General features: G+C 33.8%; 2 protein-coding genes across 2 annotated transcripts; both read right to left on the bottom strand.

Annotated features, from left to right (window-relative positions):
• Positions 1–26,971: 26,971 nt before the first annotated feature.
• On the bottom strand, positions 26,972–27,412 carry LOC107640487 (uncharacterized). Its single transcript, XM_016344006.1, has one exon. The coding sequence runs from the start codon at positions 27,410–27,412 to the stop codon at positions 26,972–26,974; it is 441 nt and encodes a 146-aa protein (XP_016199492.1).
• Positions 27,413–33,843: 6,431 nt separating this feature from the next.
• LOC107643489 (uncharacterized) lies at positions 33,844–35,196 on the bottom strand. The gene is made up of 4 exons (XM_016347159.3): positions 35,149–35,196; positions 34,844–34,989; positions 34,378–34,570; positions 33,844–33,879 (listed from the first exon to the last, which is right to left on the bottom strand). Exons 1-4 carry the CDS (start codon positions 35,194–35,196, stop codon positions 33,844–33,846), a joined length of 423 nt encoding a protein of 140 aa, XP_016202645.1.
• Between the last annotated feature and the right edge of the window lie 36,893 nt (positions 35,197–72,089).

The raw sequence follows: 72,089 nt of genomic DNA, 5'->3' as shown, positions 1-72,089 counted from the left end.
ACTCGGATGATAAGCACATAGAATTCTCATTTAAGCACCAAACTCTCCTCCTATACTCATTTCAATCATAAAACAGATCAATGCAATACTTTAACATCGAAGAAAACTTAGATTAATAATTCATAGAAACATAAATAGACCTCCTAACCCCTTGACAAAGAGATTAGTGACCCATGGTGAATTGAAAAACAACAATGAAACTGTTCTGAAGAAACGTGGTATCCTCCGTGAATGTAATTCACTTATTTATACCTAGGGTTTCTTCTAGTTCTAATTCAAAAACTAAATCTTATCTTAATAAAAATAAGTAAGATAGCTCCTAATTCAAATTCTAAAATAGAATCAAAATAGAATTAAATCAAATTCAAATATGGTTGGTCATGAGCTTCCTAATGAGTGTCTTCTTTAGTGACTTTTTCACTAGTTTCTTGAGCTTGTCCTCCTTCACTTGAGACTTCTTCCCCCACCATCTTACCACTTCTAAGAGTGATAACTTTACATTTCTCCTTTGGGTTAGGAATTGTATCACTAGGGTAGGCATTGGTAAGTTTCTTAGAGAGTTATTTTGCAATTTACCCCATTTAGATTTCAAGATTCCTAATGGATGCTTTTTGGTTTTCGAGTTTCTTGAATGAGATTATTAATTGATTGAACAAAGGAGGTTATTGTTTGAGAGAGTTGTTCCAAAGCAAGCTCAAGGGATGAGGGTTTTGAAGAATGTTGTGGTGTTATTGGAGGTGTGGTGAGGTTAGTTTGAGGGTTGTGAAAATTATTGGGTATTTCTGAAATGGTTTTGGTTATGGGGTTAATTATTAAAATTGTTGTTGTTAAAATTAGTACTCCTCTGTCCTTGGCTTTGTTGATTGCTCTACCCAAAATTAGGATGGTTTCTTCATCCGAGACTGTAAGTCTTTGAGAACAGGTCATATTGCTGTGGCTTGGATTAGTTCCCCATGAAGTTCACTTTCTCTACAGAAGGATGATCAAGGTTGAATGGTTCACTATTTTCAACAAAAGATGCTCTTCCTCTCATATCATAAGAGGGATTTTGTGTGCTCATGGCAGAGACTTGCATGCCTCCCATTTGCTATGTGAGTGTTGTGAGTTATTAAGACATGATCTTGTTTTGTACAACAAGAGCATCCAAATTATCAAGCTCCGTAACTCCTTTTTTCATGCTCATGCTTCTCTCAGAAGAATAGAGATACTAATTGTTTGTAACAATCCCTCATGCATCACTAGTGGTATTCATATGTAGAGATCCTCCTGCTGAGTTATCCAATGAATTTCTTGAGGTAGGATTAATTCCATCATAGAAGATTTGTAGTTGAACCCAATTAGCAAACATATCGAGTGGACATCTTCTCAGCATTTCCTTATACTTCTCCCATGCCTCATATAGAGACTCACCTTTATATTGCGTGAAGGTTTGGACCTCAGTCCACAACTTGATCAACCTTTGAGGGGGGAAAGAATATAGTTAAAAACTTGCTGACTAAGTCCTCCTATGTAGTAATACTTTCCTTAGGTTGTGTTTCAAGCCATTGTTTGGCTCTGTCTCTAAGAAAAAATGGGAACAAGAGTAATCTATATGCCTCTGTTGGTACTCCATTAGTCTTCACTGTGTCACAAATTTGGATGAAGCTTGAGAAATATTTATTCGGATCCTCCTGAGGACACCCTCCAAATTGGCAATTCTGTTGGACTAGAGTGATTAGTTGTGACTTGAGTTCAAAGTTATTTGCATTCATATTAGAAGTCATGATACTACTCCCACAATTTCCAAGATTAGGAGTAGTATATGACTCCAATGTTCTCCTAACATGCTGAGCATTGTTGTTGTGAGGCTCTGCCATGTTTGTGTTTGAAGCTTATTCAACCTCTTCTATCAATCTTTTGTTTCTTGCTTGTTTCCTGAGCCTCCAGAGAGTTTGCTCGATTTCTGGATCGAAGAGGAGAGATTCCTCTTTTCTATTTTTTTGCATAAACACAAAAAAAAATAACAAAAGAAAAAGAAGATTGAAGTTTCTTGCGTCAAAGTGAAAGAAACTTCAATTGGTTAAGTGGCAAAATAAGAAAAATGTTTAATCTAGATAATCACTTAAGTTGGTGGTTGTTAATCACAGATAAATTTCTGGCAACAGCGCCAAAAACTTGATAAGATTTTTTGCAAATCACAAACTACCGGCAAGTGCACCAGATCGTATCAAGTAATACCACTGTAAGTGGGTAATCGTTTCCATGAGGATTTATGAATCAAGAAACCATGATTAATTGATTATTCTAGTTAAATGGTTTAGATTATAGTTTGTTGATTCAAGATTAAAGAATAAATTGAAAGTAGGAATTTAGAGGAATTGAAAACAATTAAATGAAGCTATAATGCAAGTAAAAAAACAATTAAATGAGCATAAGTAAATGAATATTAAAAGAAAGCAATAAATCGAAACAATTAATTGACTATAATTAAATGAAAGTAATAAATGACAGAGTGTAAATTGCAATAAGTAAATTTAAGAAAATAAAAAGCAAAGAATCAATAGAATAATTAAATGACTAGAATTATAGATAAGCAGTAGATGATAAGAATTAAAGAATTAAAGGAAAGCTAATAAATGACGTCAATCATAAGAAAGTAGTAAATGAATTAGGAGAGTAATATGAATTGAAACATTAAGGATCGGAGATATTGAATCTTCATGAATTAATGTAACCCACTCTCTTCTCAATCATGTAAAGTGTGATCTCTGACAAATCATAAGTGATTGAACCCCAATTTCTTGTTAATTTAATCTCCCTTGACGTAATCAATTGCCAATTTCTTGATCAATTACTCATGAGAAGAGGTGAAGTATAATTTCTTATTCAAAACACACTATTCTTAAGATCTATATTTAGATTGATTCAACGTCACTTATCAAATTCTAAATTCAAAATCAGAGGAATTGTGAGAGAAGAATTTCAAGCTTAATTACTAAGATCTCTTTTCCAAGTTCTCATAGAATTCAAGTGAGATTCAAACTATTTTCTAATAGATTTGAATATGTGTGATGAAGAACAAAACTCTCTCTTAGAATAACAATGCTTGAATTAAGAAAAAGAAGAAGATAACATTAATTCATTATTATTCAACAGAGCTCCTCTCCTTAATGGAGAGAAGTTAGTGACTCATGCTATAAGCTAAAAGAAAGAAAGAATAGAATAAAGCAGAGAGAAGCCCTTCACAATGTATCATCTATGGGATTTTATACTACTTCTCAAATTCAAATGAAAAACTCAATTCAAATTACAATCAAATTCAAATTCACTCAATGACTAATTCTAGATGATTCTTGCTTTATTAATGGGTCTTTTTGTGGCCTTGATTGCTTGTCACTTGTGGGCTTTGGTTGAATGAAAATGAGGTGGACTTGGATGATAGTTTTGGCCATACATTGTAAGTGTGATGAAGTGGTGTGTACGTGCTCTCCCTCTTTGCCTTTGTGGCGTGTTTAATGCTGCTTTTTGGCCCAATTTCAACCTCTCAGGGACCACATTGTGCATGGTATTTGATGAACGGATATTTTATACGCTTTTTAGCATCATTTTTATCTAGTTTTTATTATGTTTTGTTTAAGTTTTATTATACTTTCATAGGTTTTAGTGAAAAATTCATATTTTTGGGATTTTACTTCGAATTGTTCCATTTCATGTGATTTCAGGTATTTTCTGACTGAAATTAAGGAGTTTTGGCAAAGTCTGATTCAGAGACAGAGAAAGGACTGCAGATGCTATCAAGATCTGAACTCCGTACACTCGAAAGAGCATTTCTGGAGTTAGAGAAGTCAAATTGGTGCGCTCTTAACGGCTATGGAAGGCTAACATCCAGGGCTTTCCAGAAATATATAATAGTCTATACTTTGTTTCGGAAATGAAGGCCCAAAACTGGCGTTCAACACCAGTACCTACCCCATTCTTGGCGTTGGACGCCCAAAAGGGAGCAGCTGGCGTCCAACGCCCAAAAGGGAGCCCATCACTGGCGTTCAACGCCCATAAAGGAGCAAGCTCATGGGTGACAGCCTTAGCTCAGCCCAAACACTCACAAAGTGGGCTCCAAAATTAGATTTTTGTACTACAAGACCATTCTATCACATTTCTGTAATCTTTCGTTATTAGAGTAGTATATATAGAACATAGATCACCCTTGTTAGAGATCTTTGCCCATTCGAACCTTTCATTGTATTTTCTGTACAGTATGATTCACTAACTTCCTAAGGTTAAGGTTAGGAGCTTTGCTGAGTTTGATGGATTAATAATATTACTGTTCTATTTCACTACAATTCTGATTCTACTCTCTTTCGCATTCTCGTTCTTCATCTCATGAATTGAGAGTGAGATGTGACAATCACCCTTGTTCTACATGGGTTCTGTGCGATTCCTGACTCGGATAGCGTTGAACCAAAGCAAGAGATTGCATTGCGGATTCCAATAGGGCATCTGAACAACTTTGGATAACGTGACATGAAATCCCATTGACTATGGGTGCGTGAGGTCTCTGTGGCGTTAAGGCTAGAGTCAGAGAAGCAACATTTTTTGATCTGGAAGATCTGCCTTGTCTGTGGCACCTTGAGTAGGATCGTGAAGGGGAGTGAACCGCTTAGAGCTTCATCTTTTGCTACATTGAGAAACCTAGAGGTGGCTTGATGAGAGGACATTAGTCACTTTAACATGGTGGATTACTGTAGTAGAAGAGGTTAATTTGATGAGAGGACATTAGTTAATCACTTACGGCTGCCATTGAATGAATCAGAAGGCTATTGAAGTAGACAGTGAGAACGATTAATCCAGAAAAACAAAGCATCTCCAAAGCCTTAACTAATTATCCATTACTAGTTTCCCAATCAATCTGGTATTTCTAACTTTCTTTATTCTGTTTTTATGCGTTCTTCATGACAAACTATATTTTCTATCCGTCTAACTAAGATCTGCAAGGTATCCACTGCTTGCTCAAACCAACAATCTCCGTGGGATCGACCCTCACTCACCTGAGGTATTACTTGGACGACCCGGTATACTTGCCGGTCTATCTGTGTGAAACGTGTGGAGCCAGTTTCGTGCACCAAGTTTTTGGCACCGTTGCTGGGGATTGTTCGGATTTGACAAACTAACGGATTATCTTATTGCTTAGATTAGGTACTTTTTACTATTTTGTTTGAGTCTTTTGTTTTCTTTTTCAAAAATTTTTCAAAAATATTTTCTTTTCTTTATTAATCTTGGTCTTTTGTTTGAGTCTTTCGTTCTTGTTCTTGTCAAAGCTTCAAATTTTCTTGCTTTCTTTTGGAAAAATTTTCAAAAATTGTGTCTTTTATTTGAGTCTAGTGTTAGTTTTTAAGTTTGGTGTCCTTTGTGTCTTTCTTTTCTAAAAATTTTCAAAAACTTGTTCTTAGTGTTCTTCTTAGTATTCAAGTTGTTCTTGTTTCTTTTCTTGTTTTGATCTTAAAATTTTTAAGTTTGGTGTCTTTAAGTTGTTTTTCTCTAAAATTTTTGAAAAATAAGTGTTTTTTTATCTAAAAATTTGAAGTTTAGTGTCTTTTAGTTATTTTTCTCTTTCTTCATTCAAAAAAAATCAAAAAATATCTTTTCTATCTTTATTCAAAATTTTTGAAAATCTTGCCTATATGATTTCAAAAATTTTTTAAATTGGTGTTTTCTTGTTAGTGAAGTCAAATTTTAAATTTCAAAATCTTATCTTCTTCAAAACTTTTTAAATCTTTTCATATCTTCCTAATTAAAAACTTTTTCTATCTTATCTTCTTTTGAATGTCAATTTCAGATCTTTTTAAAACCTTACTATCTTTTCAAATCTTTCTATATCTTTCTTTTCTATCTTGTCTTTTTCAAATCTTTTTAAATCTTTTTCAAAATTCAGTTTCAAAAATTTTCAAAACCAAATCGTTTTCAAATCTTTTCAAAATCTTATCTTTTCTTGTTGACTTTTTCTTTCCAACTTTCAAATTTCAATTTTTAAAATAAAATCTTTTTCAAATCTTCTATCTTATCTTATTTTCAAATCTTTCTTAATTAGTTACTTGTTTTCTCTCTCTTCTTTTTCAAAACTTTCTAAATAATTTTTCTCTCTTCTATTTTCGAAAACTTCTACTTCTTTCTTTCACTTCTTTTTTCAAAAATCATCTTTCAATTTTTAAATTTTTTTAGTTAATTAACTTTTATTTTTTGAATTTAATTTATAAATAATACAAAAACAAAAATATTTTAATTCTAGTTTCTCTTTTATTCTTAATTGTCTAGTGGCATGTTTCATCTTATTCTCTTTTTATTTCTCTTTCTTCTTTTTCAAAATCTCTTAACTACTTTCTCTCTCTTCTTTTTCGAAAAATTCCTCTTCTTTTCCTCTCTATTTTTGAAAATATATCACCCTCTCTCTCTATTAATTTTCGAAAACTATCCTTATTAAAGGACATTTTCTTTTCTTTTCTTCTTAATCTATCTCTCTCTAACAAAGGACCTCTATAATCTGACATAGAGAATCCTTTTCTTCTTCTCTTCTTGCATTCTTTCTTGTTATTTATGAGAAGGAACAAGGATAAAGAACCTCTCTTTACTCTTGACCCTGAACCTGAGAGGACTCTAAGGAAGCATTTGCAAGAGGCTAAAGCACAACACTCCGGATGAAACCTCACAGAGATTATTGAACAAGAAGCTGAAAATACAACCATGGCAGCCGAACCTAACGATGGAGGAAATCAAGGAAGGTTCTTGGTGACTTCACTACACCAACTTCTGACTTCTATGGAAGAAGCATCTCCATACCTGCCATTAGAGCAAATAACTTTGAGCTAAAGCCCCAGTTAGTCTCTCTAATGCAACAGAATTGCAAGTTTCATGGACTTCCACTGGAAGATCCACATCAGTTCCTGTCTGAATTCTTGTAAATCTATGACACTGTTACTACCAATGGAGTGGATCTTGAGGTCTACAGGCTTATGCTTTTCTCTTTTGCTGTTAGGAACAGAGCTAGGATATGGTTAGATTCTCAACCAAAGAAAATCCTAGACTCTTGGAAAAAGTAGGTCAATGCTTTCTCGGCCAAGTTCTTTCCACCTCAAAAGATGAGTAAGATCAAGGTGGAAGTTCAAACCTTTAGACAAACAGAGGGTGAATCCCTTTATGAAGTTTGGAAAAGATACAAACAACTAATCAAGAGATGTCCTCCTGACATGCTCTCAGAATGGTCTATTTTAGGTATCTTCTATGATGGTCTATTTGAGCTGTCCAAGATGTCCTTGGATCACTCTCCTGGTGGATCCCTCCACTTGAAGAAAATTCCTAAAGAGACACAGGAACTCATTGAAATGGTTGCAAACAACTAATTCATGTACGCTTCTGAGAGAAACCCTATGAACAATAGGGTAGCTCAGAAGAAAGGAGTTCTAGAGGTTGACACTCTGAATGCCATATTGGCTCAGAACAAGATCTTGACTCAACAAATCAACATGATCTCTCAGCATTTGACTGGAATGCAAGCTGCAACTGGCAGCACTCAAGAAACCTCCTATGAAAGAGATGCCTTTGATCCTGATCAACCCATGATGGAAGAGGTGAATTACATGGGAGAACCCTATGGAAACACCTACAACTCCTCATGGAGAAATCATCCTAACTTCTCATGGAAGGATCAATAGAAGCCTCAACAAGGCTTCAATAATAATCAAGGTGGAAGAACCCAAAATAGGTTCAACAATAGACCACCATTCCCACCTTCTCAGCAACAGATGGAGACTTCTAAGTAGAGCCTTTCTGACTTAGCAGCCATAGTCTCTGAACTCTCTAAGACCACTCACAGTTTCATAACTAAAACTAGGTCCTCCATCAGAAATCTGGAGGTACAAGTTGGTCAGTTGAGCAAGAGGATCCCTGAGACTCCTTCTAATACTTTTACGAGTAACACTGAGGTTAATCCAAGAGAAGTGTGCAAGGCCATCACTGCAGAGGTGGAGACCGAATCTAAAGAGGGTAAATTGGAGTTGAACGCCAGTAAATGCCCATAGAAGCACCATTCCTGGCGTTGAACTCCAGTAAAGAAGTCCTTACTGGGCATTCAACGCCCATGGGAGAGCCATCACTGGCGTTGAACGCCAGTAAGGAGGTCCTTACTGGGTGTTCAATGCTCACAAAGGCACAAAAGCTGGCGTTAAACGCTAGTACAGGGACACAAGTTGGGCGTTCAACACCCAAAGAAACACAAGTCCTAGCATTGAATGCCACAATAGGGGTAGTTGGGTACCTTAAACCCACAGAGAACTCTCCTGTTGAAGAACTGATGAAACCTAAGGTTCTTTAGGAGCCCATTGAAGTTCCCTTGAATGCTTGGCTGAAGATCATAGAATCTGAAGAATACTCTTCCTCTTATGAGGAAAAGGAAACTAGGGAAGAGCAAATTGCTCGGTACCTAGGAATTCTCATGAAACTGAATGCCAAGTTATTTGCCATAGAGACATTAGAGGAATAACCTCCAGTGCTCACCAAGGAACTCAATGCCTTGGTTCAGCAGAAGTTACCTCAGAAGAAACTGGATCCCAAACGCTTTTTAATTCCTTGCACCATAGGTACCATGACCTTTGATAAGGCTCTGTGTGACCTAGGGTCAAGCATAAACCTCATGCCTCTCTCTATAATGGAGAGGCTAGGAATTTTTGAGGTACAAGCTACAAAAATCTCACTAGAGATGGCAGACAAGTCCATAAAAAAAGCTTATGGACTAGTAGAGGATGTCTTGGTGAAGATTGAAGACCTTTACATTCCTGCTGACTTCATAATCCTAGATACTGAGGAGGAAGAGGATGAATCTATCATCCTTGGAAGACCTTTCCTAGCTACAGCAAAGGCTATGATTGATGTAGAAAGAGGAGAACTAGTTCTGCAACTGAATGAGGACTATCTTGTGTTTAAGGTTCATAAACCTCAGTCTACCTCAATTGAAGAAAGCACCATTAACAAACATGAAGTGCTTCAACCACTCCTCTCATTATAGAGCCTAACAGAACCCCCAGACACCAATTTTAAGTTTGGTGTGGGGCAACCATTATCAAGCTCTGAGAGGAAGGGTAGTAAGAAAGTGCCCAAAGGCTGGAGGGATAAGAAAATCTCCACTGAAGGCCTCTCACCTGGCATGAGAATCATCTTCACTGATAATCCAGTCATTCCACATACAGTGAACAAGATCCTGTCTCTAGAGCATGTGGATCTCATTGATAAACCACTATTTTATGGTTTATCTTGTACTCAATTGAGTGGTTTTTATTAACTCTTTACCCACTTATTCATACTATTTGCATGGTTTTACATTTGCCTTCCTAATTATGTGCTTTGATTGAAAACATGCTTCTTTGATCTTATATTTGCTTATTATTAATCCTCTCTTATTACCATTAGATGCCTTGATATGTGTGTTAAGTGTTTTCAGATATTATAAGGCAGGAATGGCTTGGAGGATGGGAAGAAAGCATGCAAAAGTGGAAGGAATGCAAGAAGTTGGAGAAATTGCTAAGCTGTCCAGCCTGACCTCTCTGCACTCAAACGGCTATAACTTTAGCTACAGAGGTCCAAACGACGCGGTTCCAGTTGCGTTGGAAAGCTAACGTCCGGGGCTTCGATTTGATATATAATATGCTATAGTTGCCCTAACGCTAAGCGACGCGAATTCGTGATTCATGCGGTCGCGTCGCAGTGACGGAAATCCAGCGTGGCAAAATTTGAAACCAGCGAATTCTGGACTGTTTCCGACCCAGTTTGCAGCCCAGAAAATACATATTAGAGGCTATAAAGTGGGGGACTGCATCCATTTATAGGGAGGCTCTCATAATTCACAATTTTAGGAGTAGATGTAGTTTTTAGAGAGAGAGGTTCTCTCCTCTCTCTTAGGATTAGGATTTAGGATTTTTCTTAGTTTTAGGAGTGACTCTCAATCCCAGGTTCAACGTTCTTTTACTTTATATTTATCTCTTATGTTCAGATACTTTAATGGTTATATTAGTTATGTTGCCTATTTGGCTTATGCTACATTCATGTTATGATTTTCTTAATTAATATTATTTGAGGTATTTCAGATTTAAGATTGCTTTGCTTTTAATTTAATTTAGATATTTTCTTCCTTTTGGCTTTGGTTAGGTAATTGGTAACACTTGAGTTGTCAAACTCAGGAGTGGTTGAAATTGGCTGATTTTGCTTTAGCTAGGATTGCTCAAACACTAGTCTCTCTACAGGAGTTGACTAGGACTTGAGGATCAAGCTAATTAGTCCACTTGACTTAACTAAGTGGGATTAAAATCCAATTCTCATCACATCTGATAAGGATAACAAGGACAGGATTTCCGGTTCTCATACCTTGCCAAGAATTTATTTTACAGTTATTTATTTATTTTTATTACTCGAAAATATACCTGTGCACATTGCCTAAACTTCCAAAAACCCCAATTTACAATCTTCATAACCAATAATAAGAACATACTTCCCTGCAATTCCTTGAGAAGACAACCCGAGGTTTGAATACTCGGTTATCAATTTCAAAGGGGTTTGTTACTTGTGACAACCAAAACGTTTGCACGAAGGGATTTTTGTCGGTTTAGAGACTATATCTACAACGCGACTGTTTTTATGACATTCTTTACTGGCAAAAATCCCGACGTCAAAATGGCGCCGTTGCCGGGAAATTGCAAACGTGTGCCTTATTATTGGTTATTGTAAATATTTTTTTATTTTTGCTTTTTTATTTATTTTTATTTTTGCTTTTTCATAAATTAAGAGGTTATTTGTTTTTATTTAGTTATTAAAAAAAAATTTTCAAAAATTTGTTCTTAGTATTCATCTTGATCTTCAAGTTGTTCTTCGCGTTCATCTTGACCTTCAAGCTATTCTTAGTTGTTTTCTTCGTTTTGATCTAAAAATTTGAAATTTGGTGTCATTTTATTGTTTTTCTCTTTCCACATTAAATTCAAAAATATTTTTTATTATTTTTTCGAAAAAAAAAATTTTCAGATTTTTATTTTTAAAATTTTTATCTTATCTTATCTTTTCAAAAATCAAATTTCAAAATTCAAAAATTCAAATTTCGAAAATTTAAAATTCAAATTTCAAAATTCAAAATTCAAAAATTTCAAATTTCAAATTTCAAAATTTAATTTTCAAATTCAAAATTTAAATAACCTTTTAATTTAAATTTATTTTTATTTTTATTTTTAATTTTTATTTACTACTATGAACTCTCACCCCTTTGGCTATGAGTCTGGTTACAATTATGTTGCAGGAAGAAGAAATTACAATGAGAACAGGCATCAAGGTTGGAACAATCAAAGATGGGAGGAGCCACAAGGATTTGATCAACCTTCATGGCAACAACCACCTCCAATGGACTATCAACAACCACCACCATATGCCTATAAACCCTCTCCTCAACACAGCTTTGAACCACCATACTCACAAGCCACCTACAACCATTCACCTCCATATGACCCTAACCCACATCCACCATACCAACCACCTTATGAACCAAATGAACCATACATAGATCCACCCCAAACCTCCATGGAGAAAGTACTTGCCAATCTAAACTCTACTATACAAGCTCTCGTCGCCCAAATCAGACCACCAAATACCTTCAACAATCAACCCTCAAGCTCTAGTGCACTTCCTTTTCAACCACAGAATGATCTCTCCATCCCATCACCACCATCCATAGAAGAGCACCCACATCCATCAATCCAAGAGCAACATGATCCCAATGATGCTATTGACATGGAACAAGAGAGAAGGGATCATCTTCGCGAATCCATACTTCATAAGGAGCTAGAGGAGGCCCTAAAGGTGAAGGTAGTAAATACCCTTGAAGATGAAAGAAAAATTGAAAGGAGTTGTCATGGAAAGCAAATCATCAAGGATGAGTACGATTTTATATTAAAACTACTGGACAAAGCAGTAATTATTAAAGAGGAAAAAGTGGTTGAAGACTTGCGAGATGCTGAACCTCCATGGGAAAGTCAAGACATAGAGCCTCCTTCCAAGACGGTTGCATTTGATGTTGAGGAGGGTGTACAACCTCCAAGGCATACCCTGGTTGAAGACTTGGAAGAGGTTGAAATTGAAGAAGCTTACAAGGAGGTGGAAGTTGTCAGAGAAGAGCACAAGGGAGTGGAGCTTGCAATTTCATTAGAAATACCTCCCCCTAAGTTGCCATCATCCTTCACAACATTCAAGTGGGTAAAATTCATATCCCATAGCTTTCTAATCCCACTTGAATATGGGCTACTGGAGACGGATGGTCAACTTAGAGCTCTTTGTGGCATTAAGAGTAAGAGGAAGATGGCCAGTGATAAGAATTGTCAAGCAAGGTTCATCATGGTTGGAAGCTTTAAGTTTAAACGCAAAGGTTAGTATAAAGCTCAACTGAATGGGTCTAGGAAACTGTTTGGTCACTGCAGTGAGAATTCAGATCACCTTTCACCCGGCTGGAAAAGTGCAGATCGAGACAAGAACGAGTGTAAAAATAAAGTTTGGGACCCCGGAGGCTACTGGAAATATAAACATTGGTGGGGATTCCTGGATCAGTACAAGCACAAGCCACCATAGCAGGAATCTCATCAAATGTCCAACTTAAGGACTATAACTAAAAGTGCTAGGTGGGAGACAACCCACCATGGTATGATCGTCCTTTTTCATTTTTATTTAGTTTTATTTGTTTTTTAATTTTATTTTATTTTGTTATATTGAACCTGGAGTTTTGCATCACATTCATATTAACACTGCATTCTGCATTTTTTTTAGATTACAAAAAAAAAAAGAAGCGAGCACGCGACGCGACCGCATCAGCGACGCGTCCGCGTCGCAAGGAGATGGGAGACAATATTAATATGAACAGAGAGTTTCGCAGGAGCAGCGCTGGAGGCATGCCAATGGCACAAATCAACCCACGCGACCGCGTCGCTGACGCGACCGCGTCATATGGGAATAATGGCATCCCACGCGACCGCGTGCCCCACGCGCCCGCGTGACCTGAAATCGGCGTAAAAAGGGTGCATGGCCGAAAGTTGAGCTGGAGTTGGGTTGGACTCGTGCTGGAAGCCCAAGCCTTACCACGCGAACGCGTGCCCCACGCGTCCGCGTCATATCCCCATGATGGCCACTCACGCGATCGCGTCGACCACGCTATCGCGTCACCCAGAATTTCGGCAAACAGAGTTTCGAACAGAGAGTTGTGCGACCGCGAGGCTGCACTCGCGCCACTAGCACAAATCAAGTCACGCGATCGCGTGCCCCACGCGTCCGCATCACCTGACCTTATTGCGCACCACGCAACCGCGTCACCCCCACGCGACCGCGTCGCCAGCGTCGCACAACCTATCCAGATTAGTGCCAATTTTCTTATCTTTTCTCTTCTAATCCTAATTTCTTCCTTCTCTCTCCTTTCTCACTTTCTTTTTCTACTTCTCATTCTTTTTCACTTTCATTTTATTTTATTTAATTGCATACTTTCATTCATTGCATATTTTTATTTTTTTAAATCTATTATTGGTGTTCAAATGTTCTTATTCAACTGTTACATCTTTTCTGGTATTTTCTTGGTGCTTCATGACTTGTTTTATTCTGATTGGGTAATATTATTTAAATCAATGCTAATTTTTATATTACTGATATTCCTTTTGCATTGACATGAATTTACATTGTCTTTCATTACTCACCTTTTTCCCCATGGTTGCAAATTTTATACCACTGGCATGCCATGGCTTCTATTGTTCTCTCATTTGCATGTTGTAGCTACCATGTAATTGAGACCCTTATCATTTTGGCATTAACCCACCCATACTTAATTTATTTTCTATCTTTATTTCTGGGTTACTCTTCCTCCCTTTTTCTTTCAGGATGGCCACCCGGAAGGGAAGCGGAAGACATTTTACATGGAGAGACAGACAAGTCCATCTGCACAATCCTTAGAGAAAAGCAAAAGTTGAAACAACCCATCCACCTGCAAATCTCAGCATGCACCGAGGACGGTGCAATCTTTAAGTGTGGGGAGGTCGATACCGATCTCCATGGGTTAGTACTTTCTTGTCTCAAACACCAATGTTTAAATTTTCTTTGTAGATTAGTTGTTGCATTTGCATATTTGTTTGATTTTTTGCATATTTTACCACTTGGTTGAAGTAATATTTTCTTTTTCAAGAAACCTTTTAGAGCATTTCACTAATTTGAATAAAATTTAATATTACACTTGTTTGAAGAAATATTATACTGGAACATGGTTTAGAGCTCAAACACACAAAACCTGTGAGATTTTTTAGCCTATTTGAATTGGTTGCATTTTACCAACCAATATTTTATTTTTTGATGTGTGTTTTTCTCTCTAAAATTGTGATCTTTGTCTTGCTTAATTTTATATTTCCATAATTTGATGTATGCATACACTTACATGATTGAGGCCTTTGTTTCACTGACCTTACATACCCATATGGCCTTACCTTTCATTATCCTTTGCAAACTAATTTGAGCCTATTATACCCCTTTGTTCCTTACTTTAGCACATCATTAACTCTAAGCGGAAAATAATAATGTCCTTAATTTGAATCCTTAGTTAGCTTAGACTAGTGAGAATGCTCATAAATTAAGTGTGGAGAAATTGGAATTGAAAACATTTGGTTTGAGAATTGAGTATGTTAGAATTTTCTGAAAATGTGAAAGAAATATTTAGGACATGTTCATGCATTCAATATCTTAATCATATGCATTGAGAAAAAAAATATATGTATATATATATATATATATATATATATATATATATATATATATATATATATATATATATATAAAAGAGAAAAAAAAGAAAAAGAGAAAAAGAAGAGAAAAAGAGAGCAAATAAGTAAAAGGGGACAAAATGCCCCAAAGTAAATGTTGAAAGCAATGCATATGTACTGTACTTAAAATTAGAATGCATGAATATGTGGAAAACATGGTTAATGGATAGTTAGATTTTGTATTATGCTTACATGGATTGTTTAAGTTAGGTGGGAAAGTTTAAGTTAATTAAGGATTCAGATTTTAGTCCACTTGGCCAAATACAATCCTACCTTGACCCTGACCCCATTACAACCCTTAAAAGACCTCTTGATTTGTGTATTTGTGCATTAAATTTATGTTTATTGTTAGATGAAGAGCAAGCCTTAGAAAGCAAGGTTAGTAGAGAATTGAGAGATCGAACCTTAAACACCTGAGTGATTAGAGTGTATACACTACTAGTAAGGGTTCGATGCTCAATTCCTTGTTCCCTGCTTTCATAAGTTATTTTCTTCTTGCAAAGTCTATTTGTGCTTCATTTTTATGATTTGAATTAGTGAAATCCAGTTCATATTTGTTCTTGAAAGATTTTTTTATTTTTAACCAAGTAGGTAGAAACATCTTAGCATGTAGTTACATTCATAGGTTGCATTGCATACTCTCTATCATTCCTCTTCATCTTTATAGCTTCTCTTGAGCTTAGCATGAGGACATGCTAATGTTTAAGTGTGGGGAGGTTGATAAACCACTATTTTATGGTTTATCTTGTACTCAATTGAGTGGTTTTTATTAACTCTTTACCCACTTATTCATACTATTTGCATGGTTTTATATTTGTCTTCCTAATTATGTGCTTTGATTGAAAACATGCTTCTTTGATCTTATATTTGCTTATTATTAATCCTCTCTTATTACCATTAGATGCCTTGATATGTGTGTTAAGTGTTTTCAGATATTATAAGACAGGAATGGCTTGGAGGATGGGAAGAAAGCATGCAAAAGTGGAAGGAATGCAAGAAGTTGGAGAAATTGCTAAGCTGTCCAGCCTGACCTCTCTGCACTCAAACGGCCATAACTTTAGCTACAGAGGTCCAAACGACGCGGTTCTAGTTGCGTTGGAAAGCTAACGTCCGGGGCTTCGATTTAATATATAATATGCTATAGTTCCCCTGAAGCTAGGCGACGCGATTGCGTGATCCATGCGGCCGCGTCGTAGTGACGGAAATCCAGCGTGGCAAAATTCGAAACCAGCGAATTCTGGATTGTTTCTGACCCAGTTTGCGGCCCAAAAAACATAGATTAGAGGCTATAAAGTGGGAGATTGTATCAATTCATATGGAGGCTCTCATAATTCACAATTTTAGGAGTAGATGTAGTTTTTAGAGAGAGAGGTTCTCTCCTCTCTCTTAGGATTAGGATTTAGGATTTCTCTTAGTTTTAGGAGTGACTCTCAATCCCAGGTTCAACGTTCTTTTACTTTATATTTATCTCTTATGTGCAGATACTTTAATGCTTATATTAGTTATGTTGCCTATTTGGCTTATGCTACATTCATGTTATGATTTTCTTAATTAATATTATTTGAGGTATTTCAGATTTAAGATTGCTTTGCTTTTAATTTAATTTAGATATTTTCTTCCTTTTGGCTTTGGTTAGGTAATTGGTAACACTTGAGTTGTCAAACTCAGGAGTAGTTGAAATTGGCTGATTTTGCTTTAGCTAGGATTGCTCAAACACTAGTCTCTCCACAGGAGTTGACTAGGACTTGAGGATCAAGCTAATTAGTCCACTTGACTTAACTAAGTGGGATTAAAATCCAATTCTCATCACATCTGATAAGGATAACAAGGACAGGATTTCCGGTTCTCATACCTTGCCAATAGTTTATTTTACAGTTATTTATTTATTTTTATTGCTCGAAAATATACCTGTGCGCATTGCCTAAACTTCCAAAACCCCCAATTTACAATCTTCATAACCAATAATAAGAACATACTTCCCTGCAATTCCTTGAGAAGACGACCCGAGGTTTGAATACTCGGTTATCAATTTCAAAGGGGTTTGTTACTTGTGACAACCAAAACGTTTGCACGAAGGGATTTTTGTCGGTTTAGAGACTATATCTACAACGCGACTATTTTTATGACATTCTTTACTGGCAAAAATCCCAACAACGTCACTCATCCATGAGAGCACAGGCAAGAAGTTCACTGTAAGGGGCGAAATTCTGAGCCCCTATCCATCTCCGTAAGGAGCTAACCATCAAGCTAGTGACCTTAAAGAAGCGCTTGTTAGGAGACAACCCAACCATAATTAAAGTTATTCCTGTTTTTCATTAAGTTTATTTTAGTTTAATTTTAATATTTGTTTAAGTTTATGATCATGTGAAGTAGTTAGAATAGAAACAAAACAGTCAGAATTGGAAACAGAACACCCTGGAGCAGACACCTTGCTGGCGTTGAACACCAGCCAAGGGGGCCAGAGTGGGCGTTCAACACCCATGAGGAGTAGCATTGCTGGCGTTGAACGCCAGCCAGGGAGCATAAAGCTGGCGTTGAACACTAGCTAGGGAGCATGAAGCTGGCATTGAACGCTAGGCAGGAGCACCCCAATGGGCGTTCAATGCCCCAAAAGGAGCACATAACTGGCATTGAACGCCAGCCATGAGCAGGAGCTGGGCATTCAATGTCCACAAGGGCGCAGGGAATTCGAATTCCCTAGCCTCCCAGGACTATTGGGTCCTACAGAATCTTCACCTACCCCACTTCTTCTCTCTCTTCCTTTCACTCTTCCCCACATACTCTTCCATATAAACCCTAACCTAATCACATCCATACCTCTTCCCAAAACCATCATAACTCCCACCAACCCCCACCCACTCCAAATTCAAAATTTTCCACCTAATTCCCACCCATTCATTCGAAGCCCAACCTATCACACTCTTATAAATACCCCTTCTTTCTACCTTTCATACACACACCATTCATACACTAAAGCCCCACTTGGCCGAATCCTCCTCTATTCTTTCTCTACTATTTCTCTTCTTCTTCTACTCTTTTCTTCCTATTTTGCTCGAGGACGAGCAAAGCTTTTAAGTTTGGTGTTAGAAAAGCCTTGCTTTTTACTTTCCATTCACACCTATGGCACCCAAAGTTGGAGAATCCTCTAGAAAGAGGAAAGGGAAAGCAGTTGCTTCCACCTCCGAATCTTGGGAGATGGAGAGATTCATCACCAAAGTCCACCAAGACCACTTCTATGAAGTAGTGGCACAAAAGAGGGTAATTCCTGAAGTTCCCTTTAGGCTAAAAAAAGAATGAGTATCTGGAGATCCGAAGAGAAATCCGGTGGAGAGATTCGGAAGTCTTAACCAATCTTATCTCGAAAATTGGGATCTTGATGGTGCAGGAGTTCTATACTAATGCATGGGTTACAAAAAATCATAACACTAGTGTGAACCCACATTCCAAGAATTGGTGCACCATGGTCCGAGGGCGACCCTTGGATTTCATCCTAGAATGTGTAAGGTTGGCACTCCATTTGCCAGTTATGCAAAGAGACCCACATCCTTACACTAGAAGGGTCAATTTTGATTAAAGGTTGGACCAAGTCCTTTCAGACATTTGTGTGGAAAGAGTTCAGTGGAAGAGGGATACTCAAGGAAAGCCTATCCAACTGAGAAGGCTTGACCTCAAGCCCGTAGCTAGAGGGTGGTTGGAATTCATCCAACGCTCTATCATTCCTACTAGCAATCAGTCAGAAGTGACCATTAACAGAGCCATCATGATTTATTGCATCATGATTGGAGTGAGGTGAAGGTACATGAGGTAATACCTCAAGAATTGTATAAGATAGCTGAAAAGTCTTTTACCTTAGCAATGTTGACTTTTTCCCACCTTATATGTCACTTATGAAATTCAGCTGGAATTGTCATAGAAGGAGACATTCCCATTGAGGAAGACAAGCTCATCACTAAAAGAAGGATGAAGCAAACTAGAGAGCCCACACATGCACCTCAACAAGAGCATGTGGAGATGCCTCAACAAGAAATCCTTGAGATGCCTCGAGTGATGCATTTTCCTTCCCAAGACTACTGGGACCAATTGTATACTTTTCTAGGAGAATTAAGCTCCAACATGGACCAACTAAGGATGGGACATCAAGAACACTATACCATTCTCCATGAAATAAGAGAAGATCAAAGAGTCATGAGGGAAGAACAAAGAGTCATGCGGGAAGAACAACAGAGGCGGGGGCGTGACATAGAAGAAATCAAGCACTCCATTGGATCCTCCAGAAGGAGTAGTAGCCGCCATCACTAAGGTGGATTCGTTCCTTTAATCCTCTGTTGCCTATGTTATTTTTCTGTTTTTCATGTATTTTGTTTTATTGTCTGTTTTTAGTGCATAATCATCTTTATGTCTTAAAGCTATGAATTATTTCATGCATCTGTCACCTTGCTTAAAAGAAAAATTTATTTGAAAAAGAAAAGTAAGATGCATGAATTTCGAGTTATATATTAAGAATACTTCAATTATTTGATGTGGTGGCATTGCTTTTGCTTTCTGAATGCATGAATCAACAGTGCATATTTGATGTTGGAGTTAAGAATGTTGACTTTTGAAAGAATGATGAAAAAGGAGAAGTATTATTGGTATCTGAAAAATCCAAAAATTGATTCTTGAAGAAAGAAAAAGCAGCAAAAAGAAAAAAAAAGAAAAAAATGTGCATGCGAAAAAAAAAAAGAGAAAAAGCCAGTAGCTCTTTAAACTAAAAGGCAAGAGCAAGGATCCAAGGCTTTGAGCATCAATGGTTAGGAGGGCCTAAAAGAAATAAAATCTTAGCCTAAAAGTTCAAATGAACTCCTGCCCTAACTATATGCTTGTGGTATGAAGGTGTCAAGTGAAAAGCTTGAGACTGAGCAGTTAAAGTCGTGATCCAAAGCAAAAGAGTGTGCTTAAAAACTCTGGACACCACTGGTTGGGGATTCTAGCAAAGATGAATAACAATCCGAAAGGATTCACCCAGTTAGTTAAGTGTCTGTAGCGTTTATGTATCCGGTGGTAATACGGGAAAACAAAGCGCTTAGGGTCACGGCCAAGACTCTAAATAAGCTGTATTCAAGAATCAAAAAGAACTTGACTAGAAGAATCAATAATATCATCTGGATTCTAAGTTCCTAAAGATGCCAATCATTCTGAGCTTTAATTGAAAGTGAGATGCCAAAACTATTCAGAAGCAAAAAGCTACTAGTCCTGCTCATCTAATTGAAACTGAGCTTCAATGAGAACTCAGAGATTTATTGTATCCTTCTCTTCTTTTTATCCTACTGTGTTTTTGGTTGCTTGGGGACAAGCAACAGTTTAAGTTTGGTGTTCTGATGAGCGGATATTTTATACGCTTTTTGGCATCATTTTCATCTAGTTTTTATTATGTTTTGTTTAAGTTTTATTATACTTTCATAGGTTTTAGTGAAAAATTTACATTTTTGGGATTCTACTTCGATTTGTTGCATTTCATGTGATTTCAGGTATTTTCTGACTGAAATTAAGGAGTTTTGGCAAAGTCTGATTCAGAGACACAGAAAGGACTACAGATGCTGTCAGGATCTGACCTCTGTGCACTTGAAAGAGCATTTCTGGAGCTACAGAAGTCAAAATGGCGCGCTCTCAATGACTCTGGAAAGCTAACATCCAGGACTTTCCAGAAATATATAATATTTTATACTTTTTTTCGGAAATGAAGGCCCAAAACTGGCGTTCAACTCCAGCCACCTACCCTATTCCTGGCGTTGAACGCCCAAAAGGGAGCAACTGGCGTCCATCCCCAAAAGGGAAGCCCATCACTGGCGTTCAATGCCCATAAGGGAGCAAGCTTGTGGGAGACACCCTTAGCTCAGCCCAAACACTCACAAAGTGGGCCCCAGAAGTGAATTTTCGCACTACAAGACCACTCTATCACATTTCTGTAATCTTTAGTTATTAGAGTAGTATATATAGAACAAAGATCACCCTTGTTAGAGATCTTTGCCCATTCGAACCTTTCATTGTATTTTCTATACAGTATGAGTCACTAATCTCCTAAGGTTAAGGTTAGGAGCTCTGCTGAGTTTGATGGATTAATAATATTATTGTTCTATTTCACTACAATTCTGATTCTATTCTCTTATGCATTCTCGTTCTTTATCTCATGAATTGAGGGTGACATGTGACAATCACCTTTGTTCTACATGGGTTTCGTGCGATTTCTGACCCGGATAGCGTTGAACCAAAGCTAGAGATTGCATTGCGGATTCCAATAGAGCATCTGAGCAACTTTGGATAACGTGACATGAAATCCCGTTGACTATGGGTGTGCGAGGTCTCTGTGGCGTTAAGGCTAGAGTCAAAGAAGCAGCACTTTTTGATCCGGAAGATCTGCCTCATCTGTGGCACCTTGAGTAGGATCGTGAAGGGGAGTGAACCGCTTAGAGCTTGATTTTCTGCTACATTGAGAAACCTAGAGGTGGCTTGATGAGAGGACATGAGTCACTTCAACATGGTGGATTGCTACAGTAGAAGAGGTTAACTTGATGAGAGGACATGAGTTAATCACATACGGCAGCCGTTGAATGAATCAAAAGGCTATTGAAGTAGACAGTGAGAACGATTAATTCGGAAAGACAAAGCATCTCTGAAGCCTTAACTAATTATCCATTACTATTTTCTCAATCAATCTGTTATTTCTAACTTTCTTTATTCTGTTTTTATGCGTTCTTCGTGACAAACTATATTTTTTATCTGCCTAACTAAGATCTGCAAGGTATCCACTACTTGCTAAAACCAACAATCTCTGTGGGATCGACCCAACCCTTACTCACCTGAGGTATTTCTTGGACGACCCAGTATACTTGCCGGTGTATCTGTGCAAAATGTGCGGAGCCAGTTTCGTGTACCAGCATTAAAGTGGTCACACGCTTCACAAAATTGGCGTCTTTAATGCCACCTTTAGAACCAAAACTAGAGCTTCCAATGACCCAGGCTTTGAAGGCGTTATTTTGCACTAACGCCTCACAAAGTTGGCGTGTTTAACGCCACAGTTTGAACTAAAATTGGAGCTTCCAATGAGCAAACCATCGAAGGTGTTATTTAGCTTACACACTTTATATTTGTGGCGTGTTTAACGCCACCCTTTGTACCATAATTTCTAGCTTCCAATGCACTAATTATCAAAGGCGTTAGTTAGCTTACACGTCTTGTATTTGTGGCATGTTTAACGCCACCTTTTGAAGCAAAAATCAAAGTCCCAAGTAACCAACTATCGAAGGCATTAAAGTAGTCTAACTCATAAAAAAAATGGTGTGTTTAACGCCACACTTGGGACCAAAATTGGAGCTTCTCAATGAACCATATTGTTGAGGGTGTTAACAAGCTTACACGCTTTGTAAGTCTTGGCGTATCTAACGCCCATTTTAAAGCAAAAATCAATCTCCCAATGAACTATTTTGTTGAGGGCATTATTGAGCTTACACGCCTTGTCATCTTGGCGTATTTAACGCCACATTTCTTGCCAAATTGGTGCACCCAGGAGTGGAGTTGAGTCGAAGGAGTTACTTTGCTCATCCTCTTCACAATCTTAGCGTGTTTAACACCACATTTCTTGCAAAACCTAAGCTCCCAGGGAAGGCAATCATAGAAGGTGTTATTAGGCACACACGCCTTGCTTTCTTGGCGTGTTTAACGCCATCCTTTGACACAAGAATTGCAAGCTCTAGGGTTGTGCATTGTTGATGGAGTGTTTGTGTATGCATGCTTCATATTGGCTCATCCTTGTTCTTTGGTGGCTTGTGTTCTTACTTAACACTTTTCTGCAAAGATCATTAAACCAAAGTGCTCAGAGCTATGTTCAAATAATCATGAAACACTCCAAAATCAACTAATGTTTAATGATTCTTTGCATGCAATGACAAATGAGAATTATCTACAAAAACACTTCATTAATGAGCAAGATTCATGATTATTCTATGAAAAATAACTAAAATAAACAACTATGATGCTCATGCATCAGTCGACAGATGCTCAAAAGAGACCCACACAAGTTTTCATGAGTCTTACCTTTATTCTAATAAAGTATATATATATAGTTTAATAACTAAAACTTGACCATCGTTTGTTTAGCATCTCTTCGAAGAGGAGTTAGCGAACGCCCTCAAGGAACATCAATCACATATTGATGAGGGCAGTCTAGAGTCGTCCCTCGGATTTCAGAGGATGAAATTGTCCTAGACAGTCGGCGGTCACAAGAGGGGAGAGTAAAGGGGATCAGACATATCTCTACCATATATACAGTTCTTGGATGCTGATGACTTCTCAACTGGAAATCGATCGATGGGAACGGATATCAGGGAGTAGGTTACCTTGCTCAACCAGGAGTTGACACAGTAGATGGAATAATGTTTATTGGGAGCTACAGACTCGTTACCAGCAAGAGCAGAAAAAGAGGGAGCAGCATCATCAAAGACAGGAGGGAGAGATTGCCTGCATCACTGCACATTTCAACGGGATGATCCCCTAGTTGAACTAGATGTTCACCTTTTACATGCATCAAATGAAGAGTGGCTCTTCCAACAATACATCGGACTTGCCTCCTCCTCCTCCACCTCTTCCACATTCTGTGCATCTTTCGCTACGACCACCACTTACTAGCAAATGCCTTGTGACCGAGAGGACCAAGATGTTCATTATTGTGATGATAATAGTCTAGATGATGATTATAAGTGTAGTTCGTATGTAGTACTTATTTGTATTATTTATCACTGATTTGTGTATGAATAATATACTTTATTACTTAAAAAGTTATGACTAATGTACTATTTATTATTTATATTAAAAATTTGTTTAAATGTGTTTTATTAATATTTTATTAAACAATATAACAGGTACTAAAAGATATAGTTAATATAAAAAATAGATGTAATTAAAATTAGAAAAATTAATTTTAAAAAATTAATTTTATCGACGGTTAGATCGTCGATATAAAACTAATTATTAAAAAAATTAATTTTTAATATTATCAACGGCTTTAATATTGATAAATAACTAAATATAAATATTATTTTTAATAAAAAATAAATTTTTTATTGCTCGGCTTCTGCGCCGATAAATATAATCTTTTTAAATTTTTTTAGCAATGTATTTATTATTCACTATGTAGGTGTTGTTATAATTACACTAATATTACAGCTTTAGACTTGCATTTTTTAATGGCCTTATCCACATATTTTTATGGACAGTTCAACCGTAAAAAAAAAAAAAAAAAAAAAAAACGTCGAAGCTGTTGATGAGGCCATTAATAAAACCGAATTATCTTGTAGTGATGGTTTTCCTCACGACATCGTTTTTTTTTTTTTTTTTTTTTTGATGTGAATGTTTTTAGTCATTTTAAAAAGTTAAATTGAGATGTGAATAAGATTTTAGAAATTTTACTGCACGATGTTGTTGGTAAGAATTTGAGGTTTTAGGAAGATTATTTGTCTTTTGTTAAATTTTCCTATAATAAAATTGTATATTCTTTCATAGGATTTTTTTCTTTAAAACTTGTGTATAGTTTTAATTTTTTTAATTATTTTGGATCTAATACTTTTGTTACTAAGTAATCTTGTTAGTGCAAATGCCGAAGGAAAAAGTATAAAAGTTAAAGAAATGCACTTATAATGAGATGCGATTTGATTGAAAAGAAAAATAGATTGGTTACCTTGGTAATTCGGTATGCATTCATTTACGAAAAGAGAGATTTTCTCATCAAAGAAAAATCTAAACTTGACCACAGGAAAGATGCCCCATTCCAAAACATTTCTCACCTTTCCCCTTTTGCTATGGTTACAAATTAAAGAATGAATTTTTCCGAAGAGGGAAGGTATAAATAATACAAGCTTGGCAGTGTAAGATAAGAACTTTAGCGAGCTGGTGGGGCCTATCATCACAACAACAGCAGCTACGAGGGCTAAATAAGGTTTTGGAGAATTTGAATTTTTTAAATTTTAAATTTTATTTTAAAAAATAAAATATAATTTATTATTATTTATTTTATAAGTAGAATTAAAAAATATATAAAAAAATATTTAATAATAAAATTTTATTTTATTTTTTAAAATAAAAATTTAAAATTTAAAAGATCTAAATTCGATTATGAATACTTATATGATCTCCTTGTCAAAGAGATACATAAAAATTTGGCCGAAACACAATAGTAATTATGGGCAGCCCAACGTGTTATTTATGACATGTTGGCATTAAAGCTTGTACGAGTTTTTCTCGGACCCAGTTTGTTTGTGGTTATTTTTTGGGTCTTGAATATTTTAGTTTTATTTCAATATGTTCAAAAACTTATCCAAAACCTTTTAATATTTCAAACCCAATTGTAATTGAGCCTTTAATTTCCATAGTAGAGAGTCGAATAACCAAATTATAATGACCAAAAAAAAGAAAAACTAAATTGATTGTATTTAAATTTCTAAACTTACCTGACCCAAAAAAAATTTCTAAACTTAGCAACTTGTTTTTTCCCTCCACTATTTTGAGAAATCAAAATTTAGTTATTTTCAAGAAGCTGTGGTGTGTACAAGTGATATTAAGCAAGTCTTTTATTTATTATATCAAAAAATTAAATAATAAATAAAATGATTTTCTTTCGTTTAATTTTAATTTATCTATTTTGTTTTGTACGTATCTTAATCTTTATTAGTTTGATACCAATATATGTAATCAAGAAGACTTCACAATTCAAGACAAAGAAAAAATTCTCTCTCTCTCTCTCTCTCTCTCTCTCTCTCTCTCTCTCTCTCTCTCTCTCTCTCTCTCTATATATATATATATAAGTATTTTGACTTTTAAACAAGATGCGTTGAAATGTATGTATATTTTGTTATGAAATGTTTGTACATAGACAAAGTAATAAATACGTGTTTTAAATTTTTAATTTCAAATAATTTTGTATTTATATAGTGTATGTATGTATAAAATTGGTAATATAGGGCTGGCTATAGGCAGTTGTGTCCTCCAGGAGATAATGGTGGCCCTTTAAAATCCCTGCTATATGTAACTAAAAATAAAATAGAATGCAAGCTATGACGTTATATACAGTGACCGGACCCATAAAACTTTGTTAGTGGGGCAAAACATATATATAGCATAACAATAATTTTTTTTAACAGTAAAATATATTTTTTGTTTTTAATATTTGTAATTTTTTAAAAGATATTATAATATTTAATTTTATTTAATTTTGTCCTAATATTTTTAATTTATGTTAAAAATATCTTTAAACATTAACTCTATTTAAAATTTTAAAGACAAAATTAAAAAATATTGAAAGACTAAAAATAACTTTGACACAAATAAATAATGTTAGAAATAAAATTGAATGCAATTAAATATTATTAGGGACAAAAAATACTTTACTTCCTAATTATATTTTTTATTGTAGAATATGACCCATCTTTAAATTATCTAACTAACAAATTAAAATACTAAAATAATAATTTAAATAATAACATATAATTTAGACTTCTATTATTTTAAATTTTATATTTTTAAAAAAGTTAGATATTTTTCATTGTCAATACATATATTTTAATAATAAAATAAATTTAATAAAATAATTTTATTTAATTTAAGATTAATTTAACACAATAATTTTATCTATTGATAAAATCAAATTTGATAAGATAAATTTTATATAATTTAATGTAATAGTATCAAATTTAACAATTTAGCGGGACAAAAAAAAATGTTGTTATATACTACTAAAAAATTTTTTAAATTGTAGTGGGGGCACTTGCCCCCACATACCTCTAAGTGAATCCATCCCTTGTTATATATGCATACTTACATACAATCAGTAACATTGGATGCATTTATTTTATTTTTCATCCAATTCCCTCTTGCCTGAGAGGAAGTAAGTCTGATAGAAACATAGAATCATTTGTATACCTCTTTTTTACCGTTTAAATTTGTAGAACAACTGAATTGACACAAAATAATTATTCTTTGGACGGAGATAGTACACACAATAAGGAGAAATTTTTACTGTTATTATTTGAGGAAAGCAGAGAGCAGAGAACTTTTTAGTACCTGAAAATTAAACTTGACTCTCATTTGAGCATTTTCAATAGTAATTAACTGCGGTGTTTTCTCAAACACCTTATAGACTCCTTATCAGGGGAGGTAGCTAATCTCAATTCAAGATCAATGTCGTCATCATCATTAACTCTTCCTACAGAGGGAGAGTTACTGCGGCGGTGCATTCCCGCCGGTGATGCCTCCACCGCAGGTAACAATAGCTTTTCCGGCGGTGGCAATACAGCGTCACCAAAAGCAGCGATTATTATTGGTTTGTATTGGTACGGTAGTAGATTATGCATAGCGATAATTTGCCTCTCTCTTCTATGGGCATTCTGGTGTCCTCCAAGTGCTTGAAAGTTCTGGAATCTTCGATCACAGTATGAACAGACTATACAGTTATTATTAGTGCTGCTAGTGGTATTTTCCAAAGGAAAACCTAATAGCTTCAGCTCTGATGATGCTGGCTTTTCTGAAGAAGACGATGAGTAATTCATCATATTATCTGATTTTTTTCATCAGTTGTTCAAAACCTCAAAATTTGATTTCTTGCAGTGCATGTTTGATTAATTATCTACTATATATATAATGACATCGTAGAGAAGGAAGAGGGAAGATAGTGCTAGGGTTTTTACTTTTGACATGAATCATGTACGGCCCAAAACGTAAATGTATATCTTTAATTTTTCAATTTGATAGAAATTTACTCAATTTCACGTAAAGTTGATAATTTGAACTGTTACATAAAAATTTAGTCAAATTATTTAAATCATTTAGACTCTCAACTATCAACTTTACATAAAATTAACTGCATCTAAGTTTTCACCTTTTAATTATGCATGTTGTGTCCACAACCAATTGGATATTAAATTAGTTATTTATGTAGAATAGATACTAAAATATAAAATATATTATAAATAAATTAAATAAATATATAATAACTAATTTAACAATTTATTTTTTATTTATATATATAATAATTTTGTTAATCTTTTTTATTTAAAAAAAAGTTAAAATGACATTTTTTTATGAAAATATAATTAATATAAGTTTAAATAGAAAATAACTTTTAAGGTTTGTCACCCTTTTTATTAGTCTTATAATTAATTTTTTTTTTAAATCAACAAGAATCAAATTTTAGATTTATAAGTCATAAAAAATCTAAACGTAGTTATTACGTACTACAAGTAGGGATGAAAATACTAAAAAAATGATTAAGTATATTTTTTATTTTTAATATTTTTATTTATTTTAAAAATAAATTTTAACATTTAATTTTATTCAAATTTTTTGTTTATAATATTTTCGATATATTTAATTTTCGATTTGTATCAATACTATTCTTGAATATTTATAATTTTATTTCTAATATTTTAAATGAAGTTAACGTTCATGAATAATTTTAACACAAATCAAAATATTAAAAATATTTTTAAAAATAATCCCAACGTTATAAAAAAAAATTAGAAGACCACCAAAATTTATTATTTTTTACTAATAATTTTAATCATTATAGTCTAACCATTTAACAATATATTTTTAACCTATATTTTTAAGCATTATTAACTGATTATTAACAAAAATAATAAATTTTACTACCTCTCTAATATTTTTCAAAATATATATATATTTTTTCCCGTTAAGAAAAAAACAAAACAAAATGTGTAAAACATTCTCCCACTTCCACGAAGTTATTGCAATCAGATATGTGATGAAATTAAGGGTGCCTAGTGTTGATGAGGGGTCCATTGTTCATATAATCGACACATCAACCTAACCTAAGTCTAATAATGCTATGCTCCTCAATCATCAAAGACTTTACTAGGCGTCTAAATAAAGCTGTCCATTTTGTTATCATTATGATTATGATAGCTAATATGTCGCATAAGCATACAACAATTGTGTTATCATTTTCTAACAAGCAGTTCCATCCATCTTCTCAAATCTCAACACGCTTTCTCTTTCCCCTCAATTATTTCTAATATAATAGAAAACAATTCAACCGGCTTCGAAGTCGTGACTATCCTTTTAAGTTTTACGTAAACTTTTTCGCTATTATAAACTGAAACTTGAAAACTAGAAATCAGTCTCTCAACATTATTCGAATATTATTATCTCCACCACCTTTAATTTTTCTTTTTTTCCAGTTGATATAAACTACGTACTGAAAGACTATTTAAATGGCTTGAATACCGTAGAGAAAAAACTATCCTAGTTAAATGAATCATTTTTCTCTTCTGTTTTTGATCTTCTCTACTCGTAAATGAACTTCAATTTTCTGTTCGTTGAGCTTCAATCCTCTGCTCCTCTTTTTGTTGAGCTTCGATCTTCTGCTAATTGAGCTTCGATCCTCTACTCCTCTTCTCGCTGAACTTCGATTATCTCTGCTCGTGTTTATTATCGCCGGTCACTGTTCGATTATTACTGCTCGCATTTTTTGTAAGATTTTTGTTTTTGGCATTCTTCTGCAAGTACTGATGATTTTACCCAATAACGGACTCAGAAAATTTATGTTGAAGGGGCCAAAATAATACATATTATTATAAAAAAAATATTAATTTAAATTTAATAAAATAAAAGTGCACATTAATTATTCGAATACAAAAAAATAAAAAATTATATTAGCCGCTAACTTTTTTTCTTCAAATCTTGAAGCTACTTCTCTTCTTGTTTTCATATTTTGAAAATGTTAAATAATTATTTCATTATCAACTTGATTGAATGTCTCTCTCTATATATGTAATCAAATAATCATTACTATTTTAAAATATTTTTTATTACTATTTATGAAAACAAAAAATATATATTCTAAATTAATAAATTGATCAATTGACTTTAGAATTTTATGTGCAATATAATTATATATAATAAAATAGAACGAAAGATAAAAAAGTAAATAATAAGGATTACTAAATTGAGAATAAAATAAAATATATAAATTCATGAAGAGAATAAAAAATTAGATTAATACCTAAACTATAATTGCTTGAATTAAAATTTGTAATTGAAAATATCAAAAAGAGAAACAATGAAATTGAAAGATACATAGAGTCATAAAGAGGTATATAAAAAATAGAGGATTTAAAATTTACCTTTTGATGAAGAGAAAATAACCACTAAACAAAGAATAGAAAAAAAAAAGTTGAAAATATGAAACTGAGAAAAGGGTTTAAGAAAAAAAGAGAAGTGGTGACGACTGGAATTTGAGAATAGGAGAAGATTAAATTTGATTAGGTTAACTAATAATCAAAATGATAAAAAGATAAAGTAGATTTGGGATTTTAAATAATGGGCTTAGTTTATTTGTAGTGGGGTCATTTAAAATTTAAAATGAAAACATATTATATATGTATTTTTAAAAAAAAAACATTAAAATGAAAGTGGGGCAAGTGCCCCCTCCTTCCCTATGTAGGTCCGTCCCTGATTCTATCGTTCTTTCTCTATTCTATTTTAGCACCTTTTTCTGTTTTGAATCCTAATTTTTGTTTAAACTTGTTGCTGCGTGCATTAATTTTAAACTTGTTCTGCTCTACTCGCACTGCTCCAAAAGTCGGTCAAATCATCACGAACCTAACAGAAACTCTATAATAGCTGGCAGTAGAGGCTGTAAATCGCTTCCGTCACCGTCATCGTTGTATAGCTCGAAGGCACCACCAGCTTCACAATCGGCATCATTGCTAAGGCCACAGAATTGCGAAAATCTTGGCAACTGGAATGGGAGACGTCGGACAAGGGGCTGAAAAGGTGGTTCGGAAACGACAAAAATCGTGTTCCTCTCTTTTTGCGTTCATCTGTACTGCCATCACAGTCGGTATGATGCTGCCTCTTTCCTTTGCCTTTTTTGTTTTAGTGTTTTTGGTGATTTGATCCCTAATTCTAATACTAGTGATACTGTTGTTGTTGCTATTTGCAATGATGACTCTGTCTCATCCTCAAAGCTCATGATGCTTTCTTCGTGTTTTCTTCGTGTTTTTGTAGGTACTGATGATTATGATTATATAATGGAGTAGAAGATTTTGATGACTTGTTATAGTGAGTTTGAACTTATTTGAGAAAAATAATGGAAGGACCACTTCCAATTTTCTTATCGATCTTATATTTTTGTATTTTCTTTCACAAGTCTTTACTCTTCGTACAAGCCTTTCTTCCATCTTCATCTCTCTGACCTTCTCTATTTTGCTATACATAAAATTTATAGACAACGGTAGTTATGAAATTCATGCTGGTCTATTTGTAGAAGAACAAAAATGGTAGCAGAAGAGATGTGTTTCTTCAACAAGGTGTGTGCTTCTATGCAGTCTTCACTACTAATGAAATTTGTTTTATTTTGTTCTATCACTAACAATGTGCTTCTTGTTTTAGTAATTACTATTATTTATTAGTTATCATAATTGTCATTAATGCTATTTATTTATTTTGAAATGTTTCAACTTTCAAGCATAGTGGTAGTGACTAAATCCCGGCAAAGGAAAAAATAAAAGATGAAAGTTTTGAACTTCACAACTAGAAAATGGCTTAATACAGACAGATTTACAGACAGATTTGGTTTATATTACAGACGAATTTTTGGTTATCGACGAAATTACCGACGGATTTTGTCCCTCTGTAAAAGCCTCGTCGAAAATTATTTACCGACAAATTCTTTTCCGTCGGAAAATTACCGACGGATTTTTACCAGTTACCGACGGATTTTTCCTCTGTAAATTCTCCATCCATTTCCCGAAGCCGACGAACTTTTCGACGGATTTTCTGTCTGTAATTACAGACGGATTTTCTGACAGATTTTTCGTCGGTAATTGGAACCTTGGAAAACCATTCCAAACTTTAAATACAGACAGAAAATTCGTCTGTAAATCTGTCGGTAAAGTAAAATATTTTTTTTTATTTTTCCATTGCAAAATAAATTTATTTTCATACAAAATAAATATAAATTTAATAAATACAAATTTTTATCTAATTTGTATTCGAATATTTATAATATTTCAAAAAATAAACAAATTCATCGTATTATCAAACTAAAAGAAAATATTATAAACAAACAAGTCAATATAATTCAAAATATAAACAATATGTATTGATACATCAACTATAATAATAAATAACAACCATACATCAACAAAGTTTATTGAGTAAATTAAAAGTCGTTAATGGGTATCCAAAGGGCTCTAAATAATTTTTCTCATATTAGTAAATTAAAAGATCTATGCTGCAAGCAACTCCTATTCAATTTCCTAACTCATTTGAACAATTTTCGCTGCTCTAATAATTAACTTGTAATAGAGGATTCATTAGATGAAGTTGGTGAAGGAGATCCTGTGTTAATTCCACTTATCTCATCTGTAAAATTCACTTCACTTGCTCTTTCTGCTGCTACTGCTTCTTCTTCATCATCCCAGCATTCCTCACAACTTTCTGGACTATGCTACATGAACCTGTTACAGCTCACCTTCATACTCACCATCAAACTTTTATGTTATTAAGACATCTGAGACCACTTTTTATCTTTAGAATTTGATGATAAGCTTAAATGCTTCATAATGGATATAACCTTTTATATTACATATAGTTCTGAAAAATATGGAAATTAAATAATGCTATATATGTCAGAGATTTTTTATATGTATGTATAACTGTGTCTATATAATCTTCTATGATATATATCTATATGAATGAAACACCAAGGTTAATAAGCACTAGAAAAATATTAGTAATTATTTGTATCTGTAAGCTAATCATACAAGGAATAAATATTAAGAGGTCCTTTGGAGTTTAATTTATGTGGAACTGATCATAATAGATTTCATGACATGTACCAAAGTTCACTCAGCTATATATCAGCAATGGTAGGTGGAAACAAAGTAACAAACCCAATATAGAAACCAAATTCAATGCAAGTCACTTCATTCTTGCTTCCATCAAACATCTTCATCTTCAACTTAAGTTCAAAAAACCATTTTATTATTTTTACCCTTTCAAACCATCTTCAATCTAAATCCAAAAACCATTTATTTCAGAAAAAAAATAAATAAATAAATCTTATCCCAGTACTATTACAATTTTCTAAGTTCTTCCAAAAAAATCATTGCTTTGTCTAGTGTTTGACAAAAATTAAAACTGTGAATCCATTCCTTTAACAGCAACTAACTGACCCTTCTATATAATTATATTATTGCAAATATTGTTTAAAATGGAGGATTGAAAATTTGTTATGTCAGTTAGTCAACCAAAATTGTACAGACATAGTTTATTAGAATGCAAAACAAATTCAATAAAAATTCCAGGAGCAAAAGCATCAACCAAATTTGGAGATGAAGCATACAGGATTTGAATATAAAAGCCACTGGAAGTATATCCTACTTCATAAAGGAGTACAAATTACCTTTGTGAAGAAGAGTCTCTCTGCACGTTGCTGAATGGTAACACCAGTCTTAAGTACTAATGCTGCAAGTGCCTAGAAAACTAGAAAAAAGGACACATGATGAGAACACTAGAAATAACTGAAACCAAAGAATGCCAATGAAAGATACTCAACATTGCCTGTCATTAAGTTCATTATATTTTAATACTAATTTCATTTTCTGACACAAAATTAATGCTCATAGATGTCATTCATTAGCATATAAAGATCAGCAACCTACTGACAATGCTAAGATAATTTAAAAAACTAATTTAACATAAGAAAGCCCAAGTCATTAGCAATGCTAATTTCAATGCAATAACATATGGGAGAATAATCTTGTTGTTACCTCGTTCTCAACAAAGGAACTCAAATCACTCTCAAGAAGATTAATTTTTTCCAGTAAATTCTCCTGTAGAAAAAGGTATGTCAGAATTAGACCTTCAGCCAACTTCCATTAAAAAAATAAGAGCATGAAATGACAAAGTTGATGGAGCAATTTGTACCACTTTAAGGCTCAAAATTTCTTTTTCACTCAGCACGCTTGGTTTCTTCCATCAATCCAACCTGAAAAGTGAAAACAATACAGGAAATGAATTATCTTAACAACTAGTTCTTAAAATTCGATGCTCGTAAGTTTTAGAAGTGAAAAATAATTCTCAAGCCATTCACCTCTTTTTGAAGTAAGGAACTCTTCTCATTCTCTAACTGTGCAATTCTCATTTCCAAACCAATTCTCAAGCCATTCACCTCTTTTCTGAGGTTATGGAAGAGACCTATAGATATAAAAAATATATATAATGTACATGAAAAATTCCAAGACAAACAACATCATTTGCTGAATGATATTCTACCTTCAAAATTTTTTATATTTACAATGACTCCTATAGTTTGTATATTATATACTCTTAAGCCAATGGTTCATTGCAGAAGATACATCCTATTTTGTATATTGAAAACTGTGATAGCTTCAAATTCGTGAAACAATGTATCTGAGATTGGTGGCCTCAAACAAAGGGCAAAAAATTGGGTGTGTTATGAGAGCCAGCCTTTTATGTTTCTAACCTCTTTGAGCTTCATCACAAGTTCTTCACGCTCAGCTTCTACCTCAGCATATTTAAGGCTCATGTGGAAGTACCGCTCTTGAATATCACTTAACTCTGCCTCTAGCATTGATTTTATACGTTCAAATTTTTCTTTTGTCACAAGTTCTCCTTCCCCCATTGATTTTATTGAACCATTTGCATGGCCTTGGGATCTGCAAGTTCATAAATAGAAGGAAGTAGATTATATATAATATAGTATTAACCTATTAACCATAGTTATATAATATACTTATGGCGCCAGAAATTAGTTCATGTGAAAAACTATCTAAATTCAATTCTTATAAGGCACTAAAAAAATTCTTTTCCAATCAATTTTTCTATTGGAAACAACATAGAAAGGTGATAATTAATCACAGCTTATCAACTCAAGGCTCCTAGTATTTATTGACAAACTTCATGCCAAAGGCACAAACTGTTCCTCTAACCTATTAAGTTGACCTTCATGTATGTTATTCGTTTTTGTAGCTTTTGCAAGAGAACTATCAAGTGATGACTGAATCTTTGATACTGGATCTATTTCTACAGCATTAATACTTTCATCAAGAATTCCAGGTTCAGTTTCCACTTCCACCTATTAAGAGAAAGGAGATATGAAACAAAAGATCAGAAAGGCATTATTTCAGTGAAAATGCAACCACTTGATATGGCCAGCAAAATTAAAATTATGAACTATACATTGTAATATTGGACTAGGATATAGAATAGAATGAAGTAAGTATTCAAAACGTACCTCACTCTGATTTTTGCTACTATAGCGAAGGTCCAGTTGATCTTTCATGTTTTCTCTCTCATTTTTCAAAGTAGATGGTTTTTTCCTGGTACTATAGTATGGAATGGCATTCTTCACTGCAGAATTCTGTGAAATAAAAATGAAAACAAATTAATAGACATACAATGCAACAATGCCATGAGTTATTATTAGAGAAAAATAAAAAAACAAGCCATGAGCATTGCAATGTTAACCCCTCTATAAGCAAGATATAATCACAAACAGTTACAATGCATAGCCCTGAAAAGAAGAATCTAACCTGCAGTAACAGTTTCACTGCTTGAAAATCTAACCAGAGAAGATTCTAATCGCTGCACTTCCTAAAGAAAAAAATCATTCAAAATTAAATTGAAACAGGGAATGAATAAATAAATAAATACATAAGCCGTTTTGAAAGAAAAGCTAGGGTTCGAAGAGACAGACAAGTTTACAAAGTGAGAGTAAGATTGATAATGTTGTTGCTAGGGTTTGTTGGTTTGTTTAGTGTGTAATAGTTTCGATTCCTGAAGCCATACCTGAACAGCACAGGAACTATGATTTCAAATGAGAAGAATTCAAAAATTGAAAGCCATGCAAAACCATACCTGAACCGGTGGATGAAGATGACCAACGAATGGCCATTGCTGTCAGTGATGAGATCGTGGACGGAGCGATGGAGAGAGCGACGGCGGTGAAAGAAGCTCCTATGATGGAGAGAGCGTGGACGGAGAGAGGAAGAAGCTCTGAGAGGATAGGATATGAGAGGATATGAAGAAGCTCCTATGACAGAGAGTGTGGAGTGTGAGTGCATCGAGAGGATAGGATGTGAGTTAGGGTTAACTTAATATTTTTGACGGAAAATTTTAAATTACAGACGGATTTTTCCGTCTGTAATAATTTAATAAAATGAAGCGTTTTGCCCTTTTAATTACAGACGGATTTTCCGTCTGTAACCATTTCCCACGAAAAAAAAATAATTTTTCTGACGGAATTATTGACGGATTCTTTTTTCCGTCTGTAATTTATGCTAATTCATTTTTTTGGTTTTTGGACAAAAAATCCCTCTAAAATTCTGTTTGTATTTTCGTGGGATAAAATCTGTTGGAAATATCCGTCTGTAATAATTCTCTAAAAAGAATTTGTATTGGAGAGTTAACAATCCATATATAATAAGGAAAAAGTTTGGTAACCAAAAATTTTCAGCCATAATTACTCAAAACTTTCCATAATTTACTTTATTTACATCACTTAATAATAGTTTTATTTTTTATCCCACTCTCTTATCATTCCACTTATCATAGTCTTATCAACTCCACTTATTAATCATATATTAATTATAATATCATATCTCTTACTATTAGGTATACTTGTAATCAATACTTAATATTCTTTTTTATAATTTAATTTTTATATTTAATAATACATTAAATATTAATAATAATAAGAATGGACGGTATGATAATATATATTAATTGAGTTAATTGCACTTGATTCTTTGTTTCTTTTAAGGCATTTAATATCAATCAATGGAGATACGGAAAAATCATTAATTCTTTATATCCGTTAAGGCATTTTAATTGCACTTTATTCTTTGTAAAATATACCTTCCATTAATTCAATTATGATCATTTAAAAATCATGACTCTAATATCATTGCAAGCACAATAGTGTATAAGTCAAGAAATTTTACAAGAAATCGCGTTTATCATTGCAAATAGTATGACATTTGAATTCGACCTTAATACGGTACCTATGGTAGAAGGTGCTGATGAAGAATTTGAACTAACAGACGGACTCACCCGACGAGGTTGTTGTTAGTCAACCAATTTTCGAGAGTATAAAAAACACACTAACTTTGATGAGGTATGATAATAAACTAATTTTTTTTGTGCTTTTATGTGTATTTATAATTATATTGTACTAACTAAATTCATACGCATAACATTCATACGTTCATATACATAACATCCATAATTATATACAGCTAACATCTAAAAATTAAATTCATGTTTATTAGATATTACATCCATATACATATCATTTTTTAGTTATTGCATAAGTAACTATAAAGTTAACAAAGATGTTTTTAAATTTTTATCATAATTGAATTTAAAAAAATATCAAATTCTTAAATTAATTTATTCAATTGATAAATTTACTCATGACATCCATAGATTCATACACATAACATCTATTATTTCATGTTAATAACATCCGTAATTTGTAATCATAATATTCATAATTTCATACCTATATGATGTCTATAATTAATAATTTTTTATAATTAATATTATCAAATTTTAAACTATACGTCTTATTGTATTTTTTAAATTATTTCATATGTGCACTAATAGGTCATGATTTTAATTATTTTAATATTTTTATTTAATATTCATATGTATACTTATTTATTGATTTTAATATAACGAGTTAATAATTATTTTTAAAAATTTATTTTTTAATTTTTGTTTATATTTTATGTTTTATTTTTTAATAGTCTATATGTAAAATATAAGTTGTATAGTAGAAGTTGTTAAAAATTTTTAATTTAATTTTTATAATTTTTGCAAAGAATTATTACATTTTAATGGATAATAATGCGATTGAGAGATGTTAGGGATTTGATTTGAGAGAAACTGAAATTGATTTTGGAAAGAACATTAATGACATCAAAAATGCAGCAAAATAATAGGTGATAAGGATGATAAGTGATAAGGAGATAGGTGATAAGGAGGATAACTGATAAGGAGGTATATGTCACTTTCTTATTAAGAGAATGAAAATTTTTATGTGACATTTTTATATTGTAATTATTTTCTGGCTACCTAACATTACCCATATAATAATCGATTTGCTACTAAGCTACTGTGAAATGAATAGTTGATATACTGAAACGAGGATTAAGTGAAATTTGAACACACTAAGTATATCTATATACAATGCTACTAAACTTGTAGATAATGTATATCTTTAATAGAGATCATATTTGACTATTAAGGGAGATGATGTTTTGGAAATGTATAAAATAGAGTACATCTTTTAAGTACCATGAATTTCTTTAGTTCTTTTGGGGATTTATTGTTAATATGAAGCTGCATGTATGATGAATTTTGATCGCTTTAACATTAATTATATATTATTCTTATTAATTAATTAGCCTATTCTTTCTTGTTATATTTTCCAATAAATAAATATATATATGTAGCAAGTTTCATGTGTTCAGAACTAAGGAAGGAATGATGTGAGTATATACATATGTTATATATCCAATATAATAATTAATACTACTATCAAATTCTATCCTTCTCACAAAAATTCTAAAAACTTCTTTATTTTCAGAAAAGAGTTAGTTGTCACTTGGATCCATGCTTGTACTTGAAGTAACTTTGCCATACTAATTAAAAACTCCTTCATTTTCTTTCTAATAGTTTGGTTTGTGCTCTCGAATAGTTTTTATTTGATTTTAAATGGTTAATTGTTAATATTGATATTTGGTTTTTATTTTTCTCTTGAAGGATACTAATGAATCTTTGACGTATATAGCAAATTGTTGCGTCATGACTTCGTAAGATATTTCTATCTCATACTTATTTGCTTTTATATGTGTATGTTAATTCTTTTGCACTTTTTTTATGTATATTATTCTTTTGATGGTACCAATCCAGAAGACCTTGATTTTTCTTCTATTCAAGGTTAGAATAGGACATTTTAATACATATATTTAACAACTCACCTATTTGTATAAGAGTATCATGTTTAAATAATATTGATGTCACAGGTTTCGCAGAAGCTGGACTTATTGAAAGCAAGCTTTCAAGACGTGATATACAGTTGTCTACAGATGAAAACGGTGTCCCATTTTACTTCTCTCCTGAAAGGTATGCATTTGTGGCTACCTATCTGTCTTTGGTAATGCATTACCATTCCAAAATCAGAGTTATTGCAATACCCAAAATATATATATATATTTTCTTTTAAAACTTACAATATTCATCTTATTTATTGCCCTCTGTCAGGAATTTTCTATAGCATTGGATATAATGATGATCGTCTTTCTCTCCTACATTCATTTCTACATCCCTTTATCACGACAATATATTGTTAGTTAAAAAATAGCAATGGAGAAGAGACAGCTTCCTGAAGCTGATAAAAAGATTTCTTAACTTGTTACTTTGATATGCTCAACTATACTCTTGATTCAAGTTACATTGAACTGATCTGTTTGCGTTCATCAAACTGAATGATTGATGTGCAGACACTGTACAAAGTTTTTGGGATTATTGACACTGAAAAGATACACCCTAATACTTGTCCTGCACTTTTGCTGGTGAACAGGGTATAATAGCTCTTGCATTTGGAATGTCATATTTCAAACTAAATTTGATTTTGCCTACTTGTTACTCCTCCACTTTCCCCTCTTAGTTGTTTCTTAAGTACTTTTGGTTTCCAATTTTCATTCGTTTTTTCATTTTTAGGGACGGGGTGCGGGTACTTGATGCATGGGCATCATGTTGTGTTTTTCTATGCTTTTTCACATAATAAATTAATGTTTAGAGCTTAATTATGGAATGTTTTTGTGCTTAAGTCATATATTGCTTTGATCTCTTTGAATTGATGTGTTTTGTAGAAAATGGTAGAGAAAGAAGCAAAAAGTACAAAATAAGCTCAAAAGCAAAAAGGGAGCAGAGCTTTGAAGTTGTTGAAGTGATGAAGTAGAGAGCCGTGGAGCGAGAAGGAAGTCACTAAGGGCTTGAGACGGAGGAGACCAATTTGGAATTCTGTGAATTGGCACACTCCACTTGGAGTGGGTCTTCGGACCCCTCCCCTCACACACTCTTCTCCCTTTTCTCTTCTTTATTCCTTAGTTTGTAATTCTCATTTATGAATTCTTTCATTTTCAGTTTTGAATTCTTAATCTTCATCTTTAATTTTTTGCACTTTAATTTCATGCAATTTGATTTTTATTTGAGAGCAATGACCACTTAATTCCCTATGCATTTGGGAAATGAGCTCTGTTTCAATTTTGATTAAATTAATGTTTATCTCTTCTTCTCTTCTTCATTCTATTTTCATACTTGGATATCTACTAGAATCCTTGCAAGAGAGTTTTGTTCTTCAAAGATCCTTGGATCTATTAGAACCTTAATGTGAGCCTCGAGAGAGGGATCATAAGGTTCTGTTTGAGCTCTCTTGGCTTAATGAAGTTGATTCTTGATTTAGAGTTGATATGTGACATGTAACCACTCTAATATTGGGGTCTTTGGATTTATGTAGTATGAGATTAGAAATCATGTTTGTTTATCTAAGAGAGAGTCTTTGTGCTTCATAGATCTAATTACTACCGAGAGGGGGATTAGATCTACTTGAATTACATGTGAGCCTTGAGAAAGGGATCATGGAATTCAGATTGAGGCTCTTCTCTCATAATCCTCTTGATCAATACATTCTTGGTTGGTATGTGAGATGTAACCACTTTGAATTGAGGTCTTGAGGGTTGTGTGATTTTTTTATTAGAAATTGAACTTCACCTCTTCTCATGACCAATTAGATCACGAGAGTGGCAATTGATTATGTTAAGAGAAATTAAATCACCAAGAGATTGGGATTTAATTACTCATAATCTGCCATGGATCTATCTTACATGATTGAGAAGGAGTGAGACCCATTGATTCAAGAGGAATCAACATCTCCAATCCCTTATGTTTTCCATCTTTACTTTCCGTCATTTACTTTCTCACAATTTTACTTTCTTGTACTTTCCTTGCCAGCACTTTATTTCCCCTGCACTTTACTTTGATGTTCTTTACTTTCGTGCAATTTTACTTTCCAGCAATGTATATTCTTGCCATTTATTTTTCGTATACTTTCTTTTAATTTCTAGTTATTTACATTCTTTGTTGCTTATCACTCCAAAATGATTGTCTAACTAGAATAATTAATTAACCATTGATTGCTTAATCCTTTAATCCTCGTGGGATCGACCTCACTCTAAGTGAGTTTTATTACTTGATGCGACCCGGTATACTTGCCGGTAGTAAATACGTGAAAAAAATAATTCTAATTTTTACGTATCAAGTTTTTGGCGCCGGTACTGGGGATTAATTGTGATTAACAATCTACCGATGGTTGATTACCTAGATTAGACACTTTTTCATTCTCTTTGTTTTAGTCATTTCTTTGTTTTTAATACTTTCTTTTATTTTCCCCAACTGTTTGTGTTAATGCCTCACCAAGAAACCCTTACTCGTGACAATTTGTTTCTCTTGGTGATTGTGTTTTTAACATACAACAGTTTCTTTTGCGTAGTTTATTTCAAATAAATTGGCATATGATTGCATTCTAAGTTTGGTGTTGCTATGCAACAAAAAAAATTGCTTCCAATCTTTACTGGATACGTGCATCAATTCCAAGTGAAAGTGTCACAGTAAGTTTGGTGTGCCACTTATCTTTCATGCAATGTATCATGCACACCCCACTTATTTTGCAATCACAATGTCTCTGTTTCTTGTGGCTTCATTGTTATTTTCATTTCGCTTGCTTGAACACATGTACTAGTAACACTCCATTATTCTAAGACATTCATGAACCATCATAAACCCCATTACCACTGTTGTATTTATTGCTTGAGGACAAGCAATCATTCTAAGTTTGGTGTGGGATGTGGAAGAATAGGAGAAAAATGACAACAACAATGAAGATGACTTACAAGGTGGTAAAGTTCCTTTTCCTCTTATTTGTTTCCAGTATTTTAAATTGCATGATTATCTTCTATTCCTTTCTATGCATGTGTGGCTGCTCCTTGTGAATAAGCATAGCTTAATATTTGAATTGTAACATGCTACTGTGGTATATTATGACTACCATCTTGAATTTTGTGAGTCAAAAGTAATCAAGTAATCATGATCATAAACAAACAAGGTAATTAAAGAAGAAGTTAGCATGAGCTTATAAATACTGGAAGGCTAGTATGAGTAATTGTTATTGCTCAATTGCATTTGAATTTGTTTAATTGAAGTTTTCATCTAGGACATTGTATGAAATTTTTTGAAATCATCAAAACCTTGAAGAAGCAAATGTAATCAAGGCAAGAAAAGAAAAAGGGAAAGAATGAGAAAGCTGAAGGCTCTGAGTACTAATGACAATTCAATTATCAAGTACTTGTGGTGTTTATGTATCATGCAAAAAGCTTGAAAACAAAACACTTAGAGTCAAGGCTAGGCTCAAGTGCAAAGCACTCCCTTAAAGCTCAAGGCTCTGAGCATCAATGATTAGAGAATAAGGAAAAGAAACAAATGAGCTTAAAGAATCCTCTAATTAAATGCTTGTGGTGCTTATGTATCAAGTAGTAATACTTGAAAACAAAGCATTTAGAGTCAAAGCTTTTAACTCATGGTGCAAAGCACCCAAGAAGCTAAGCTAAGAAAGAAAGGAAAAGCTTATTTCAAGGAAGGGATATAAAGAAAAGATTACATAAAGTGAGCTAGATAGAAACATCAATCATATTTCTTTTGTGATTGTAGCATGTATAGTAAACTAGCCAACCATGAACATTAATTTGCTACTCTTCTTACCTTGGATTGTCAAAACTTATTGCATGATTCTTTATTTGCTTGAGGACAAGCAAAGTTTAAGTTTGGTGTTGTGATGCATGGGCATCATGTTGTGTTTTTCTATGCTTTTTCACACAATAAATTAATGTTTAGAGCTTAATTATGGAATGTTTTTGTGCTTAAGTCATATATTGCTTTGATCTCTTTGAATTGATGTATTTTGTAGAAAATGGTAAAGAAAGAAGCAAAAAGTACAAAATAAGCTCAAAAGCAAAAACGGAGCAGAGCTTTGAAGTTGTTGAAGTGATGAAGTAGAGAGCCGTGGAGCGAGAAGGAAGTCACTAAGGGCTGAAGACGGAGGAGACCAATTTGGAATTCTGTGAATTGGCACACTCCACTTGGAGTGGGTCTTCGGACCCCTCCCCTCACACACTCTTCTCCCTTTTCTCTTCTTTATTCCTTAGTTTGTAATTCTCATTTATGAATTCTTTCATTTTAAGTTTTGAATTCTTAATCTTCATCTTTAATTTTTTGCACTTTAATTTCATGCAATTTGATTTTTATTTGAGAGCAATGACCACTTAATTCCCTCTGCATTTGGGAAAAGAGCTCTGTTTCAATTTTGATTGAATTAATGTTTATCTCTTCTTCTCTTCTTCATTCTATTTTCATACTTGGATATCTACTAGAATCCTTGCAAGAAAGTTTTCTTCTTCAAAGATCCTTGGATCTATTAGAACCTTAATGTGAGCCTCGAGAGAGGGATCATAAGGTTCTGTTTGAGCTCTCTTGGCTTAATGAAGTTGATTCTTGATTTAGAGTTGGTATGTGACATGTAACCACTCTAATATTGGGGTCTTTGGATTTATGTAGTATGAGATTAGAAATCATGTTTGTTTATCTAAGAGAAAGTCTTTGTGCTTCATAGATCCAATTACTACCGAGAGGGGGATTAGATCTACTTGAATTACATGTGAGCCGTGAGAAAGGGATCATGAAATTCAGATTGAGGCTCTTCTCTCATAATCCTCTTGATCAATACATTCTTGGTTGGTATGTGAGATGTAACCACTTTGAATTGAGGTCTTGAGGGTTGTGTGATTTTTTTATTAGAAATTGAACTTCATCTCTTCTCATGACCAATTAGATCACGAGAGTGGCAATTGATTATGTTAAGAGAAATTAAATCACCAAGAGATTGGGATTTAATTACTCATAATCTGCCATGGATCTATCTTACATGATTGAGAAGGAGTGAGACCCATTGATTCAAGAGGAATCAACATCTCCAATCCCTTATGTTTTCCATCTTTACTTTCCGTCATTTACTTTCTCACAATTTTACTTCCTTGTACTTTCCTTGCCAGCACTTTATTTCCCATGCACTTTACTTTGATGTTCTTTACTTTCGTGCAATTTTACTTTCCAGCAATGTATATTCTTGCCATTTACTTTTCGTATACTTTCTTTTAATTTCTAGTTATTTACATTCTTTGTTGCTTATCACTCCAAAATGATTGTCTAACTAGAATAATCAATTAACCATTGATTGCTTAATCCTTTAATCCTCGTGGGATCGACCTCACTCTAAGTGAGTTTTATTACTTGATGCGACCCGGTATACTTGCCGGTAGTAAATACGTGAAAAAAATAATTCTAATTTTTACGTATCAAGTTTTTGGTCAAGGCTATACACGATTGTTCCAGCCAGAGAAATCAGTAACCAATGCCCAAGTGGCTATTGCCCTTACTACCAAAGATGCTTTTGACGTAGTCAGTGAAGAGCTTGGATGCATTGAAGCAGAATCTATGGCTAAAAATGCTATTACTGCACATAGTGCTTTGGTAGCTCAGGCTGAAAATATTTTGATAGAGAGGAAAAAAGATCAACAGTGTAAAATGGCTGACAAGGCAAAACTAGAGTTATATTGAGTTCGCTGGGCTGATGCCATTGTGGTAATTAGAAATTATGTTAGTTGATTACCTTTAATTTGTTCATAGTTGCTTATATGTGATAATAGTTTATTGGGATTTGGTGGCATATATACAGCTAGCTTTGAAGATTTTCACTTGATAGTTTTCAGTATATTGAGTGCTTCATTAACAAAGAAATTTTTCTCTGTAATTGGTATATCACTTGAATGAATGTTTGTGTATGTGTTTGTTCTTTGTCTGTTTTCAAAAGGAAGAGGATGAAGCATGAGTTAAGAAAGCGCTTGTGACCCTATGTGAACTTCACAAAAGAAAAGATTGGTTTCACGAGAGAACAACTAATATAATGTTCACTATTTGTTTCCATCCAGCACCAAGGTTTTTATTTTCCCCTTTATATTTTGTGATTGTGCGACTATTTTGAAATTCTGATCTTAGGCATAAAGATAGTTTTTGGTATTATCAGGATCATGAAAGCATCTTTATCGTCTCAATCTGAACAAGACTAAGCAGCAAAGGTAGAATTTGATTCACAGAGAGGCGATGGGTATGATTCTCAAGTGTTAGATCATTAGTGATTTAATTTTCTAATGTAACAGTATAGCTTTAAGATAATTTTGTTATGGTGAATAGATTTTATGCATCTCAATAATAAAAAACTAAGCTTTATTGATATATGTGCATGTTACTTGTGGTAGTAGCTGAGGTAATAAGTGGATACGTTGTCTTTTGCCTTCCCTTCTTATATGTTTATAGAGGTAATGACCAAATCAATACCCGAAAGATTAAAACGCTGACATTGTGGTACCTGACTATTGTAATCGACAAAATGGTACCTGGTTAATTTTAAAAACTGACAAGCGTGTCCATAAGCTTGCCGGACCAAAACTCCGGTGAGGACAATGCTTACCTGGACACCGGATTATGCTGACAAATCATATTTTAATTGAGTTGTAATTTTTAATTAATTAATTTGTTAGCCTAGGTGGAAATTGATTTCATTTTGCCCCAAATCAAAACTCTTTGTCCTAATCCCAAATTAACAAACTCTCTGAACTTCTGCCACTTGAATCCCTACTTCTCTACTTCCAACATCTCGATCTGTATCTGTAATTTCTGTTCTCTGCTTCTCTACTTCCACTTTGAAACAGGAAAGGAGAGGAAGAGGAGTGGCATCGGTTGTTCTAGGTGGAGTCATAGCGGCGAACAGGGAGGCGAAAGAGAAGCTCGCCGTCGTGTTGGTCCGGTGAAGAGGATGCTGTTGGTGGCTGGCGGTTAGGGAACTAATGATAGAGGGAGAGAGAGCTTCGCGGAGGTGGTGGATCTCGCACAGAGCCAAGGAGAACCGGCGGCGATGTGGTTGGAGGTTAGGTTCTGGGCTCGGCGGAGGTGAGGTGCTGCGATGGTGAAATCGCGGAGGTGAGGCGTCGAAACAGTGAAGGTGTGGAGGCGCGTTGGGTGGTCCGCGAAGGTTCGGTGGTTCTGGGCGGCGCTAGGGTACGGACAGGGGAAAGATGGAGAGGTGGAAGAAGAAGAAAGAGAGAGATGTGGTGGCTCTGTGTCGGTTGTGGGTACAGACGCCGGCTGCGGTGGTGATGATTGGAGGCTGAGGCGAGGCTAGGGTTCGGACAAGAGGGGAAGAAGACGGAGGCTGGACGCGAGCTGGAGGTGATATCGCGAAGAGGAGGGTCACGGTGGCTCGGCTAGTAAGAGCGAGGGAGGAGAAGGTGGCCGCCGCTGGTTGGTTGGTTTGGGCCTGCGCCTGGGCCTGGTTATGATCTGTTTTTTCTGCATATGATGTTTCCGTGGCTTCGTGTTTGTGGAGGCTGAAATTGAAGGACCTGACTCGTTCCAAAAGCGAGGATGTTCGAACGAGTTGAGGCTGAGTGAACTCGCCGGTTCGGCAGTACTCGGCTTTGTGTCGTAAGTGTATTGATGAGTGAGTTTGAAGGATCTGACTCGTTGCAGGAGGGAGGGTGAGCGAGTGAAAGGGTGTTGGAGTTCATGTTCTTGAATTCGGTTGTTGTGGGAGGAGGTGAAGCGGGAGGTGATGGCAATGGTGCCAATGACGAGGTTGACAAAGATGAAGAGGGAAGAAGGTGTTAACCAGCTGGCTATGAGAAGCGTCATTGAAGCTGTTGGTTCTGCCATAGAGAGCTTGTTAGGGCAAAGAGTTTTGATTTGGGGCAAAATGAAATCAATTTCCACCTAGGCTAACAAATTAATTAATTAAAAATTACAACTCAATTAAAATATGATTTGTCAGCATAATCCGGTGTCCAGGTAAGTATTGTCCTCACCGGAGTTTTGGTCCGGCAAGTTTATGGACATGCTTGTCAGTTTTTAAAATTAACCAAGTACCATTTTGTCGATTACAATAGTCAGGTACCGCAATGTCAGCGTTTTAATCTTTCGAGTACTGATTTGGTCATTACCTCTATGTTTATATTACTAACAATATCAATACTGTAACTTAATAGAAAACCTTTCTTGCTCGGCTACATGGGGAAGCAAAACTAAGTTATTTGGTATTTATAATGTGTTAGTAAGCAATTAAAGTCAGGTTATTCCAGAATTATATTTATTTTGACTATTATTATGAAAAAAAAGTGCTATATACCAATGATGATGATCAATGTTAAATTTTTCTTCTGTTAACTGTGTTTAAATGCTAATTTGTCCTCGTTATGACATTAATTAATTTACTTTAAAAGGATAAGTTTTCTTTTGTTTGTATTTGTTTTCGTAAACGGATCTCTTGAACACCCCCTTTTGTTTTTGTCTCATTTCATTTTTCTTCTCTTACGTCTTGCACAAATCTTTTTCCCTCTCTGCCAAGATCATTATGAGGAGGAGGATATCAGGCTAATATTATTGAAGTTCCTATAGTGAAATGAAATAGTTCTTTACTATTAATGAGGATACATGAGTGAAAGTTTACTTGTGATTTTTACTCATGCCTACGGTTTTTGGTAATATTTCATTGGAACTAATAGAATTCTCCATATCCTGGTTGGCAGTGGTCATGTTCAATATCATAACTTCTTGAGAGGTTTAAAACTTAAATCGTGCCCTCTGTCTGAGAAGGTTAGTTCCCACCTTTGTATTATATACTCTTCTTTCTATTGCCAAAGCCTGGATTCTCAAGTGATTGTTTCTCTTTTTTATGTCATGTTGAATTGAGTTGTCCGCACTTGAGTGAAGTTCAATGTATTGAGCTAAATCGCAAGAATAATTAAATACTGCCTATAGAATAGGATCCCCATAGATAAATAAGTAGTGAAGTTCTAAAATCTCCATATGAGAGGTTAGCAAATCAAAAGAGCTAATATTTATTTATTTATTTTTTATTCCAATTACATAGAAAGCAGTAACGGTTCCAGCTGAGTCACCCTTCAATGTGCAAAAAATATCACATAGCTCTAACTAACATAAATATATCCAAATGACATTAGTTTATAAAAAGTAAAGAATGGGACAATGACCTGAATAGTTATCAAGCTTGAGTTTAAGGAGGTCCATGCCACGTTGGGTTGTATCATATCTGCATTCTGTTCTGTTCTGTTCTTATTAAGGAGCATATGCAGTTTTGTTGCTTGGAATATGAACAATCTCAATTAAATTGAAAACTTTTCTTATCAAACTAAAAACTTAAAATATCATAAGAAAACCAATCGCAGAAGGACCAAGGCCTAATCAATTAAATTCAATTCTGGATCTTTATTTTTCTCTATACAAATTAATAGCTTATGAAATTTAATTTTGATTATATTTCTCATGTTATGTGATTATGTAGAGAGGCATCGAACCCTATCATTATAATTTTTTGCCATTCATTCATTCTTTACTAATAAGTCGCTCATTCTTTGTTGTGTATTATTTGCAAATTTAACATATGGGACAAGTCAAGCATGAATATAAAATATACAAGTAGATTGACGTCTTTTTGACAAATATTAATTACTATTTTGTTATGACAATTAATGTCAAACAAGGATTTTCTTATTTTGTTGAGAATTATTGACAAATATGTATTTGAAATATTAAATGAACTTTTTAATATCTATTTTAATTAGAACTTTATTATTAGTTATTTTGTCTTTTTTTGAATTTTTTCTATTGTGCACAAATTTATTTATTAATTAAAATGATTACACATGTATGAACAAAAAATTTTATTGTGAATTTTATTTATTTTTTTGTAGTTTTACTACAAATGCAACTTTTATTTTTGCCAAAAAGGCAACCCTTCTATTAGTTGCATAATTTGAATATTAGACAACACTTATATGGTTGCATATTCAAAAGAAAATGCAACACTTGTATAGGTTGCATATCCAAAACTAATAGGCAACACTTCAAAGGATTGCAAATTCAAACTTATAAATAACCGTAAAAGGGTTGCATTTTATTGAAAATAGGCAACACTTTTTAGTAGTGGCCAAAATATGAGAGAAAAGACAACACTGTAAAAGTGTTGTCTCAAACACACTTTTAAAGTGTTGTTGTTTTTCAACCAAAGGCAACACTTACCAGGTGTTGCCCTCAAAAGCGTTGCTTTTGAAAAAAAAAAGTGTTCCCTTGATCTAAGGCAACGGCCGCATCTGCAACGTCTCCCAAAAATGTTGCCTTAGATCCAAAAGTGTTGCCATAGATCAAAAGTAAACTTTTGTCAGTCTTTAGGTAACACTTTTTAAATGTTGTCTCAACTTGAAAATGTTGTAGTGGACACTTTAAACCTTAAGGATCAAAATAGGATTACGCCTAAATGTAGGGGACCGATTTAATACTTTACCTTTTTTTTATCAATGGTAACCAAAAAAAAGAAGAATGGAAATTTTATTCGAAAAAATTTAAAATAAAAATTCAACGTTAGGGACAATATCAACAGACAATATAAACGAAAAAAATTTTAGGAATAATTTTAATTTTTGACCAAAACTATAAAAATCAAAATCGTACTTAACCTTTATTAGAACTTGTAAATCATAAACTATATTATACAAAAATTGTACAAAGAGTTCTTCATAAGGTAATTTTATTCATTATTTAGCGCATGTAATCATATAGGTGTTTTAATTAGCCTTGGACTAATCTACGGCGGACTCATGATTTTGGTCCAATAGGTTAAATATTATTTTAATCTTTAATGTTTTTGTCAAAAATAAAAGTACTCAACTAACATTTTTTGTTTCCAAAAGGTCTCTAATATTACAATAAATCTTCAATAAAGTATATAAGAGTATATAGACTAGTGTAGAATAATCATATTCAAGATTGTTTCTTGAATTAGGATTATAATACAGTTATATAACAAAACTCTATTTTTCTGTTACCTCAGAACTGCTATATATAATAAGCTTGGTAGTAGAGACTAGAGACAGAACATAGAATGTGTTCAATTCATTGCTAGCAAATTCGTTACAAAATTCAATTTCCGCTTCATTTTCATTCTCTCTTTCAACTCAATTCCCTTTCCGCATTAATGCTTGACAAATTAGATGATAATTCTTTTAGTACATGGCAATAGTTAGCTTTTCACATTATCTATTCAAATGACTTAGGAGATCATCATATAGCAAGCAAGATTCTAGAAAAATTCAATTCAGAAGAGGCAGCAAGAGCTCAAGGCACAAAAACAAAATCGTATAAAGAATGGAGATTAATTGAAGGATCACCAGCTGATATTTGGTTTCTTTGCTCGATATATTCAACTTTCATGAACAGAATGCTGTATTGTGAATTTTGTCCTAACGTAGAGGTCGAAAATTTTTTCGTCCCCAAGTTTATTTTGCAAACAAAATTATCTCTAAAATTCGTGTTGGATTTAAAATGGTCCCTCAGACAATTATGCCGCTCAGTTCATTACTGTCCGTTATTCAGTTTTTATCAAATAATAATAATAATAATAATAATAATAATAATAATAATAATAATAATAATAATCGAAATAAATAAAAAAAGGATTGTTGTTAGTGAAGGAGAAGAGGATCGCCTTCTTCAAAAGGTCAGAGGAGGGAAGCAGCGCTAGGGTTCCACAAAGCAGAGGAAGGGTTCGAAAACGCTGCGTCAATGGCTTCCCAGAGTTCCAGATCGTGCCGAGTTCATTCATATGTGAAGGAGTTGGTATGTGGACATGGACAGAGGCCGATTCTATGAACCTCAATGACGAAGGATAACCCAGGCCGAAGATTCTGGGGTTGCGTATACTTTGAGGTATGTTGTTGTTTTGAATTTGTGAGAATGAGTTTGGGCATTTGAGTTTATTTCATCTAAAGATTTTTAGGTTGTGATAGGTTCAGGATACATGTGATTTCTTTCGGTGGGCAGATCCAAAAAGTGGAGGAGCACAGTAGGATACTGAAATTGCAAGAAGCAGGAGGAAAATTACAACCTTGAAGACAATATTAAAGGATGTTGAATGGAAGCTGAGGATTGTTGCTACTTTAGGCATTGTTGGGTGGATTGAATTTTCGTTTTTGTTGCTGCAGAATCCACACAAGTTGAGGCAACCATATGGAATGCACTTAAATTGCAGATGATTAGTTAGTCAATTTTAGGGTTTTATTGTGTTATTTTGGTAATTTAATAGGAAAATTTGTGATGTTACAATGGGTTTTTATGGTGTATCATTTGTGAGCCTGTTTGAATTTATGAATGAAAGTGTTGTGTTTGTTTCCAAGCTTAAATCAGAAGCTCTGTGTTGCAATATGTAGGGATGACATCTATAAATATGGTAATACCATAATAAACTGAAGGCCAAATTCAATTCAAGGCAACTTAAAACATTTACAATTCAACTCATGCATAACACAATTCATAATCCAAAAAGGGTAATTACAGTAGATGTGATGTCACTTAAACAAAAAGCACAATCTAACAGTGTGCATAAAGATAGTTCAAAACACTTTGCCACCTAGAACAAATAACAATATATGGAGTCTTTAACTAAACATTGTTTCTAAAGCTTACTAACATAGTCATAACAAACAAATAATAACAAGGGTCATCTAAAGATTTTCCCATTGGCTAGGAGGTAATTTTGCCATTAACTTCAGTTTCTGCAGAGGAACATGTGTTGCACCAGTCTGAATAACAGAAAAATACCTCTTTCTCTCAATTGGTTGACTTAGTGAATGCTTCTTGTTGGTGGAGGATGCTGCTGCTGCACTTTTCTTCTTGGCCAATGGTTGGGTTGGAGGAGCTTTAGGGTTGGACTAGAATTTTTGGGCTGGATCATGGACTGAGTTGCATCATCATTGGGCTTACCTGCTAATTTCTTGCGCCTAGTTGCTGGTTTCTTGGACTGACTTGTTGGAGGGTTGGGTTGTGAGCATGAAGGCCTTCTAAGTATCCCTCTCTGAACTGTTTTTCCAGGGGGTTGTGAGCATGAAACCTTCTAACCTCTCATAGGACCCCTGCCAGCTTGTTGGTTTGCAGATTTGACCTATGAGGGAAATAACAATTTGATAACATGAATCACAATTAAATATATAAACATCATGTGACACAAACTGAATCCTAAAATAAATTGGCACATACCCTCTTCTTAGGCTTTGTGCAACCCCCTTCTTGTGTCCTACAACACCACAATTAGAGCATCTTTGTATTTAACCTCTACGGGAGAGGTGAGTCTGGCTTCTATTATCCTGATCTCCAAGTCTTTGCTTCCTCTTCTTCACTGGTCTGTGACTTGGCCTCATGTATGGAGGTATGGAGGTGGTATGACATCATCATACTGTGTTCTTTCCCATACAACTGGGCCGTTCAGAGGATGTATCACTTCCTGGTAGCACTTCAGGTAAGCATCTTTTTGTAGCACTCATCCACATACAGTTCCAAGTCCAGCCCCTTAAAGGTGATGCAGCTGATGGCATGAGGACAAGGTATCCCGCTCATCTGCCATCTCCTGCAGGAACACTCAGACTTGGGCGCTGACTTCACTTGTCATGCGTACGTGTCGCCCATGCGTATGCGTGACCCTTTATCGCAGGCACTGTTTTTACTTGTCACGCGTCGCCCACGCGTACGCGTGACCCTTATCGAACGCGCTCATTAAACGAGCGCCCAATTAAGCGCCAAATTGAGTGCCAAGTGTACTTCCAGAGGGGCACAAATTCACATCCTCATGCGTATGCGTCGCCCACGCGTACGCGTGGCCTTCGTTGCGGGCGCTCACTAAACGAGCGCCAATTCGAGAGTGGCGCTGGATTCACTTGTCATGCGTACGCGTGGGTCATGCGTACGCGTGACCACCTTTGTTGGCGTTCAGTAACTGAGCGTGCAAACGAGCACCCATTCAAGCGCCACTTCTCCCAGGGCAGCACCAACTTTAATTTGAGTGCCTAGTCTTCAATGTTTCATGCATGCTTGCCTTTATGGATCCATAATGATATATTCATACTTCTTGCTTCATGGATTCACTACTCAATGTATCAATTGCATGCTTTCTTTGGCTGATCATATGAACACTTCATGCATTTATTTGCATGCTTCATGGGGTTCCAAAGTGTGTCAAAACTTCTCCCTTCTTCTTTCAATCTTGTTTTGTGCTTTTTGCTCATTTTTTTACTATTTTCTAAAAAATTAATCAAATCCGAAAGATCAAAGCAATATATGACTTAAGCATAAAAATACTCAATAATTAAGCATTATGAACTAGTTTTTGACATGAAAAAGCATAGAAAAACATAACATGATGCGCATGCATCACCTAACAAAGAGAAAGGACCTCCGAAGTTTGAGTTGAAGCCATTACCTCAATCCTTGAAATATTCATTCCTAGGGGAACAAGATACTCATCCAGTGATCATTAGCTCTTCTTTGAGACATGAGGAGGAAGAGGCGCTGATTCAAGTGCTCAAGAGTCATAAGACCGCTATTGGATAGACCATTGGTGACTTAAGGGAAATTAGCCCAACCAAGTGTATGCACAAGATATTACTTGAGGATGGTGCTAAACCAGTTGTGCAACCACACAGACGGCTGAATCCAACCATGAAAGAAGTCGTACAGAAAGAAATGATGAAGCTTTGGGAAGTTGGGATCATTTATCCTATCTCTGAGAGCCCATCGGTAGTCCTGTACAGGTGGTTCCCAAGAAAGGCGAAATGACAGTGATCCAGAATGAAAGGAATGAGCTTATCCCTATAAGAACTATCACAGGATGGCACATGTGTATTGATTACAGGAGGCTCAACAATGTTACACGGAAGGATCATTTTCCCTTGCGTTTCATTGATCAGACACTCTGCTTATGAGAATGTCAAGCTCTACAAGGAAATAACAAAAAAGTAGCATGATAAAAGGATAGCTTCAAGAGTATTTGAGCCAGGATAGAAGGTTTTATTATTCAACTCCCGGCTCAAGCTCATTCCTGGGAAGCTCAAGTCTAGGTGGTTAGGACCCTTTGTGATCAGTGGAGTATCACCTTATGGTCATGTGGAACTTTAAGAGAAAAACTCAAATAACATATTCATAGTCAATAGTCAAAGGGTAAAGCATTATCTTGGAGGTGAGGTTGATCGCTAGGGGTCCACCCATCTACTGACCTAGCAGAAATGACTGTCAAGCTAATGATAGTAAAGAAGCGCTTGTTGGGAGGCAACCCAACCATGAGTATCCTTTGGTTTTATCTTATTTTGATTTAGTTTTATTTCAGTTTGATTCTCAATTTTACTTTCATCTATTTTTATAGTTTTCGTAGTTTAATGTTGTTCGTGATCATGCACAGTGCTTAAAACAGGAATAGAAGAACTCAGAATGAAAAGCAACACCCTGGAGTATGGAAGCCTGGCGTTTCACGCCAGAAAAGAAGCAGAGTTGGGCGCTAAACACCAGGGAGGGCGTTTAGCACTAGGAAAGGAGCATGGAATGGGCGTCTCTTCAAGGAAATCCAACTCCTCAAGGCGTTTAATGCCCAAAATGGGTGTTTAGCGCCACAATTTTTCAAAAAAAAATTTAATTGGCTTTTCACACCAAGGGTGGAGTTTCACGCAACCAAGGGAGTGCCAGTTGTGTTTAGCACTAATAGAGGGGAGTTCAAATATTTTCTTATCATATCTCCTCAAATCCTTATCATTTCTTTTCATATCATATCTTCATCAACCAAAATTCACTCCCCCTTTTCACATACTCCCCATGACCGAACCCCCACCCCGTAAATACCACCCGCTCTTATCCCCCAGCACATCTTTCCACACCACTTTCCTCCCATATTCAATTCTCTCTTTACACCTTTCTCTTTTTCTTTGCTCGAGGATGAGCAAAATTTTTAAGTTTGGTGTTGGGACGCTCTGCTTTTCACTTTTTTCACATCCCGTATGGCACCAAAAGTTGGAGAATCTTCTTCACGGAAGAGGAAGGAAAAAGGCTCCCTCCACAATTCCATTGAGGTCCATCGATTTTACACTAAGGTTCATGAGGAGCATTACTATAAGATCGTTAGCAAAAAGAAAGTGATACTGGAAGTGACGTTCGAATTGAAAGCTAATGAATATCCAGAAATTTAGGAACAAATTTGAAGCAGGGGTTGAAAATTTTTGACCAACCCTGCAACTGAGGTTGGAGTTTTAAAGGTAAGAGAATTCTATGTAAATTTGTAGATGACTGACAAGCACAAGAATGAGCACCCCGAGTTCAGGACTTGGCACACTATGGTCCGAAGGAAGACCCTATAGTTTGGAATGGAGAGAGTGAGGGAGATACTTCAGCTGCCCCTATCCAAAAATAACCCTCACTCTTTCACTAAGAGAGTAAGAGCTGATCAGAGATTAGATCAAGTCCTCAAGAATATATGCTTACCTAGAGCACAATAGAGGAAGGATGCCAAAGGCTGGCTATACCATCTGAGAAGAAATGATCTGAAGCCAGTTGCTAGAGGATGATTGGAGTTTATTCAACGTTCCATCCTTCCCACAAGTAACCAGTACGAGGTTACTGTAGGCCGAGTCGTGATGATCCACTGCATCATGGTTGGCAATGAGGTGAAAGTTCATCATGGAGATATATAGCATCGCAGCAAAGACCTCCACCCTCTCTAGATTGGCCTTCCCTCACCTCATCTCCCGCTTATGTGAGGCTGCCAATGTCCAGATTGATGGAGATATGCTTATTGCATTCGACAAACCAATTTACTAAGGGGGTATGGAGTACACTTGGGAACTTGGACAAGCACCACCTCAGGAGCCGGTTCTTCCTCCTAAGAAGGAGCAGTCCGAACTACCTCAGGGACAAGATCTTCCTCCGCACGAGTATTGTACTCAGCTGGCAGTATCCATCGAGTAGCTGATATCTACTACGGATCAGCTGAAATAGGAGCATAAGAGCCAGTCTACTATCCTCCATAAGCCGACAAAGGAGCAGCAGAAGCAGGGGCGTGAGTTGGAAAAGCTTAAGTGCTGGAGTGGATCCTCAGGAGGAAGCAGCAACCACCAAGACTGAGGTGGTTGAGTTCCACTACATTATACCTATCCTAATTCCTATTTTTCAGTACTTTTATCTTGTTTCTTGTCATTTACTTGTTTTAGCTTTTGCATGATCCTTAGAGTCCCTTATCGCTTTCCAGTTTAGTTATTTATTTTGTTATTTTAAGCATATTTTGAAAGATGTATCATGTATTACTCACTAAGCTTAAAGAAAATTTTTAAAAGAAGAGAAATAATAAAATGCATGAGACTTGAGTTATATATATTGAGTTGTTCTAGTTACTTTAATGTGGTGGCACTATCTCTGTCTCTGAATATATGAATTAACTGTGCATATTTGATGTTAGAGTTGAGAACATTGGTTCTTGAGAAATGAAAACTTAGAAAAGTATTATAGATTCTCTAAAATAAGTAAGAAATTGATTCGTGAAGCAAAACAAACAGCAAAAATAAAACGAAAAGAAAAATAAAAAAAAGGTCCAAGACTTTGAGCATCAATGGTTAGGAGGATCAAAACTGATCTAAAACTCAAAAGACTGGTCATCCCTAACCATATGCTTGTGGTGTGAAAGTGTCAAATAACCCTTGACATTGAACACTTAAAGTCGTGACCAATTGCTGTTACAAAATATGCCAAAGCCTTGTGGTGTTCCAATTGCTGCTACCACTGTCTGGGAGAAATAAAAAGAAAAATTAGAACTCAAAAAGAGTTCCCCAGTTAAGTGCTTATGGTATTCTTGTATCAAGTTAAACTTGAGGACAAAACACTTAGAGTCACGGCTAGGCTCAAGGTGCAAAGTACCAAAATAAAAAGAAAAGAATAAGCTGTGTTCAAGAATAAATTAGAGCCTAATGAAGAGAATCTATAATACTATCCGAGTTCTGGTTCTGAAGGACACCAATATTTCTGAGCTTCAAATGGTAGTGAGGTGCCGAAACTATTCAGAGTTAGAGTGTCATCAGCCCCACTCAGTAACTAGATCTGAGCTTAAATGACAACTCAAGTCTCAGGCATCTCCTCTCTTCTTAGTCCTACACTATTTTTGGTTGCTTGAGGACAAGTAACATTTTAAGTTTGGTATTGTGATATGTGAGCATCTTGTACCCTTTTTCTTATCATTTTCCAGTTGCTTTTAGTTAGAATTTATTTAGTTTTACTTGATTTTAGTGCAAAAATCCTCTTTGAATGCTACCTTGAGTTGTTTTAGTGTTTTTATAATTTCAGGTGAAATTTAGAGCAATTTGGCAGAGTTTTGAGCTGAAAAAGAGAAGCTGGCAGCAATCCCCCCTTAGGCGCTAAATGCCCAACTAGCGTTTAGTGCCAGCAAGGCCACAATCCAGCAACATTGCTACCCCCTCTAGGGAGCTAAATATCCATCTGATGTTTAGCGCCATGCCAGGAGCCCAAATTCACTCTCTTTGGACATCTCAAGTGGATTTAGCATTTATTAGTTATTTTATATTTTTTTGTAATTTTTAATTACAAAAAATATCTTTTAGTTTCATAATTTAATATTTTATTTTATTTTCAATTCAAAATTAGGTTAGATATAAAAGAAAAAAGATTCTCCCTTTAAGGGATTGAACTCTTTTGGCTTTTGGTGTACTTTTTAAAACCCTGATTTTTTCTGTAAGTCATGAGTCACTAAACCTCTTTGGTTAAGGTTAGAAGCTCTATCTATCTTTTATGGATTGAAATTATTGCTTTACTATTTTAATTGATATACTGATTCTATTTCAAGGATTGCTTTCGTACTTAAATTTATGAATATGGGTGGAACGAAAGTATGACCCTTATTCTAGATGCGTTCTTGTGACCCTTGGAAGAGGTCTCTCACCTGAACACAGCTTGAAAGCAAATTCCTCCTAAATTGCTAATTACATGAACTAATTGGGATACGTGACATATAATCCTATTAGCTTTGAGTAATTAGGGTTTTTGTGGCCATAAACTAGTTTTGAACTTAACTCTCTAATCTGAATCAAGTGACCACGACGGTGGCGGTTGATGAAGGTTAGAAGAGACTAAATCACTAAGACATTAGGGTTTAGTCATTTACAGTTTTTCATGAATTGAATCATGCATTGTTAAAATAGTTGGTAAGAAGTTTTGATCCGGAAAAGTAAACATCTCCGAAGCATTAACTATTTTCTCTTATGTTTTTATACCAAACCCTTTTAATTGCTTTCTTTACTTTCTTGTTTATTGTTTTTTGTGAATTCAACCACCAAAACAACTTCTTTGTTCGCCTGACTAATCCAACCAGTTAGCTATTGTTGCTCAGTTCCTCAATCCTCAGGGGATCGATCCTCACTCACTTGAGGTATTACTTGGATGACCCAGTGCACTTACCGGTTAAGTTGTGCGAGTTCGCAATTCGCACACCAGTTCCATTTCTTTGTCTCGAGTTTGATAGTAGGGCAAGTTACTTCGTGAAGGAGGTTCCCTGAGTTGGGAGTTTTCCTCCATGTTGATGTATTTTTCTTCCCTTTGTTGAATTTTGTTCAGAGAAGTTGGGTATCTCTTGGATATTGACTTAGAAAATGACCTTTTTCTAAGGCCATTAACCAGACCCATAATTATAGCTTCGGTTGGTAGACTCTGAATTTCCAAGCAAGCTTTATTGAACCTTTCCATATAGTCACGAAAGGTTTTCCCAACCTCTTGCTTTACTCCTAGTAGGCTTGGGGCGTGTTTCGTTTTGTCTTTTTGGATGGAGAATATGGTAAAAAAATTTCTGGACAGGTCGTCAAAGCTAGTGACCAACCTGGGGGCAGGCTATCAAACCATTTCATTGCAGGCTTGGTTAAAGTAGTCGGAAAAGCTTTGCAACGAGTGGCGTCAGAAGCGTCGACCAAGTACATTCTGCTTTTGAAGTTACTGAGATGGTAGCTCGGATCGGATGTTCCGTCATAAAGATCCATGTCGGGTGATTTAAAGTTCCTAGGAGCTTTAGCCTTCATGATCTCTTCTGTAAATGGATCTTGCCCTCCCAAAGGACTTTCCTCACGCTCATCCCAATTATTCCACCTTTATACATCAGCTTCTAGTTTCCGTAAGTTGTCTTCTAACTCCTTTCGCCGCCTTACTTCTTTTCGCAACTCTCGTTCTGCTTCCCATTATCGTTCAGCCTCGTGTTCGAGCTGTTGTAGTCGATCTCCTTAGCCATCAATGAGATCTAGGATCTCTGTCACATGAGGTTGGTCCTCAACCTCAGGATGGTGGACTTCAAACTGTTTCCTCCTTGTTTGAGGATTTCCTGATGTCCCTTTTCCGTGGGGACATGGTGTGGTGGTGGAGATAGAAGCAAGAGAGCTTGGTCATCTGGATGATCTTCCTACACAGACTCAGATGCTGTGTAGCCATCTCTATGCTCGTGGTTCGCCATTTGTCTATCCCAGGTCATAGGCAACGGCGCCAATATTTCGAGAGTTATCTGAAATGTTGATTTGGGTCTGAACGTGAGGTCCAGATCCCTTTGTGTGACAGCATCTGACCTCTTAAGTATGAGATGCCGCTTGTCCGAATTCCTCGTGAGGAGGTGGGGGGTGGTACCTGCAAGAGACTCCGATACTTAAGTTAGCAAGGGTTTTAAGCAGATTTTTAGTATATTAGAATGTGAGTTATACTTGGAGGTGCCAGTGTATTTATAGTAGAGTAGATAACCACCTTTGTTGGAGTCTTTTAAATTTAAAATAATATTTATGTTGATTTCTAACAAATTCTATTTTTATGTCTTTAAGACCCAACAATCTTAGTAATGGATGTGGAGGAAGGAGACGACGAATCAAATAGTTCTATGCAAGTAGATTCTAATGAGCTCTATGGTTAGATACTCTTGGAAAGCCATACAAGAACCATATTTATGGACAAATATCTTTTTTTGCCAGTACTCTTCGATCTAGCCCTTGGCAATGTCCTTGACAGTGATGTGCACTCATACCATCCCATGAGATGTGAAGTTGTGTGAGCAGGTTCACAACCTCACACATAGCTTGCACGATCAAAGTTAACACTTGCATGAAGCTGACGAGTAGGTCCGCATCTTACTTGCTCACATAGACGAATGGGAGTCAATGGTAGAGGAGGATATACAAACCATTGCAGTGGCCTGTGTTAAAATCCTCAGGGATAACGAGCAGATCCATAAGATGACGGAGGACATTGCAATGTACTATCAGCAAGTACGTATTGGTGGTAGCTCTGCTAGTAAGAGTTTATCATCTGCATTGGTACTGTCAACACAAGAGGAGAGGAGTATCGAAAAGGACGATGTAGATAATCACATGGACTCACATGTTCGATTGTTTTTATTTTTTAGTAAATTTTGTGTTATTTGATGCTGTATCGACGATTTCATACACTTTAATTTGTATTATTTATATTTTAATTATTATTTTAATATAACATACTATTTATTTTCTAAGTTGTTTAATAGTGATTTAAAATAAATTTTTATAATTTGACTATGAACATATAATATAATTAGATAGATATTAATTTAAAAAAATGATATTTCACTAATTTACTATTAATTTTGCGCGTGGGATTAATCGACGTTATTATTTTTATTTCTTTTTCCAAAAAAAAATTTCGATACATATTACCATTGGATTTAGAATGGAAATAATTTGACAATAAGATTAAGAAAAATTATAAGGGAACAACATTTTTTTTAACAGCATAAATAATAGGTTAAAAAAAGTTAATTTTAATTTTAAAATTCAAATTTTGAATTAATTAGATTTATTTATGTTTAATAGGTTTAAAATGTAGCACATTATTTACATTATTTACCATCTCCGTTTTCTATCTAGCATAATTGTAATATTAACATATCTCGTCAAAATAAGAAAAATTGCATCAAAAAAAATTCGACCGTAATATTTGAAAGATTTGCGTTAAAATTTTTTTTGTTGACCCACCCCTCGGTTTCCCACCCACTCACTCTTTCTGGTTTTGTCTGTCATCTATTAAACATTGAGCAAGTTGAAGTTGCTACCAATTGTCATATGTGTGTTCATTTTTTCGACGGTCAAAAGCATAAAACAGTGAAAGAAAGAATATTCCTCCATCTTCTCTTCGATTTTGAGTAATTCTATTATAGAATAATGATATATGATAAGTAAATATTATCATTTTATTTAATATTTAGTTAGTAATAATTTGTACACATATTTATAAATATTTTATACATAAAAAATATATAATTTATATATATATTTATAAAAATTTTATATACATAAATTAATACAGTTTATACACATAAATTAATAATATTTGTTAAAAACGGTTTAGTATTTATAATAACTAAATAATAACAAAAAATATTAAAAATGACTAACTCTCAAGAATTTCTCTATATTATATACACACTTAGAGCGAAAAACATGTGCACTTTATTTTTTGCTAGAAATTGACTATATGCATTTAAGTTTTGCTTTGAAAAATGTTTCTGAATTGAGTTAGAGAATAAAATCATACGTACCTCTTGTTAAAAGATAAGTATTCATGCATTCATATGCACTTAGAAGTTCATCGTACGATAATCTAGAGTTCTTTTTTGTTGATTATTATTTTACAACATAGAAGGACAGCATGCAAGGTTACACGAATTCTCGTGCTATATGTCATCATGCATTTTGATCTTTTCACTTTGTATCTTATCATGAATCTTCATGGAATCTAGTACAATATTGACCTCTCCATATCCCATTGAAGAACTCTCTGGACTAAACAATTAGGTTTAATTCAATTATAGAGCTATATATATGTTCACTAAAGTCAAATAAATTAGAGATATTATTCAGATTGGCACTACACATTATTGGTATCTAATCAAGAAAAGAAATGCAGTCGGGACGTCTTTGTAGGGGTCCGATTGAGAGGATGCAATATGAACTCTAAAGCCACTTTATAACAGAAGATATTGTCCCATTTCATCAGTAAGTTATTCATTGGTTCTGTTCAAGACCAGAGAGTTTCTAGTCCATGGTGTGGACCGTGATATATATAAAGGCACCACTATCTTGTTTATTTATTTATTTTTTTTTCTTAAGAAAGTTTGCGTTACATCTTAACCTAATTAGTCAGAAGATTACAATAATTTATGACACCATCAATCATATATTTTTACTTACTAATAGTCTCATATTTATACTATACATAAATCAATCACCTAAAAATAAAATACATTACACATGTTCTGTAAAAAATTGTAATATTAATAAATAATTAGTCAATAAAATAATTATTATTTAAAAAAATTAAATTTTATAGTTTAAAATGAAAAAAATAATTAAAATATAAATTTTAACATTAATTTTAAAAATTTTAATCCAAAATTAAGTCAAACGGGCTAAACCAGCATTAAACCCAAGACTCAATCTAGTTTATTAAAATACAAGAGCACAGCTCTTCTCTCTCTCCAACACAATGAAACACGCTGAACTCTTGAGAAGGGGGAAGAACTTGTGAACTTCAACCCTAACCCTCCAATCAATCCCACATATCTCATGGTCTAGATCTCTGATCGCCGCACCGTTTGGGGCCATGTGCGTTGAGCTCTATAAATCTCATTAACTAATTCGGTAAGAAACTCTCAATCTCACTCTCAACCTCTCTTTTTCCCCAATTTTTTAAAATTTAAAAAGTTGGTTATTGAAATTTGATATTTTGGTGTTTAAGATCAAACTAGCTTGAGAAAACCATTAAGTTTTGTCCTATTAGTGCTTTGGTAAGGTAAGAACTTCAAACATTTTGTTGATTAGTGAATTAATAAGCTTGGATGTTGATTATAGTGAATATGTTGTGGATTTAGATTAAATAATGTTATTTTGGAGTACCTTAATGATGTTGGGAGCTTGATTTTTGAACCTTGGTGACGAAATTCTGTTTAGAAAGGCTTTGGGGTTGTGGGAGCTTGAGGAACGATGATCTTGAGGGGTCTTTGGCTTAGAGAAAAATCAGCCAAAGTATGATTTTGGTTTTTTGTAGATAACTAGTGTATGATCCCGTACCCTGTACGGAATAATATATAAAATTATATAAATTTTTTATTAAAAAAATTAAATAAAAAAATATATATAATAATAATTATTATAAATATTTTACAAAGTTATAATTAAAATCAAACTCTAAGGATTTTTAATATTAAAAATAATTAATATTTGTCTTAATCAATTTGAGTTTGTTGAGTGACCATCTCAGTCATCCGCTTAAGCAAGTATTAGGATGTTCGAATCTCGTTTTGCGTGCGTAGCAATCGATTGGCATGCGATTGACCCTTAATAAATGGAGTATCAATATATGGTTAGACTTTGCAGGAGTATCGAAACCCGTGAGTACCCCACCCGTTCCTACCCGGTCAAGACGAATAATAACTCGAGTCAAGGCGAGGCAGGTTTCGTTCAGGGCGAGTGTTCTCGACTTCTCTACAAAAAACCTCACAGCTCTCATTGTCGTCACAGCTTCCGTCGTCTCGCTACTGAGCCCGTCACTGCCTACCTTCACAGCTCTCGTCGTCGCCGCTGCTAAGTCTGTCATCGTCATTGTTGAGCCCGTCGCTATCTTCCTGCTGAGCCCCTTTCCCTCTAGGTAAATTCCTTAAGTCCATCGCTGCCTTCCTCCTGTTGAGCCCTTTTTCTCTAGGTAAATTTCTCTCCCCCCTCTCTCTCTCCTATCACATTATGAGTCAGTTAAGTTCTTCTTTTCTTCTTCCACAGACTCATCACTTGGCCGTTGCTGCAGCTTTGTGTGAGTCTGTCACCGGAGCCCCTTTCTCCTGATGGTGTCGCTGTCTTCCTCCTCTATTTATCTGTCCGCAGATAAATTTTTCTCTCTCTCTCTCTCACATTATGAATGACTGAATCTGTATTTCATTGAATCTCTACTTGGTGAAGTTGTAAGTTTGTGTTGTAATTTTATTGGTGAAGTTGTGAATTTGTGTTACAATTTTGTTTATATATGTGCAGTGGGTTTAATCTACATTTCAATGATTTTTGTCCATATTATGTACTAATATTTTTCATGATTGATTCTAAGATTATTTTATATAAAAATAAATATTTCATGATTGATTTTTCATTGAAGTGTGAATGTTCTCATTACATAAAGTTCATTTTGTATTTTTTATTTTAAATCATTATTGACTTTAGGTTCTAATTACTGATGTTGGCATGTTGCAATAGTTTATATATGTTGATCGAGAATTAGAGCTTTTGTGATTTTGGTTGATTTATATATGTGCAATGGATCTAATTACTGATATTTTAATAGTTTGCGTAGTTTTTTCAATAAGTACTTTATATATGGTTTGTTTAGATTTTTAATTTTTTCAATATAGGTGCTTTAAGATTATTTCATGGCTAATAATGTTAGAGAGAACGCACAAAACAATAGTGTTGCTCTTAATAATATTGAGATTGACATTTAGAGTAATGCTAATATACTTTATGTTAAATTTGTAGTGATCAGACATTAATTTTTTTTATTTCACGTTATTTGACATTATATGAATTTTATGTTTGCAGTTTAATTTATGTATAAATTTTAATTTTTTTATCTTAATTTATGTATGAATATATAAATCTTAAAGTATTATTTAATTGTTATAGGACGTGTAAGAGTGGGGAGGGTATCCGCAGGAAAGGATTAGAGTACATATTTTACTACCCACAAGAAAGGACTAGGGTACAATATTTTACTACCCGCAGGTATACGTGGAGCGAGTAGCTGAGAAGTTTAAGGACGGCGGACAGGGCCGGATAAGGCAAAAATTCGCCTCACTGCCAACCCTATACGTAGTGGATTAGTTCTCGATCTGTTCAGTTAAAAAAACACCATAAAAAAATAGTTTGTTTCAAAGTAGAATAATTTCTCATTGATAACAATATTTATGGAGATTTGTTTTGTTGGAATTCATCTACGACAATTTTATGTGTTAGCATCATATTCATTCTTGAAGTCAAAACAATATCATCAATATTGTTACCTGTTGAAATTTCACATTTTATGACATGATTTTCAAGTTTTCAAACTCAGACTTATATCATTACAAAAGTTATTAAGTTAGTTTATATTTCTTAATAACATTAATGGAACACCATCGTTGAGTATTAGTTTGTGGGAAGAGAAACCAATAACAATTTTTGTTATTCGATATATAATTTATTCTATTGTAAAATAAATTATTATTTGCTAAATTGCTAAATACATTTTCTTTTAATTTCTTACACCATTTTATTTAACAATATTTTCATGCAATGCATGAAATAATTAATATAAAAATATATGAAGTTTTTATTAAAAAATTAAACAAAAAATATATATAACAACTATTACTATAAATATTTTATAAAGTTATAATTAAAATCAAAGGTTAACGATTTTTAATGTTAAAAATATTAAAAATAATTAGTATTTATTTTAATTAATTTGAGTTGGTTGAGTAGTTATCTCATTCATCTATTTATAGAAGTATTTCCGAATCTCGCTTATATAACAACTCATTGGCTAGCGACAGACCTTTAATAAATGGAGCTTCAATCCGTGGTGGATTAGTTCTCGACTGGCCAAGCTGAAAAATACGGTGGAAAAAATAGTATTTGTCTTGAAAGTAGAAATTATCATTGATAGTAATACTTGTGGAGATTTGTCTTTGTTAAAATTTAAATGTGACAACTTTATTTATTGGTATTATATTCATTCATAAAGTCAAAACAATATGATCAACGTTGTTACCGGTTAATATTTCACATTTTATGACATGATTTTCAAGTTTTTAAACCTATATATAGACTTATTTCTTTACAAAAGCTATTAGATTGATTAATATTTCTTAGTAATATTACTAAAATACTATCGTTGAGTATTAATTTGTGTGAAAAAATAAACCATAATAATTTTGGTATTCAATATATATATAATTTATTCTATTGAAAAAATTTATTATTTCTAGATTGGTAAATGTATTTTTCTCTCATTTTTATACTAGTTTATTTGGCAATAATTACCGTTAAAAAATAAATGACTACACTATCTTATAATATGATGTATAAAATAATTTTTTATTTTAAAATTAATTTTGGTCAATGAAATAAAACTAAAAATAATTTTTTACACAAATTTAAATTTGACTTTAAAATTGATTAACAACTCACCTTTTTTAAATTTTAATAACAAAAATAAAATTAGTTAAGTGAAAAATATTATATATATATATATATATATAAAATATATTAGTACACAAATAATAATATCTAATGTATAATTTATTTATTTTTTGAAAAAATTAATGTATAATTTATTGAGGATTGATTTATTATCCAATTTTTTTATAAACATTGTAGTATGTGAAAATAGTGGTCTTATTCTTCTATTATTATTTAAAAAATTATTCATAATTTTTTTATTACGTAATTAATTTAATTAATAACCTTATTATTTTTTTACCAAAAAAAATCATACTTTTACTATTTATATATATTTTTTTAATACTAATAAATAAGTGGGTATTTATATTATATTTATTGTCCTAGATAATAGTTTGAGTTACCTATTTCGTATATTAATAATATAAAATATATTTTGTATATTATTAAATTCATTAATTTACCCATATTAAGAGAAAAAATTATGTAATAAATCATATGTTATAAAAATTAGTTAATTTACACATAAATTAAATTTGTTAAAAATAAAATTTTTTATATATAATCATATTTAATATATGTAGTATCATGTATATATTAGGATGACATTTTAATTATTATGTGAATTATTATTATTATTATTATTATTATTATTATTATTATTATTATTATTATTATTATTATTTATTTGTTTGTTTTATTACGTTAGTAAATAATATTTAGACTAAAAGAGAAAAAATATAATTAAAATTTTTTGGTTTGATTAAAAAATCTCTTGTAAATATATCTACTTTTTATATATATTAAATATTTAAATGTAATAATATTTAATAGTATAGTATGTTTTGCAACAATGACTCAAAATATTAACTCAAGTGAGTAAGATCAACCTAGGTCCGTTGTCCGGATTCCAAATCCGAATTAGGTTCATTATCTTAGGACTCAATGCAGGTGAAGTTCACGTGTCCCATCACAAATCGGCTCAAATTGAATTTTCGTTATTAGTTAGAGATGGTAATAGATGCTTGTGTAGACGGGGCAAACTTCCATTTCCGTTCTTTGCTCCTATTTAAAAAAAAAAAAATCCTCTGTCCTCTCTCCATTTTTATGGCAAATCCCTCTTTAATTATCCCCTTAAAGAATGCATTAATTATCCCCTTAAGAAATGTAAAATACCCACAGTTATCTATAGATATTTTTTGAATTTTCTTTTAAATAAAAAATTATAATATAATAATCATAAAATAATTAATTCAATATAATTCAACACAATTCATAATATATTCATTATAATAAATAGCATTTAAAAAAATATAAAAATATCTTCCAACAAATTACATAATATAATTTTTTGAACGAAACTGAGCAATGTAGTGACAAATTTAAGAGGCAGAAAAAAGTGAGTTAGAGAGAGATGCAAAATCAAGACTAAGGATGTGTCTAGAAAAAAAGTGTTCAAATTGGAGGCAAGGTTACTAAATTCAAAAATATATATATATTAGGAAAAATGGGTAATTTTATATTTGCGTTGTTTTAACAGGTCTTATAAAGAGGGTAACTATGCCCCGTCTCCATCCATTTCATGTGAATAGGTTCCCACAATCCCACCCATAAAAATTTGACATATTTCCATTAAGTCCCAAATTGCGATTAATCCTTACGAATATCTATTTGGCTGTTTTTTTTTTTTTTATCATTTCAATTGTTAGTATTCGTCGGTTATTGACATGGAATTATACCAGCCACTTACTCAATTCTTAGATAACCAAAATATCATTCTCATAAAATTACATGTATCTTATTATAATAATATTAATAAAAAATAAATGTTTAACTAAATGAGTTACATTTTTTATATATATAACAATGACTAATATCACATTTTATAACTTGTGAAATCATATTATAAACTATTGATAAGTTTAGATTATAAATATGAATTGAAAAAATTTAACTATAAATTCAAATGGCCTTATTTTTAAATGGTATAATTTAATAATTTTTTCAATTTGTATACTAATAATATTAATTCTTCTAACTTTTTTAGTCTATATTCTCCAATATATTGTTCCTTTAGAAATATTCAATTACATAAATACTATCTACTTCATTATACAACAGTCCAGAATCTTAATTATTTGGCTTCTAAGGCGAGGATATCTACATTTTCAAGAATGTGATAAAATTTCTTTATCTATGTCATCATGTTACAGCAAAATACACCAACCTCTAAATGGAGATCGAAATCAATAACCAAATAGAAAAAAAAAAAAAGAAAAAAACCAAATACATGAATGTCTAACTACTATGATACATAGATAAATATGGAAGTACAATTACACAATAATTTTTCTAAGCCATAATTCAAAATTCACCTATCCATTCTGTCAATCAAACAACATATTAGAGCGTCACAATTTCTGTAGGCCGCCACGTAGACTTTTGAACACCTAAAAAGTCCTCATTTTTTTTAGTGTAAGTCATGCAAACCTCCTAGTTCATAGACTTTACCATGCTCTATCTCAAGCTCATTAATTACCTTAGCAATGTCTCGAACAATAAGTATACTTTTAGGTCTTAGAATCTGATCAATCTCAGCCACAACAACTTGAAAATTGCACCTAAGAGATCAATAAATAAATTAGCAAATGACACAGATAATTATTGTCTGTTGATATGATTCAACAAACTATTAGTTTTGATGAATGAGAAATGAAATAATTATTATACACACATTTTCTTGAGTCTTGAAAACAGATAATCTGCATGGAGAAAATCGTAGGACCTAGGATAAGTGCTAAACAATTTACACCAATCATGACACATGCCAAAAAGAATGCGTTCATATATAATAGGAAGTGTATCTTGAGTATCTATTGAAACCACATTTATGACCTAAATATTCAAATCTTTCATAGCTGTAGCAAACCTAGAGACCAAAAAATAATTATAAAACAAAGGTAGTGACAACGATAGATTTATATAATTCAGATTAATATTTCAAAAGTGATTTTTCTTACCCTCTGTAGATTGATCTTATATCCATAACATTTTGAATATTTGGCCATTGAATTTTTATTTCAACACGTTTTCAGTGTTCATAGTCCATGCTAAAATTGTCAGGGACAGGCTTTTCATAAACTCCAACTTGAGAATTTGTCAACCATGGTCCATGAATACTTCATGGTTAACATATTATATATAGCCTCGAGTGGGAGTTGGAGGGTCTAGTGGCTTGTATCCACGATAAGTCGATAATTGCCTTCTTGCCACGACGTCTCATAGGAAGAAAAAAAGATTGTCGTAAAAACTACCAAATAAAAGAGCAATTGATAAAAAAATGAGATCCTCTTCTAGTATATATGATCTTTTATAATAATAAAATAAAAATAAAAGAAATAAAATTTTGTATTTTTATATTAGAAATAGAATTTAATATTTATCCTAATAAAATTAAATAATGGATTAGTTATAATTAATATATTTAAATAAATAAAATATATGAAATAAAAATATTTTTAAGAATTAATCAAATCAATTAGTTAATACAAATAATTAGTATAATTGATTTGATTTAATTTATTGAATTCAAAAAAATAAATCAAGAAATAGTTGATTAAATTTAATGAATTAAAAAGACAAATAGCGAAACACTTTCTTAGGAGACAATGATTTTCTTAACTAATTTAATTTGTGTTTATTATATTCAATTAGAATAAATAATAAATTATCTACTTTAATATGCACTTTATAAATTAATAAATTAAAATAATTGATATAAAAAATTATAATTAATTAATTGATATAAATTATAATAAACTGTGTGATATTTAAATATTTAATCAAATCAATTAGTTGATATAATTAATTTATTGTAATGAATTAAAAGAATAAATTGGGAAACATTTTTAACAATTAATTGTTTGATATAAATTATAATAAATTGTGTGATATTTAAATATATAATCAAATCAATTAGTTGTAATAATTAATTTACCGTAATAACTTATATTTAATGAGTTAAAAGAAATAATTCAGAAAATACTCTCAAAAGCATGCCATGTCAGCTCTATTATTTAAGTACAGAAATTTAATTTTTATATAATAGAATAGATATATAATGTCTTGTGAAAATTTAGATTAAATGACTATACGATAGGTTAGAATGTATGATTATATTAAATGCTTAGTAAACTTGATGAAAAATATTAATTTAGTTTGGAAATGAATTGATGAGTGATGCATGTGATTGATGGTTGATGGGATGATAATTTAAATGAATAATGGTGGTACATTAATGATTGAGTATCAGGGTGTATTGAGTATGAGTTATTGGGGTTTGAACTTAATAAATTGTGTGTATTGTTGGACCATGGATTATTGAGAAGTGATTTAGTATATTTTGGGATATAGTGGGAACTTAAAAACACTTGATTTTGAAATGGAAATTGTGAAAATAGAGGATTGTGACTTTTATGCAAAACTTAATTTTTGACCGAATTTTGGCGAGCCATAACTTGGTTTTTGAACCCTCGATTTCTATCAAATTTATTTTATATGAAAATTGGGTTCGTGAAGTTTTCGTCATTCGAAGAACAGATGAAAAAAATAATTTTTAACAAAAAAGTTATGCGCATCGTAAGTTTAGTGTGTAAAAGGAAATTCTGCAGCATTAACAGCTTTTTGGCATTTTTGAGGGACTCGCGTACGAGAGTGCACACGTGACCCGACCGTTTGGTTCTGTCCATACATGTCTACGTACGTGGGAGTGTGCCGCATACGCGAGAGGTAAAAATTATATTCTCGCGTACGTGGGCAAGTGCTACGTGACATGAGCTAACTCTTCAGTCTAAGGGGGGCTCACGTATGCGGATAGGGGTCGCATACACGAGTGAGGAAAATGACACTCCCGCGTATGTGTGACATGGCATGCGTACGCGGGACCCTATTTTTCGGCAACATTGTGTTTTGTGATTTAAACATGATTTCAAACTTCTAAACCTCTATTTTTACTTTATGAAATCCTAAAACTTAGTTTTAATCATAGTGAGGGGGTTGAACCTTAAGAGGGTGGTAACTTGGAAGAAAAGAAAGTTGAGGAGTAATCAATTATGATTGAGAAAGTGCGAAAATAATGATGATGATGTTATGAATGATGGTAAAATTGATAATCAATGATTGATAATAAAGAAATAGGATAAATGAGGCCTGATTGAGAATGTTGATGATGAGTATGTTTAAGTTTTCTCTCTGTTGTAAAGTGTGTCGGGCATATCTCAAGAGTGTGGGAGCACTTTATCCTGAGAAGTGTGTCGGGCACTATATTTCATGAGTGTGACGGGCACTATATCCCGAGAGTGTGGCGGGCGCTATATCCCAAGAGTGTGGAAACACTTTAACCCAAGAAATGTGATGGACACTGTATCCCATGAGTGTGGTGGGCACTATATCCCTTGAGTGTGACGGGCACTATATCCCAAGAGCGTAGAAGCATGTCAGAGAGACGATATCCGGGTTAGCTATCGGGTTTGTCGGGTTCTGACAAAGTAACCAACACATGAGCTGACGGCCAATAGGAAAGACATACATCATATGTATTTGTTTGTTCTTGTTTAAGTTTGCATTACTTGGGTTTGCCTATTTGAATATCTATGTTTATTTGCTATATATATGTTCTACCTACTGTAACTGCATTCTATCTGTGTTTTCTTTGTCTGCATTGTATGTCTGTGCAACTGAGAGGCCCCTCGTTTGGAACGGGAGTGACAAGGATAGTTCCACTGGAGCTTTAGAGGATTGGAGGGACGTAAGAATTGAGGGGTTAAGTTAGAATTGGATTAGAGCCTAAATGCCTTAGATAACC

This window comes from Arachis ipaensis, chromosome B5, assembly GCF_059453495.1.
Source record: "Arachis ipaensis isolate K30076 ecotype BB chromosome B5, ASM5945349v1, whole genome shotgun sequence".
NCBI lineage: Eukaryota > Viridiplantae > Streptophyta > Magnoliopsida > Fabales > Fabaceae > Arachis > Arachis ipaensis.
Note: the sequence above shows the minus strand (reverse complement) of the source record. Positions and strands in the feature narration are given on the sequence as shown.

Coding starts and splice junctions, on each gene's coding strand:
- LOC107640487 (XM_016344006.1), bottom strand. CDS start 27,412: ATGAATTACTCATCGTCTTCTTCAGAAAAGCCAGCATCATCAGAGCTG.
- LOC107643489 (XM_016347159.3), bottom strand. CDS start 35,196: ATGAAAGATCAACTGGACCTTCGCTATAGTAGCAAAAATCAGAGTGAG. Junction 34,571..34,843: donor CATGAAGGTCAACTTAATAG/GTTAGAGGAACA, acceptor ATGAACTTGCAG/ATCCCAAGGCCATGCAAATG. Junction 33,880..34,377: donor TTGTGATGAAGCTCAAAGAG/GTTAGAAACATA, acceptor TTCACTTTTCAG/GTTGGATTGATGGAAGAAAC.